The 71,751-nt window shown below is 48.2% G+C and overlaps 1 protein-coding gene across 1 annotated transcript; it reads left to right on the top strand.

The window, feature by feature from the left end:
* Window positions 19,599-55,551, top strand: LRRC38 (leucine rich repeat containing 38). Its single transcript, XM_005690878.3, has 2 exons — window positions 19,599-20,884; window positions 53,876-55,551. Exons 1-2 carry the CDS (start codon window positions 20,239-20,241, stop codon window positions 54,127-54,129), a joined length of 900 nt encoding a protein of 299 aa, XP_005690935.2. The 5' UTR covers window positions 19,599-20,238; the 3' UTR covers window positions 54,130-55,551.

A 71,751-nucleotide genomic window follows, 5' to 3' on the forward strand; every position in this document is an offset into this window, starting at 1 on the left:
CACCCCTCAGATTCCAGTTCATCTGGTAGTTGAGCACCTGGGGGTGGGGGGTTAAATTTTGCCAAACAGCTCAAGAAAGTGCTCTAGGCTTGCCTTTATCATTGAAACGGAACTCAAGAGCCTTTCATTGTCATCTTTGCTTTTGTTACTTCTCTTGTTTGATAGAAGTTTGTTCTCTCATTCCCTCAACATCATTTTTACTGAGATCTGTTCAAGGACATGTGTTACGACCAGCCGTAGATTACAGAAAGGCTTAGGCCAAAAATGCCTTCTCTTCAGTCAAGAAAGCCATGTCTGGTTCTCTTTCTCCAGGGGCCCCCTACCTGATTTGTTTACAGAACCTCGGGAAGGGACACTATGCACCATCTAGCCTTGGAGTCTCATTTCTGAGATGAGACCAAGGATGAGGAGAGCTTTGTGGCTTGCTCCAAATGACAGTGAGTTAGAGGCTGCACTGACCCCATAACACAGATCTGCTGGCTCAGAGTTCAGAGCTCTGTCTCCTGCCTGAAGCTGGCTGGAAGGTGACAGCCTAAGGTGCCCTGGAACCAGTTCCTGTCCACTCCAAGGGCCAATCATTAAATATTCAAGAATTTTGCAAGCTGGTTAGTAAAACATTCATTATTAAAAATCAAATGCTACAAACATATTAAAAATGAAGACAATTACAAGTGTTCATAGCAGCACTATCCACAATAGGCAACATGGCTGCAGTTCATGGGGTCGCTGAGGGTCGGGCACGACTGAGCGAGTTCACTTTCACTTTTCACTTTCCTGCATTGGAGAAGGAAATGGCAACCCACTCCAGTGTTCTTGTCTGGAGAATCCCAGGGACGGGGAGCCTGGTGGGCTGCCCTCTATGGGGTCGCACAGAGTCGGACACGACTGAAGTGACTTAGCAGTAGCAGCAGCAGCAGAAACAACCCAAATGTCCATCCACAGACAAATGGATAAATGAAATGTGGTAGATCCATGCAATGGAATATTATTCAGCCATGAAAAAGAATGAAGTATTGCCATATGCTACAATATGGATTTTGAAAACATTATCATCAGTGAAAGAGCCAGACAGAGAAGACCACATATTATAAGATTCTCTTTATATGAAGTATCCTCTGTAAACAAATCCACAGAGACAGAAAACAGATTAGTGTTTGCTAGGGTCAAGGGGTGGAGGTGGGGGCATGGTGATGGGTATGGGATTTCAGATGGGGTCCTGAAAAAGTTCTTTAAATAATGGTGATGGTTATATAACAACATTGTGAATGTACTTACTGCTACTGAATTGAGTATATTAAAATGGCAAAAAAGGCAATAAATACTCAAAGCTCATCATCTTCTAATTTTTAACTACATTTAATTATTAATATCTATGCTCAAGAGTTTATTTACATCTAAGATGTCTGCGTGATAGAAAGTCTATTAAACAATGTTCTACCTACCGTATATTTATCCTCAGGTCCATATTCAAGATTACCATGAGAAATAACAACCTCAGATATGCAGATGATACCACTCTAATGGCAGAAAGTGAAGAAGAACTAAAGAGCCTCTTGGCAAGGGTGAAAGAGGAGAGTGAAAAAGCTGGCTTGAAACTCAACATTAAAAAAACTAAGATCATGACATCCGGTCCCATCACTTCTGGCAAATAGAAAAGGAAAAAGTGGAAACAGTGACAGATTTTCTTCTCTTGGGCTCCAAAATCATTGTAGACTATGACTGCAGACATGAAATTAAAAGATGCTTGTTCCTTGAAAGGAAAGCTTTGGCAAGCCTAGAGAGCATATTAAAAAACATAGATATCACTCTGCCGACAAAGTTCTGTATAGTCAAAGTTATGGTTTTTTTCCAGTCATCATGTATAGATGTGAGAGTTGGACCATAAGAAAGGCTGAGTGCCAAATATTTGATGCTTTTGAATTGTGGTGCTGGAGAAGACGCTTGAAAGTCCCTTGGACAGCAAGAGGATCAAACAAGTCAATCCTAAAGGAAATCAACCCTGAATATTCACTGGAAGGACTAACGCTGAAACTGAAGCTCCGATACTTTGGCCACCTGATGCGAAGAGCTGCTTCATTGGAAAAGACCCTGATGCTGGGAAACATTGAAGGCAAAAGCAGAAGGGGACAGCAGAGGACAAGAGGGTTAGACAGCATCACTGGCTCAAAAGACATGAATATGAGCAAACTCTGGGAGATGGTGGACAGAGGAGCTTGGCATGTGGCAGTCCATGGGGTCGCAAAGAGTTGGACGTGACTCAGCGGCTGAACAACAACAACAAACCACACTCAGTATCATCACGCTGGTAGCAAGAGGTTATCATGATGGGAGTTTGCACCACAGAAGCTGGAAAACCTTTGCAAATCAGGGTTTACTTGGCTAGGCTTTTTAAAAATTTGCATAGACTTAAGAAAGTGATGGGAAAACACTAATAATGCAAAGTACATTGTGTCTGCAGTTATGACATTGAGACCAGTCAAAAAAGAAAGGAAATATTCTACTATTGGAAAACTGTTACCTGATTCAGCAAAACAGTTGCTCACATAATTAATGAAATATCACATACTCCTTCATTGCTTTACTTTTGCCTGAGTTATTAAGGCAAATGAAGAGATCAATTAGTATTCACACTAGAACTACACTCAGTAACCAGTGACATAAGCAACTGATTAGCTGAATCAGACAGTGATTGAGAAGTTATTTGTAGTCTGATTTTGCCAAATCATGGTTGAATTGTGACCAGAGGTTTGCTACAAGCTCAAGAGTTCTACAAAAATCAGTGAAAACATTCTGTGAGAATGACTTGGGCTTATGGAATTTGAAAGAAAAGGTATTGCATAATTTTAGAAATTTTTAAAATTAATTAATTTATTAATTTTTGGCTGCTCTGGCTCTTTGTTGCTGCACATGGACTAGTCTCTAGTTGTGGGCTTCTCGCTGCGGTTGCTTCTCTTGCTGAGGAGCCTCTAGGGCGGCCGGGCTTCAGCAGTTGTGGCTCGCAGGCTCTAGAGCACAGTGGGCTCAGTAGTTGTGGTGTGTGGGCTTAATTGCTCCACGGCATGTGGGATCTTCCTGGACTAGGGATTGAACCCGTGTCCCCTGCATTGGCAGTTAGATCCTTAACCACTGGATGCTTAGGGAAGTCCTGGTATTGCATAACCTATTATTAGTCATAAATTGTGTGCTATGTATCTTTTATGTCAGTGAAAATTTTAAATTTTTATGCATATATATATTTGGAATATGCGTTTTTTTTTTTGTTTTTGTTTTTTTGTAGAGGCAGATGATTTAACACAGCACATCACTGGCTACAGTGTGATTGATAGGGCCTGATTTAAATGGGTAAAGCGCTTCAGAGATTCCCCCAAACATGACAGTCCCACTAGGGCTATCATAAATTACCATCAAGACTCAGAAACAGAATGTTGACAGTATGGAGAATAAGGGGAACAGGTATTTTTTGGGAAAAGTAGGATAAATTAAGAGACTTCTTGCTCAGAATTAGTTCAGTTTATTCCCACCTGTCAGCTGAAATAAGAACATTTTCCCTACTCAGAGAACCAGTCTGCAGTATAGTCTTTCAAACTTGCTTCCAAGAATTCAACTGGGAAACCAAGATGTTTGGTGCTTCAGTGAATGAGAAAAAGGACATTTATTTAGCGCATGTTGCATAAAGTTCAGAAAAAAAGTGTTTTGGCACCCCCAAACCTACTGGGTACTTATGTGCTTGTTAAGAAAAATACAAAGTCTTCTAGGTATGTACGCTCATAGGATTCCCACCAAAGGACCGAAGTTCCCCCAAAAGACTTGATTCATCACGCCATCCCAGGAGGGGAGCATTCTCAGCAAAACACAGGTGTGTCGGACTTTTCAGCTCTTTCATATCTGAATGAAGAATGGATGGATCACAGTTTCCAGCTGAGGGCCAGATATTTGTGAAGCTTTTTAGAATAAATCAGGAGCTTCACAGATGCATCCCATCTAATCTTCATGGCAAATTTAAAGGGAGTCGTGTTGTTGACATAGTACGTGAAGCAGGGAAACTGGGGTCCAGAGAGAGGAACTGGGACCCGGAGAGAGAAGATGGTCTAACCTCTTACGACTTTAGGAAAATCAAATTTGAATTCAGCCAGGAGACAAGCAAGGGCGAACAGATTAAAAAAGGGAGGGAAATAGCACTGTGGATTTTCTATTGATTTTCAGAGATGAAAAGGGTTGCTTTGGGGAGGAATGGTTAAAACTAGTATCTGGGCGGCTTAGAAAATAAGTATGAAAACCTTGTCTGCATGCATTAGGCGTGCTGGGAAGAGGCTGAGCAGGGACGTGGTGGGATTCCAAGTGGCCTGATACGTGCCATCCTTGTCCCCACCTGAGTTCCGGATCAACTGAGAAACAAGAAAACTGTCAGTGGACAGAGGTCTGGAACGTTAATCTTTATTACTAAGACTTTGGAGAAGGTGGCTTAAATCTGAGAGCAAGTGGACAGACCACAGCAGATGGGCAGATGAAGGTGCCAGGTGAATGCAGAGCTGGGCCAGTGTGGTACCACCTCTGTGAACCCCCAGCTTGGAGGCACAAGGCTCCCAGGAGAGAAAGATGAGAGGGACTGGGTCATACAGGCTCAGTTTCTCTAAGCTGCTCTTCTTTCCCTGTGAGGGACGGGTGAACCGACTGAACACAGCTCCGTCCAGGTTGCAGGAGACATCGCCCACCATCCGGTGTTGGGAGCTGTGGCTGCCATGGCCTTGGATGGTCTGTGTGTTGCATGGCGCCTTTCTTAGCCTTGAATCTGCAGCTCACCTATCATGTGACAATGGGCATTCCAGCGCCCGGAACTGAAAATTTCTTTCCCACCTGCACAGCCCAGCAGCTAAGGAATGATGGCATATCTGCCTTCACAGCACTTCTTCTCCATCTTCTTGGGAAGGTTCTGTCCTTTCTATCTTTTCTGGGCTTTAGAGATACCAAATTGGGACCATGAGTGGGGAAAAGCAGGAGACAGGATGGGAAAGGCAAGTGGGCTGAGGCTTCAGAGAGCGTGGAGAGTGAGGGATTTGGAGGGTTCTGGGACAGCTGTGTGGATTTTTGCTTACATGTGAAATCTAAAAGAAATGGTACAAATGAACCTATTTATAAATCAGAAATAGTGTCACAGATGTAGAAAACAAACTTGTAGTTGCCAAGAGGGAAAGTGGGGGGGTGGGGAGAGGGATAAATCAGAAGATTGAGATTGATATATACACACTACTAGATATAACACAGCTAACCAAAAGAACCTACTGAACAGCACAGAGAACTCTACTCAAAATTCTGTAATGACCTATATCGGAAGAATAGAGTCTAAAAAAGAGTGGATATATCAATATGTATAACTGATTCACTTTGCTGTACAGCAGAAACTAACAGAACATTGTAAATAAACTATACTTCAATAAAAATTAATTAAGCAAAAGAGAGAGAGAGTTGAGAAGAGAATGAGACAGCAGAGATATCTAAAAAAGTTGTCCTGGCTTGTTACTTGAGAAATGGCAGCAAGGGTTGAAACTGTATTGTAATTACTTTCAGGTACAGGATGGCACTTCTTTGAATTTGACACTATAGAGACTCTTAATATGTATTCCTGACTTAGAGTTGGGATGCCCTAGGTATTAAAATGACAGGCTTCTACACCTGAAATGTGACGGGAGCTGACAGTCAGGGTGAGTCTTGGAATCTCTCCTTTCGGAGCTCATGGTTTCATGTGAGAGACAGACAGGTTAGCAAAGAATCATAACTCAGTGAGGCTAGAGTTGCATCAGAGGATGTACCAAAGACCAGAAGGACACAGGTGAGTGTAGGGGCCATTCTATCCTGGGGAGCAGAGCAGGCAGAAGGGGGCCCCGGGAAGAAGGGGATACAGAGCAGGGAAGAGCATTCAGCAGGGAGATAACAGCAGGATAGAGGCACAGAGGACCAATGACCACTGCATTCAGAAGCAGGAGAGAGGCTGGCTGGAGATTGAGACCCAGGATGAGGTGGCTTTGGAACGCTGAAAACCTTGATGTGTGTTCAGACTTTCTGTAAGGACAAAGGTAATCCACTGAAGGTTTTTGTTTTGATTTTAATACCCTTTTCCTCATTCAGTTCAGTTCAGTTCAGTCGCTCAGTCATGTCCGACTCTTTGCGACCCCATGAACTGCAGTACTCCAGGCTTCCCTGTCCATTACTAACTCCCGGAGTCCACCCAAACCCATGTCCATTGAGTCAGTGATGCCATACAGCCATTTCATCCTCTGTTGTGCCCTTCTCCTCCTGCCCTCAATCTTTATAAAATGCTAATCAAACTGTTCTATATTGGAGAAGGAAATGGCAACCCACTTCAGTATTCTTGCCTAGGAAATCCCATGGACAGAATCTGAGCCTGGTGGGCTACAGTCCTTGGGGTCGCAAAGAGTCAGACACAACTTAGCAACTGAGCAGAGAGCACACTTTTCCTCATTATAAAATGCCAATTGAACTGTTCTATTTTATTTTTTTTCCCTCTGTGTGCATGGCTGTGAAACAAAATTGGGACTATCCTACACATAGTGTTTTGTGAACAGTTTCTTTTCACTTGATATTTTCCATATCATTGAACAGTCTTCTAAAAATAACATTTCTAAGAGCTGCATAGCATTTATTTAGGTGGACATTGTATGATTTATTTATTTTTAAAAATTATTTATTTAATCACTTCTTTTTGGCTAAGCCAGGTCTTCATTGCTGCTAGCAGCCTTTCTCTAGTTGCAGCGAGTGGGGGCTCCTCTCTTGTTGCAGAGCACGGACTCCAGGGCACGTGGGCTTCAGTAGTTGCAGCTCGTGGGCTTCGTTGCTCCACGACACATGGAATCTCCCCAGACCAGGGACTGAGCCTGTGTCTCCTGCATTGGCAGTCAGGTTCTTAACCACTGAACCATCAGGGGAATCCATAAACTCACACTTTTCAACCTGATTACTGACTTCAGCTTTGTGGTAAGCAGTAAGATCTGTGATATGCCTAACTTGTCCATTGTGCATCAGGAGAGGAAGGGCTGTGGGCATCTGGGGTTCAGAGAGCAGGTCAGTGGGACTGTGGTGGACAAGACCTCCTTCCACCCTCCTCCTCATCTCCTTCTGGCCTCTCATCCCCCATGGTCAAGATCCTAGTTCAGGACCCCATCATCACTCTTGTTTTAAAACACGTTACTGAAATATAACCTACATACCACCAAATTTTCTCATTGTAAGTGTCCAACTCAATGATTTTTAGTTAATTTCTAAGTTCTGCGACCGTTACCGTGATCCAGTTTCAGAATATTTCCACCACTCCAAAAAGTTTCCTCAAGCTTGTGTGTGTTAATCCCCACTTCTACTGTTGTCTGTGGGCAGTTCTGCTTTCTGTGTAAAGATTTGTGTATTCTGGACAATGCGTGTGTACGAAGTCTTACAATACGTGGTCTTACTCATTGATTTCCTTCACTTAGCATTGCAAGTGCTTGGTCAGTTGCTCAGTCGTGTCTGACTCTTTGAGACCCATGGACAGTGGCCTACCAGGCTTCTCTGTCCATGGCATTTTCCAGGCAAGAATACTGGAGGGGGTTGCCGTTTCCTCCTGCGGGGGAACTTCCCAACCCAGGGACCCAATCTGTGTCTCTTGAGTCTCTGCATTGGCAGGTGGATGACTTAACCACTGAGCCACCTAGAAAACCCTCACTTACTGTAATGCAAGATTAATCCATGTTGTACCATGGACCAGCAGTTCATCATTTTTTTAAATTACTAAATACTATTCCATTTTACAGACATACCACACTTTGTTTATCTATTCACCAGTGGGTGAACATTCGGGTTGTTTCAGTTTGGGGCAATGATGAGTAATGCTGCTGGGAGCATTAGCTTAGATGTTTTGGGGTAGATTCACCTTGTTCCTTCTCTTGGGTAGGTAGAGTCCTTGGAGTCCTGGTGATATAATCACCCCCTTGAATTGCTGTGAAAGAGTCTTGCCATCACCCCCACCCCCACCTCAATCTCTATGCTGTCCTCACAGTCTTCTCTCTAAAAGGTACACCCGGTTATATCTCTTCCCAATATAAAACTTTGCAAAGGCTCAGAACAAGGCCCAGACTCTTGGCCTCAAAATGTACTGTGGCCTTCCTGCTGTAGACAGCTCTTCCCTCTCAAACCCCTTTCACATATTGGAGATCAGGCCTGGCAGGGTGTTACTGTGTCCCAGTGTTTGAGTCCATTTAGAATGAATGTGTTCAGTCATTCCCATTGCTGGGTGAATGCATGGGAATAGAAGCTCAGTGATCAGAGCTTTAAAACTCCTTGTATAAAACCCCAAGATTGACAGTCAGACCCTGGGACAATGCAAAAGAAGGTCCAAAACTAGTAAACTAGGAATCAGGAGGCCTGGGTTACCTCCTAGCACTGATTTTAGAGGTTTAGTTGTTGCTGTCATTGTTCAGTTGCTAAGCTGTGTCTGACTCTTTTCAATCCCTTGAATTGCAGCCCACCAATCTCCCTGTCCCTCAGTACCTCCTGGACTTTGCCCAAGTTCATGTCCACTGAGTTGGTGATGCTATCCAACTCTCTCATCCTCTGCTGCCTTCTTATCCTTTCAGTCTTTAGTAGCCTTTCTCAAACATTCATGGCCAAACTCTAAATTATTTCATAAGACCTCTGTGCTTTTATACACACAGCTCTTTCTTGCTGGAATAATATTCCTTACCTGGAACAGAATCCCCAACTGTTTGGAGAACTCCTGTTCATCCTTCAAAACCTTAGTCAGCTATATGTATAGTTACTGAATCACTTGCTGTACACCTGAAACATTGTAAGTCAACTATACCTCAATTTAAAAAAAAAGACAGAAAAACCAAAACCTTAGTCAGCTGTCACTTATTCTGTGATACCTTGTCTGATCCTTCCCATCTAGGTAGAATTATCATTCCCGTCTTTCTCAATACCACTGTATTTTGTACACAGTTTTATTATTGTTTGGTTTACAAATCATTAATGTGTCCACTTCTGCCACTGGATAGTAATGTGTCCACTTCTGCCACTGGCTCGCACAGATGAAGTGGATTCACCTATTAATTGTTTGTTTCATGAACTTGGTGTGATGGCTTTGAGAAAATACATGCAAATATATGCAAATGACATGCAAATGCACACAAAAATAGCTCCCTTGTACCTCCACATTTACTAGAAAGAATTCTAGTGGCTTTATACCCTGTTCAGGTTATGTCACATTCTGTTCCTCATTTACACTCTCAGAAAGACACACCTGGCTGGAAGGAGGGGGTGTGTGTACAGGTGGGGGTGTGCACATATTGGCAGGATGGTGGCCCCAAGGGCAGAGGTGGCTAGTGAGGGTGGCTTAATACTGCTCTGCAATCAGATATATGTGACTTTACGAAAATAAACAACAATTTCAGACTCTGAGGCTATAGCCAATCAGTCCACCTAATCAGCAGCCATCTAACCCCCTCCCATCATTATTAGTAATTAACAGCTCCCATTTGGCCACAAAAGTTGCAAAAAGAGCACAAGGAACTTGTTCCTGGAGTGGGAATGTCAAATATCCTTGGAGCTCCCCAGCTGTGCAAGCTGAGTGTTCAGTGAGCCATCCGAGGCTGGGTTTCTGTAAAATGGACAGAATGTCTGGGCTGCATCCCTGACAACTGCTTTGAGATCATGGGTGTAAAGGGCTTTGCAGTCCCATAAATGGTTAATGAGAGGGCTTGGGGTCACTGTCATTGTTACTAGGGTGGGGTGGTGGCAGTGAGCTGGGAGCCACGGGGCCACAGAACAGACATGTAGTACTTGTAGGGCTGAATGAACCATTCTGCGGTGTAATTACAGAGATCTCATACCACTTGAACTTTCCAAAGCAATTCAGACTTCAAATATTTTTTGCCTGAGTATTGTTCCAAATGGCAGAATCATTCATTTATATAGGCCTACACTCATTTGTTCATCAGGCAAAGATATGGAGCAGCTGACCTGTGCTGGGTTCCAAGATTTAAAGATGGAAAAGACACCCACTTTGTTCACAAGGACCTTTTCCTGTAGTCCTTGTTCCTAAGGACATTTCTTCTCACACCAGAACTCACTAATGTCCAGCAGGGGAGACAAACATGTCATCAATAAATGCCACAGCACATGCAAGGGACAGTGAGGGAAGCCTGGAGAGCAAGATAGGTGAAGGAGGCTGCGCCGGGGAAGGTCAAGGCCACCTAGAGAAATGCCCAGTGTCTTGAAGGGTGAGCAGGCACCTGCCAGGTGGACGGGCAGAGGGAAAGCCACATGCCAGAGTACAGAGCATGAAGCCAAACGTGCTCCAAAACCTGATTTAGAAAATATGGTTAACGGTGTCAGATGTACATTTCCCCAATCATACCAACCCGAGCTTCCTTGCTTCCTCCAGATGCCGGTGACATTTATGAACTCATGAGGCTTGTTGTCAGTTATCACGCAGTGAGTCCTTGAGTTGTCTGCTCTCTGCTGCTGCTGTGTCCTGTCTCTTCACAGAGTTTGTGAGTCACCTGAGAGCGGAGGCTGTCTACTCTATCTTTAGCTCCTCAGAACCCAGGTCAATGCCTTTCTTGTGAATATTAAGCAGGCAACAGACGTTTGTTGCAGGAGGAATCTAAATGGATGATAGGTCAGGTGTTGCTACTTTGAACACCCGGTTGATGTGTTAACATGCTAATTTGTACATTATCTCATTTCATCCTCATGGTGACCCTACGAGAAGGATACAATTAGTCTCCATTTTACAGATGAAGCCACTGGAGCTTTGAGAGATAACTTGCAGAAAAGATGCAGTCTAGAAGTGATGGAAGTAGGATTAGAAAGCAGCCTGACCGGCCCACGGGCTGATGCTTTTAGCCCCAACTCTATCCAATTTATTGCCCATTTCAGTGTGGTTAATAAAGCAGCCTGCATTGGAGTTTTCAGACAGACAGGTAAGTCCTGAACTGTAACCAAATTGTGGTTACATCTCTTCCAATGGCTGCCTCCTAAGTTAGGGGCTCCTTGAGCACGGGGCCATCCTTGCTTCATCCTTATACCCCCATACCTAACACAGCACCTATTCTCCCAGGATGGATCATAAGGGGACCAGGGAATTGTTCAAAGCAATTCTTGAAGGCTCCCTGGAGGAGGCTAAGTTTCCTTGAGCCAAACTGCGAACATAGTAAGAGGCAAGCAGGAAAGAGAATGTGTGTGAAGACTCGAAGGTAAATGCAATAAAGTGCTGTGGGCTTTGACGGGGTGGAGTGTAGCTAAAAATGTGTTTGGGGAGCCCAAACTCCCAGGCTACTTGAAGCATATAGCTGGCACATTGTGTTCCACATATGAATCCCTCTCCCTCCATGAGACCAGAGCTGAGGTCACCTAGGAAGGGATGAAAGTCCTTGCTCCCTCTAGGAGGTGGGTGGGCATCTCCAGGTGAAACACCACTGGGAGCTGTGGAGAAACTGGTGGCCTAGTGGAAAAACATCATTTGTAGATGGAAATTAATTAAGCATTTTCCAAATGCCTATTATATTTTGGGGCTGATTCTAGGAACTGGGGCAATGTAGTGTCCCTGGGGTTCTCCAGGCAAGAATACTAAAGCAGAAGCTCCAATATTTTGGCCACCTAATGGGAAGAGCTGACTCTGGAAAAGACCCTGATGCTGGGGAAGACAGAGGTCAGGAGGAGAAGGAGGAGGCAGAGGATGAGATGGTTGGATGGCATCACCAACTCAATGGACATGAATCTGAGGAAACTCTGGAAGATAGTGGAGGACAGAGGAGCCTGGCGTGCTGCAGTCCATGGAGTCACAAAGAGTTGGGCATGACTTAGCAACTGAGAAACAACAACAAAATGTCCTCTTAGAAGTTCTATTTCAGTGGCAGGAGGTAAAGTGAATAAGCAAATTATCTAGCAGGCTAGGTAATATCAAGTGGTAAGGAATGCTCTGAAGAAAACAAAGCTAGGTGGTAGCACAGAAGTGATGCACGGGGAGAAGGAGCTCAGTGGAGGCCAGTCAGAGGAGGTGACATTTGGGCTGAGAAAATCTGAACTACCAAATGGCACCAACCATGCCAAAAGCTGGGGGTGGAGTGGGGCAGGAAGCGTTCCAGCCCAAGGGCACAGCACATTCAGACGTCCTGGGGATGGAACAAACATGATAAATTAGATGTACAAAAAGACTAGAGTGGCTGGAGGGTGGTGAGCCAAGGGGAGAGGGGTCCAAAATGCTGAGAGAGGCACATGGGGCCAGAGCATGCAGGGTCTGGTAGAGTTTTGTTCCAAGTGCCAAGGTGTATTAGCTAGCTATTGCTGTGTAACAAATGCCCCAGAAATTTAGCAATTTAAAACAAAAAGAGCAGGGCTTCTTTGGTGGCTCAGTCGTAAAGAATATGTCTGCCAATGCAGGAGACATGGATTCAATCCCTGATGTGGGAAGATCCCACATGCTGTGAAGCAACTAAGCCCATGCTGCTGCTGCTGCTGCTGCTAAGTTGTGTCTGACTCTGTGAGACCACATAGATGGCAGCCCACCAGGCTCCTCTGTCCCTGGGATTCTCCAGGCAAGAACCCTGGAGTGGGTTGCCATTTCCGTCTCCAATGCATGAAAGTGAAAAGTGAAAGTGAAAAGTGAAAGTGAAGTCGCTCAGTCATGTCTGTCTCTTTGAGACCCCATGGACTGCAGCCCACCAGGCTCCTCTGTCCATGGGATTTTCCAGGCAAGAGTACTGGAGTGGGGTGCCACTGCCTTCTCCAACTAAGCCCATGAGCCACAGCTATTGAGCCTGTGCTCTAGAGCCTGGGAGTTGCAACTACTGAAGCCTTAGCACCCTAGAGCCCATGCTCCCCAATGAGAGAAGCCACTGCAATGAGAGGCCCAAGCACTGCAACTGGAGAGTAGCCCCTCAACTCAACAACTAGAGAAAGAAGTCTGTCCAGCAACAAAGACCCAGCACAGCTGAAGACAGAATTAAACAATAAAAATAAAACAAAAACCAAGGACTTTCCTGACAATCCAGTGGTTAAGATTCCACGATTCCAATGTAGCGGGTGTGGGTTCGATCCCTGGCCGGGGAACTAAGATCACACACACTGCATGATGCAGCCAAAACAAACAGATCCCCCAAACATTTTAATCCGACAGTTTCTGTGGGTCAGGAGTCTGACAGGCCTTCACTGGGTCCTCTGCTTAGTCTTGTTGACAGGCTGCAGTGAAAATGTTTGCTGGGTTTATGTGGTTGTTGGTAGGACTCAGTTCCTTGTGGGCTGGTAGACCTGAGCCACCTTTAGCTCCTTGCTGTGCGGGACACTCCCAACACGGCAGCCCGCTTCATCAGACCACACGAGCCAAAGTGACGGCAGAGAGGATCTGATAGCAAGGTGAAAGTCACTGTCTCTCGTGATCGAGTCACAGAAATGGCATCCCTCACCTTGGCCAAACATGTTAGGAGCAAGTTATGGGGGTAGGGGGAGAGTTAGGGAGTTTGGGACGGACATGCACACACTGCTCTATTTAAAATGGTTAACAAACAAGGACCTGCTGTAGAGCGCAGGGAATTCTGCTCAATGTTATGTGGCAGCCTGGGAGGGAGAGGAGCCTGGGGAAGAATGGATACACGTATGTGTATGGCCGAGTCCCTTTGCTGTCCATCTGAGATTATCACAACATTGTTAATCGGCTATGTGAAAGTGAAAGTCGCTCAGTCCTGCCCGACTCTTTGCAACCCCATGGACTATACAGTTCATGGAATTCTCCAGGCCAGAATACTGGAGTGGGCAGCCTTTCGCTTCTCCAGGGGATCTTCCCAACCCAGGGATCAAACCCAGGCCTCCCACATTGCAGGCGTATTCTTTACCAGCTGAGCTACCAGGAAGCCCTTAATCAGCTATACTTCAATATAAAATACAAAGTTAAAAAAAGAAGCAAGTTACAGGTCATGCCCTCATTCAGGGATCAGTGGGGATCACTGGGGGTTCCCTTAGAAGTCTGCCTACCACTCACAGGAAGCAATGGGGGTGTCTGGACAGGAAGGTGATGTGTCCAGTGTATATTTTCAAAGGCTTACCTTGGCTTTCTGGAGAGTGAGTGGGGATTGGGCAAGGCTGGAAGTAGGAAAGCCAGCGGGGGCTTCTGTAAAAGATGATGCCTGTCTGGGTGAAGAAGGTCCCAGTGGAGGCAGAGACGTAGCACCAAGGGGCCTTGTCAGTGGACAGGAGGTGAGTGTGAGGGGAGAGGAAGCCGGGATGAGTCCCGAGCTTCCTGTGACCTGAGCCTCCTGCCTGTGGGGTGATGGTGCCCTTGACTCGTGGGATGTGTGCCCCGTGTTTTTCTCCTGCGGGAGACAGGGTGGCACCATCTCCATCCTCTTTAACCAAGGTCACACATTTGCTGGATGGCTGGCTGGCACTAGGAGCACCGGCCGTGAGCAGAGAACAGATGTCTCCTTGTGCCGGGCTGAGGGACTGACCCCGTGTCCTTGGTCTCATTAGTCTGCCCACGCTCAGGCCAACCAAGCCAGGATGCTGGAAGCTGCTCACCTACAACTGGGCTCACAAAGTCAGCCAGAGCTGGAGAAGGCTAAAGGAGTGTGTGTATGTGTGTGTGTGTGTGTGTGTGTGTCTGTCTGTCTGAGGGATGCTACATTTGGAATAAGGTTCAGGGCAGGGAGAGTTATTAAAACTGATTCTAGAATGTTAGAACAAATATACATATATACCCGCAGCAAATATGAGTTTCCCAGGTGGGTCAGTGGTAAAGAACTCGCCTGCCAATGCAGGAGACTCAAGAGATGCAGGTTTGATCCCTGGGTCAGGAAGATCCCTTGGAGTAGGAAAACGTAACCCACTTCAGTATTCTTGCCTGGAGAATCTCATGGACAGAGGAGTCTGGCGGGGTACAGTCCATGGGGTCGCCAAGAGTTGGACACAACTGCACGTGCACACACACACACGGAGGCAAATATATATCAGACAAACACTTTTATTCTTTAACTAAAGAATACCACCTCCATTAAATATTTATGTGCTATCGGTGAAAAAATAAATAAATAGATAATTAAGTGGCCATTTGTCATGTCAAACTCACTGCTAAGCATTCCACAGATATGCCATTTAATCCTCATAACAACCCAGTGAAGTAGGCACTAGTGTTATCCCATTTCATTGATGGGAAAACTGAGGCTTAGAAAAATGAAGCAACTTGCCAGAGGTGACCGAGCCAGAGTACAAGACAGCCAAGTTTGACCCGACTGTGTGACTCCAAATCCATGTTATTAACCACAGCCATCCCTGTCCGTGGGATTTCTCAGGCGAGAAGACTGAGGTTGGTTGCCAATTCCTTCTCCTGGGGATCTTCCAGACCCAGGGATCGCAAAGAGTCGGACATGACTTAGCGACTAAATCACAACCACCACAAGCGCCATCCGCCTCCCACTGCGGCTGGTTAAGGATCCGTTTCCCAGTTCCAGGGGTGAAACAGGGGCAAAAGCTTTTCTTCCAAAAAGTGGGTCCAGCCTTGCCAGAGGAGCAAAACAAAAGCAAGTCTTTCTGTTCCTCTCACCACCCCAAACTAACAGAGGACACAGCTGGTGCCTTGAGAGAAGGGTTCAGTTCTCACCTATACAAGCGGTGGATGGAGCCCCCTGGTGGTGATAGCTGGGAAGGACAGCGGGTGGGAACAAAGAAGAGCTTGGTGTTAGACCCTTAATGGGGGCACAGATACACCGCGATGTCCTGGGGCAGAAAGCCAGTTCCCTGGAGTCAGCCTGCCCCCAGGCAAAGGGCCAGGGCACATCTCCGTTCTTGGGGTCTATGGGGTGTCAGGTCAGCCAGGCGTTCATCAGAGGTGATACATGCTAGTAACTCAAATGACATCACCAAACAGCAGCCACGCTCTTATCATTCAAACCTAGTTGCTGCTGCTGCTGCTAAGTCGCTTCAGTTGTGTCCGACTCTGTGCGACCCCATAGACGGCAGCCCACCAGGCTTCCCTGTCCCTGGGATTCTCCAGGCAAGAATACTGGAGTGGGTTGCCATTTCCTTCTCCAATGTGTGAAAGTGAAAAGTGAAAGGGAAGTCGCTCTGTCCTGTCCGACTCTTCGCGACCCCATGGACTGCAGCCCACCAGGCTCCTCCCTCCATGGGATTTTCCAGGCAAGAGTACTGCAGTGGGCTGCCATCAAACCTAGCACCTGTATCCAAATTCAGACTCCAGCACATACCATACTGGGTTACAATTTAGGGCCTAGGATTTAGACTAATGTAGAGGTCAGTCTGGCAACCAAGAGGGCTGATCACACAGTCAGTCAGTCAGTCAGTCAGTTCAGTCGCTCAGTCGTGTCCGACTCTTTGCGATCCCATGAATCGCAGCACGCCAGGCCTCCCTGTCCATCACCAACTCCCGGAGTTCACTCAGACTTGCGTCCATCGAGTCAGTGATGCCACCCAGCCATCTCATCCTCTGTCGTCCCCTTTTTCTCCTGCCCCCAATCCCTCCCAGCATCAGAGTCTTTTCCAATGAGTCAACTCTTCTCATGAGGTGGCCAAAGTACTGGAGTTTCAGCTTTAACATCATTCCTTCCAAAGAAATCCCAGGGCTGATCTCCTTCAGAATGGACTGGTTGGATCTCCTTGCAGTCCAAGGGACTCTCAAGAGTCTTCTCCAACACCACAGTTCAAACGCATCAATTCTTCAGCACTCAGCCTTCTTCACAGTCCAACTCTCACATCCACACATGACCACAGGAAAAACCATAGCCTTGACTAGACACACAACCAGATGGTTTTTGCTTAGGGACAAGATACCATGTGGGGGATTTCCTTGGGACCCCACTCACATTATAGTTGCTCAGTTGTGTCTGACTCTTTTCTGACCCCATGAACTGTAGCCTGCCAGGCTCCTCTGTCCATGGGATTCTCCAGGCAAGAATACTGGAGTGGGTTGCCATTCCCATCTCCACGGTATTTTCCCAACCCAGGGACTGAACCTAGGTCTCCTGCATTGCAGGCAGATTCTTTACTGCGTGAGCCACCAGGAAAGCCCACTTACATAGCTCCCAAGGCCCAATTTCAGGGGGAGTCAGACCAGGGGCCACTTATAGGAAGTGCTCTGTAGCTTGGGGAGCTCAGAAGAGGAGCCAGGGTTTCTGCTTGGTGACTTGGGGAATGTGCGACGTCTGGTTTTGAAAACATGAGAGATACCTTGGGTATTTGTCCCCCTGTTTTGAACCTCTTGATCAGAAATCACAAAGTGTGTTGACTCTGGGAATAAATATAAAAAGGGAGTTGACAAACCGAGTCTCTGAAGGTCTGTCCACATCACTTGCAGTGCTTTTTCCCGGGGTTGTAAGAGGCCCCCTTCAAGGGGAGGCAGCTGGGGAGTTGGCTGCCTGTGTTCTATTTCCAACAACTATCACCGACTCACGGTGTGACCTTGCTGAGGTCACAGCTATGGTTTCCTTGCTGGGGGAACATCAGAGGTGGCAAATCTTGCATTTTCCCAAGGAAAGAGAGTCCTGGAATATGGGGAGGGGCTCCCTGCACCCCACGAAATCTAGTCATGTCTGTTCCTGCTGTTATTCATGAAAAATGGCTTTTGATTTAAATTCAAGGCACCTTGGGGGACACTCAAAGCAAGAAGCAAGGAGTTCCTGCCACAGCAAGACTTATGGCCATTTTTATATGCACTGTCTCTCCAAACACTTTCCAGCTCACGTTCCAAACCAATATCTCCCCAAGTGGCCTTCACATCGGCTGTGAAAGGGGAGAGGGAAGGTATTTTCTCTCCAGTTTCAAGAGGAGGCAGTCAAGGCCAAGAGTGTCATTTCTCAACATTCTCCTTATCGAGGACCCTTTTATTATCTTACCACCGCACATCCCCGTTTTGCAGGCCCTTGCTAAAGGCTCTGCATTTATTAGGTAGAAATTCATCTGTTTCCATTAATCAAAGTCACCAGTTTCTGCTCAGTGCAAAAGAACTAGGGCTATCACTGACTTCATTGCCAAGAACTGTGGCATTTGCTCTGGGTGACCTCTTCATAGATAAAGGCTCAATTTTCACCAGAGTTTTTGAAATTCCGCAGAGTTGATCTTCAGGGATCCCAGGCTGGGTAGTATTTCCCCGGAGAGATCAAGCAGCCTGTGGAAAGTTCTATAGCCAGTAGTGGGGCCAGGACCAAGTCCAGGAGCTTGACATTCAGGCCAGGGCTCCAGCCAACCAGATCAATTGGCAGGGAAGGTTGATACACACTCAGACGCACAGGCACATGGGTGCATATGCATGCAAAATGGCAGCCCAGTCAAATGCAGGTGCCCTGCAGCAGTGATGCGGGGGCTCAAACCAGGAAGAAATAGGTTCCCCTCTATACTGGAGTGAGGAATCAGAGCTGAGCTTGAGGTTCGAGGAGTGGAGGGTGCAGCAGATGCTTCCAGAGTGCTCCTGGATAGTTGCAATGGGGGGACCTGTTTGTTCTGTCATTAGCCTTTGCTTTCCCACTGCAATAATGCATCATTAATGCAGCCAGAGACCAGAGTGGGGGCTGAGCTCTTAGAGCTGGGGATAACAAAGACAAACTGGGGACCCCAAGAGAGTGGGGACAGACAGGAAACTCAGGAGGTCTGGCATGGAGGCTGGGGCTGTAAACAGGACCCCAAGTGCCTCAAAGCTTCCCCCAGGGCTCTGTACCCCTCCTTTCCCAGGGCTCCTGCAAACACTCATTCTCTGTTGAGCCCTTGGCTCAGTCCCAGAGGCTCAGGGTTTTGATCCATCGGAAAGCATCAGGCCTCACATACCTTTGGAAAAAGGCCGAGGGCTTAGCTTTGCTGCTTCAGAATTCAAGCCTCCACCAATCTGCGTGGGGCCAGGGGCCAGGGCCCAGGGCAGGGTATTGGGGGCCTGCTGCCCAACAGCTGTTGCTAGGTTATTTTGGTCCAGTGGGAGCTTATCAATTACAGGACCTTTGGACCAAAATAGCCAACAGCAGAACCATCTCTTGGTGGCTCTGTGAGGACTTCTCCTTAGAAAAGTTTCTAAAATGGGGCTGGAGAGGGAAGGGAGTTTGATTTGAGGGGTGAGTGAAGTGATGAGGGCTAGACTCACATACTACTTGCTGTCCTCTCTGACCACCTTCCTTGGGGACAAAAGCTGGGGTTTTGCTGGGGAGAGGGTAGAAATTACCAGGGAAGAGCTCATCCTTAAACTCTTTCTCTTGACTCTGTCTTCCTCCCGGCAAGCTGGAGTCACACATATTACTGTCTCCCATTTGACAGACGGGGTGCACGGGGTCCAAAGAGGAGGAAGTTACAGGTACTGGGTCCACACAACTGGAAACCCGGGCCTCTGAGCCCAGGCCAGGCGGCCTCTCGGTTAGGCCTTGGTTAGACCAGCAGAGGATCCGCGCCCGGTGGCTGCCAGGTCCCCTACACACTCGGGCCAGCGTGGAAACTGCTGACTGGCCCTGGCTTTCCTTCGGGCCACAGCGGGGGCCCTGGCAGCTCCCGCCTCGGTTGACCCCGCCAGCCTCCGTGAGAGGGGTTAAGTGCCGGCGGAGGAAAAGAGGTAGGAAGGTCAGCCACCCTGAAGCTCCCTGGAGGCCGCTGGAGCCCCGCCCAATGCCGGCTCGGCAGACCCGGGCACGGCCCCGCGAGAGCCTGCCAGAATCGCACCCGGCGAGGTGCCAGAGGGACCCAGGTTGCGCTCCGGTTTGCAGCAGGGGTGGCGCGCGGGCAGCGCGCTTTGGCACCTGGCGGGCTCGGGGCGGGGGGTGGGGGCACGCTCCCGACACGCCCTCAGAAATCCACTGGGGTTGGGGGCGCGTGGGAATTGAACTTGGTCGTCGAGTGTCCCGCGCCAAGTCTGCGCGACAGGTCTTATCTCCCGGTGACGGAAAGAAGCTGCCCGGGCGGGGCCGCGTTTGGCGACGGCCACTCCGCTACCCTTAGCACTCCCGCCTCTCCTCCGGGATTTTCCAGCGGGTTAATTTCCTGTTCGCGTAAATCCTTCGCGAGTCCGTCGCCCCTCCCTCCCTGGTCCCCCGTTCCCCCACCTCCGCCCCGGCCACTCGGGCTCCCCGGGTAGGTCCACGCTGCGCTCCGTCGCCCCCGCGCTCCCGGGCGCACGCCCTCCCCGCGCCCGGCCTCCGGGGTCCCGCGAGCCGCCCCGCGCCAGGGCTCAGCCCCAGAGTCGCGTCCGCGCCGCCGCCGTTCGCGCGGGTCTAGGCCATGAGCCCCCGCGCCGCCGCCCGCGCCCCCACCGGCGCCGCCGCCGCGGCGCTGGGGCTCTTTAGCTTCCTGCTGCTGCTCCGGCCCGGTCACGGGTGCCCCGCGGGCTGCGCCTGCACCGACCCGCACACCGTGGACTGCCGCGACCGCGGACTGCCCAGCGTGCCTGATCCCTTCCCCTTGGACGTGCGCAAACTGCTGGTGGCTGGTAACCGCATCCAGCATATCCCCGAGGACTTCTTCATCTTCTACGGAGACCTGGTCTACCTGGACTTCAGGAACAACTCGCTGCGCTCGCTGGAGGAAGGTACGTTCAGCGGCTCGGCCAAGCTCGCGTTCCTCGACCTCAGCTACAACAACCTGACCCAGCTGGGCGCCGGCGCCTTCCGCTCGGCCGGGAGGCTGGTCAAGCTAAGCCTGGCCAACAACAACCTGGCTGGTGTGCACGAGGCCGCCTTCGAGACCCTGGAGTCGCTGCAGGTGCTGGAGCTCAATGACAACAACCTGCGCAGCCTCAACGTGGCCGCCCTGACCGCGCTCCCCGCGCTGCGCACCCTGCGCCTCGACGGGAACCCCTGGCTCTGCGACTGCGACTTCGCCCACCTCTTCTCCTGGATCCAGGAGAACGTGTCCAAGCTGCCCAAAGGTGAGTCTGCGCGGGGGAGCTGGCGGGGGAGGGGGGCGGGTACGGAGGGACAGCTTGGGGAGAGGCTGTGACAGCCGGATAGCCTCGGCGCAGCCCTCTGGGGCAGAGACCGGCATTAGAGACCTGGTCGCTCATGGCCACTGCCCTGAATGAGAGCTGCTTCGGGTGTAATCCTCGCACGTTCCCAGCCTGAACTTTTCCCGGGACTCTCCTAGAGAAGGAGAGTGGGGAGGGACACATTTGGAATTCTCTGGACTTTCTGGGCCTTGTTGCTATGCTTTTCCCTTTGTTTACCTGCAACAATGTTTGGAACCTGGGTTTCCCAGATCGTCTCATGGGGCTTTGGCTCCTAGCACTGGTGGATGTAGGGCTGCCTAGGTGGCTCAGTGGTAAAGAATCCAAGTTTGATCTCTGGGTGGGAAAGATGCCCTGGAGAAGAAAATGGCAACCCACTCCAGTATTCTTTTCTGGGAAATCCCATGGACAGAGGAGTCCGTGGGGTCGCAAAAGAGTTGGACAGGACCAAACAACAACAGTATCAATGATGGATGTGCCTTATTTCTGGGCCCCTCCTAAGTGGAAGACTCCCTACTGTGCGAGCAGCGACTCAGCACCGTTCTCAGTACCCTGAACATGGAGAGAGAGCTCACCAGTTCCTTCTAAGAGCTCTCTAATAGCTTCTGGAGCCTGAGCTGGTTTTGATTTCTCAGCTGCCAATTTGCTCTTCTGTCTAAAAGTGGTAAGGAATATTCCTGGTGAGGAATAAGAGCAGCCTGCAAAGAGCCAGTGGTGCAGTAAAGATTTGCAGTAGCTTTCCACCCAGATGTGAAATTGCTGAACAAAAATCTCCTGGGCTGGGACACCTTTTGCTTGCCTGGTGCACTTTTTCTGTTGGTGACATAGACATACGTGCCCAGCTGGCAGACAGGAACATAAGGGCACAGTAGGTAAGGGGCCCTGTGAAGGCCAGGAGGAAGGAGGCAAAGGCAGAACCGAGAAGAGGAGACCCCAGCATCCATAAGGATGAGCCCTGAGCCGGTGGACTGTCCTTACCTTCAGTGGATTCCAGGCTTCCACTGGTGAGCATGTGAGTGTGGTCCCAGCAGCGAGCCCTCAGAGCCAGACTCCGCCTCCCACCTTGCCCCTGGGGGCTTGGCAGAATAGGAAGCAGAGCTAAGACCCACAGTAAAAAAGGTGACATTGATGTGGATTTATCTTTGAGAAATATATATATATATATATATATATATATATATGTATGTATATGTATTTCCATTTATTGAGAATTCAAGGATGCTGCTCATCTATGTCCTGAATTCCTGTGCTCACTTATTCATTCCGTACTGTCACTAAACACACATCCCAGGCAATCATTTCTCTCCTGAGCTGACACTTTCAGCCCAGGCTGGCTCTCCCACACCAGCAAGTTCTAAAAACACCTGACGTGCAAGGTGCAGAGTCCCCCAGCTTTACGCTTTGCCTTCATTTACTGTCTCGCTCCCCAGATCCTCCCCACCAGAAGACTGTCCTGGAGACAGGGAGGTCCAGGTGCAGACCTCATTGTGGAATGGGGGTTCACCCTGGTTTTAATAGCTTCTGCCTTTGCTTCTTGGTGGTGTTGGCATCATGAACCCCCATTGTCAGCTGAGGGAGTATAATTGGTTCCCACTGTTATTCACATGAGGACTTGGTGTTATGGGTCAGGAGCTATGAATTTCAGTCTCATTTCTGCCATGGATGGCTGTGACCTTGACCAGGACATGTGTCCTGTCTGGGTCTCAGTTTTTTCATTTCTAAAGTACTTTAATTGACCTCTGAGGTCTCTATAGAGCCCTGAATTTGGAAGGCATAGGTTGGAGATCTGGCTTAAAAGCTGAGTGACTCTGGGCAGGTCACTTAAGTTCTTTGAGCCTGCCTCCTCTTTCTTCTGGGTGAAATTGACACACAGGAATTCTGACCAATATGTCTGACTGGTGATTGTCAGTATCAGAGTGACTTAATGTGGGTAAATGAATGAGCAGTAAAAATAGAAAGGGCTTTCCAGGTGGCTCAGAGGTAGAGAATCTGCTTGCCAATGCAGGCTACATGGGAGAAGTGGGTTCAATCCCTGGGTAGGGAAAATCCCCTGAAGTAGGAAATGGCAACCCCCTCTAGTATTCTTGCCTGGAAAATTCCATGGACAGAGGAGCCTGGAGGGCTGACGTCCGTGGGGTTGCACAGAGTCAGACACAATGAGGCATCTGAGCACCCATGAGCACGCAAGAAGAGCAAATGTTATTCTTCCTCTTGTCCATAATATAGGAAAGCAAAGAGCCACCAGATGGAGACCTGGGGGTTAAGGATGGACGGGTCCAGAGCAAGGAAGAGTGTCTAGGCCCCGGTGGAGGGTTGGTCTCATTCAGGGAGGGAAGATGGAGGCGGCAGGAGGACAGCTTGGGGGCTCCCAGCGTCTCACGGGGTGAAGTACGAGAACATCTGTGACCTCACTGCCCGTGGCCTGTGGCCAGAGCAGAGTCTTAAGCTCTGTGAACCAGAGTGGGGCAGGGGGTGGGGTGGGTGGGTGAGTGTGGAGCACCTAGTCTAGGCCTTGAGGTGAGAGAGCTGTTTCTGATGTGGACACTGATTGTGACCCTCGGCAAGTCCCAGATCTCTCTGTGCCTCCGTTTCCCTGCCCTAACTTCAGACTGAAGAACAGAATCCGAGAGCAGGTTTGCGGTGAGGGTTGTGTGAGGTCCTCTCTGTCAAGGGCACAGTGATTTTAGCAAGGAGTAGGTGATGGTCAGGCACGAATAGTTCCTTTCCCTTCTCCTCATGCATTCGGGCCTCTCACATTTCCGAGGCGTCTGGTGAGGGGCTGAGAGCGCAGGCTCCAGCCCAGACCTGCTTGGCTCAGATGCTGTCTCTCCCTCTTGCTAGCTGTGTGCGCTTCTGCCTTCCAGTTTCCTCTCCTGTAAAATGCGAATCATGCTAGCTCCCACCTCGCAGGGCTGTGGGGAGGGTGAGAAAGGTAGCCTCTATAACAGGGTCCCCAGCCTCGGGGATCTAATGCCCGATGATCTGAAGTGGAACTGATGTCATAATAATAGAAATAAAGCTCACAATAAATGTAAATGCGCTTGAATCATCCCCAAACCACCCCATCCCGTGCCCTCTCGTCTGTGGATAAATTGTCTTCCGTGAGACTGGTCCCTGGTGTCAAAAAGATTGGGAACTATGGATCTACAAGGTACTTAGAACAGTGCCTGATAGGGAACTACCAATAAGCATTAATACTGTTATTACCCTGTTTTGTCCAGAAGGCCTGGAGAGCTGATGGGAGTGACTTGCCCAAGGTCATACAGAGAGTTAAATACAGATGAAGGGGGGTGGATCAGGACCTCTTGGCTCCTGGCCTCCTGAAAGTTGGAGTCCATTCACTTCCTGCCAAGGAAACTAGGCGCCTTGGGGCACAGCCTCTAGGGGTTTCTAGGTAGGGCCTAAGTAGGAGAATTCAGAGGAAACAGCAGAGACCTGTCCACCTCCCAGCAAAGCCCTTGCCATCACCTCCTCCACCCCTTCCTCCTCCAGAAAAACAAACCAGGCAGAACCAGTGACCTTGACAAGCTCTGACAGCGCAAAAACATGATGCCTGCCAGGTGAACCTCTGCGCGGATGGGAGCGCTTGGTCACTGGTGGAACACCATGGAGTCGGCCGGTCCCCTCTGTGCAGACTCCTGCAGGGCTCTGCTTTCAGGGGCAGAGGGGTCTGGGGGAGCCGCCCTGCCGGGGCTGGATCTGAAGGAAGGCTCACCGGCCAACTTGGCAACAACAAGCAAGCAAACAAACCCCAAGCAAGAAAACAAACAAAATCCCAGGATGCTAATTCACTCTGAATTTCAGGTAAACAATGCATAACATTTTAGTATAAGTATGTCCTGTGCAACATTTGGGATATTTGCACACATAGAATTATTTGTTGTTTTTTGAAATTCACGTCACTGGCCATCCTGTGTTTTATCAATCGGCTTCCCTTATAGCTTAGCTGGTAAAGAATTCACCTGCAATGCAGGAGACCCCGGTTCGATTCCTGGGTTGGGAAGATTCCCTGGAGAAGGGATAGGCTACCCACTCCAGTATTCTTGGGCTTCCCTTGTGGCTCAGCTGGTAAAGAATCCGCCTGCAGTGAGGGAGACCTGGGTTTGATCCCTGGGTTGGGAAGATCCCCTGGAGAAGGGAAAGGCTACCCACTCTGTATTCTGGCCTGGAGAATCCCATGGACTGTATAGTCCGTGGGGTGGCAAAGAGACAGACACGACTGAGCAACTTTCACTTTCACTACCTTGTGGTAGCAGTTTGTGGTTTACCAGGGCTGTCTTTTTTTAAATAAAATACCCGTGCCTGGCAAGTTACCTTTACCCTCAACTGGCCACTGGGTGTGAGGTGCAAAGAAAAGAAGTGGTTTGCACAAGTTCACGTTGTTAGTGGCTGATATAAGCACGCACTCAGGGGTGTCTGACTCCACTCCTAACTCTTTGTGATGGCCTAGAACAGGAGGGCAGGAAGAGTGCCTGCTCTATTCTACCATCCCTGACTCCCCTGGGGGACAGCTGGCTGCCCTTCCAGCCCCAGATTCCGCTCCAGGTCTGGTGGTTCTCCCAGGAGCCAGTAGGTTCTGGGCCAGGTAGGACACTGTGCCCTCAAGGGGACAGTGACCATCCTTCTTTGAGTCCACCTGCAGACTCAAAGGAGCTCCGGACCTGGAAGATACAGACATGGGAACTCACTCAGGTGACAGTGGGGTAGAGAGGGAGAGAAGGGAGACAGGGAGACAGGGAAGTGGCAGGACAGCACCCTTCTTGGGAGATGGTGATCTTTAAAGCCCTTCAGTCCCTCCCCTTGTCTTCTGTTCACAGCAGCCCAACGAGGTGGTTGGAAATGGAAACACACAGGTGGTGAGGAGCCTCTGTGTGCTGATCCCTGGGGAGTTTGTTTGACATGCAGATTCCTGGGCCCCCAGACCCACTGAATGTTGGCCTGGTGCACGAGGCCTGGGCATCTGCATTTTAGGTGCTGCCACCTCCTGAAGGGCTTCCCAGGTGGCTCAGTGGTAAAGAATCACCCTGCAGTGTTGGAGAACTGGGTTTGATTACAGGGTCAGGAAGATCCCCTGGAGAAGAAAATGGCAACCCACTCCAGTATTCTTGCCTGGATAATCCCCATGGACAGAGAAGCTTGGCAGGCTACAGTATATGGGGTTGCAGAAGAATTGGACATGACTTAGTGACTAAACAACAACATTCCCTGAAAGGGGCTTGCAGTGCACACGCTCTCTAAGCTCGAAAACCGCTGCTGGAGGGAGCAGGCTTTGTGCTGCAGCTGTGGAAATGCTGTGTGACGTTGTAGGACTTTCCTGTCTCTCTGTGCCTCAGATTTTTCTTTTATAAACAAAGGCATGTGAGTGGGAGGATTTTAAGGTTCCTTCCAACTCTAAAATTCTATGGTTTCAAGGGAAGGGAAGATGGTCTGTGTCTTAAAGGTTAGGAAGCTGAGGCCTGGGAAGATCAGGCCCCTCCAGAGACCTCACTGCTAGAATCCAGGGGCCGCAGTCTCTGTGTGGTAGGGAGGGGGTAAGAGCACCTAGGAAGCCTGGGGTTCTGGGCTCACAGTTCATCCCATGTGACCCAGCCTTGCTCCTGGAGCCTTGGGCAGGAAAGGCCACTGGGTATGAGGAATCATGGCTCAGTGGTAAAGAATCTGTAAGCCAGTGCAGGAGACAGGAGATGCAGGTTTGATCCCTGGGTTGGGAAGATCCTCTGGAGTAGGAAAAGCAACCCACTTCAATAATCTTACCTGGGAATTCCTATGGACAGAGGAGCCTGCTGGGCTACAGTCTATGGGGTCGCAAAGAGTCGGACACAACTGAGACTAAGCATACATACACACATCTTACTGGGGCTTCCCAAGTGACGCTAGTGGTTAAGAACCTGCCTGCCAATGCAGGAGACATGAGACGCAGGTTTGATCCCTGGTTGGGAAGATCCCCTGGAGGAGGGCATGGCAACCCACTCTGGAGAATCCCATGGACAGAGGAGCCTGGCGGGCTACAGGCCATGGGGTGGCAAAGAGTTGGACGCGACTGAAGCGACTTAGCAGACACACACAGAGTGCATATTTCCCTTGTGCTTATACACCTAAGAGAACCACGTTCCTGGCAGACGTAGATCGAGGTCTCACACGCTCTTTCAAGTGGCCTGCCTCCCGCTGTTGACAGGTCTGTACGTGTCCTGGTGCCACAGGCGCTTGTATTTCTAACTTGTCTCTTAATTAGAGTTGAGTCCTCAGTGTCACCTTTCAGCATCCCCAGTGTCCTGGCTGGGTGTCAGCTTTTATGGGCACTGCGCTCTGGAGTTCCAGGGAGAGTCGGCTGTAGACATGACCCAAGACAACCCCTTGTCTCTTTTCTTGCTGGAGCGCCCCACCCAGTCCTGCTGCTCTGTCCCAAATGCTGGATCTTTCTGGAAACGACACCTTCATCCTGCTGCTGTTGCTCTTTAGTTACTAAGTCATGTCTGAGTCTTTGTAAGCCCATGGACTGTAGCCCGCCAGGCTCCTCTGTCCATGGGATTTTCCAGGCAAGAATACTGGAGTGGGTTGCCATTCTCTTCCCGGGGAATCTTCCCGCCCCAGGGATTGACCTTGCGTCTCCTGCAACACAGGCTGATTCTTTACTTCTGAGCCACCTGGGAAGTTGGGGTGCTCTATCAATTAACTCAAAGGGCAACCTCATTGCTGGGCCAGTGGGTCAGAGGACCTGCCTCTTTGCCTGGCATGGACAGCTCTAGGGGAGCAGTTGGCAGTCTGTTCTGGAGAGGCTGGTGGCACTGTCACCTGAAGCTGGCCAGCTGCCAGCTGTCTCAGATCCCGCAAGATTTAGGCTTTCAGCCAAGTGGCTGTCCATTGCCCTCTGTCTCAGAATCCTGTGGTCCCCGATGTAGCTGAGAAGGAGGTGCTTGGCCGGTCTTGTCACCACCAGGCTGGCGGTGTGATGGTGGCCCAGAAGGACCTCCATGTAGGCTGGTTGTCATGAAGACCTGGAATCGGGTGTGTTCGTGGTTACTTGAGTCAAATTGTATCCTGAACACCATCACTGTAAGATCACAGCAGAGTGTATCACTCCAGTCCTGGGACTGTTCTGGGCTCCTGCCCTCAGGTCTTCGCCAAGCTGTGCCAGCCACTTCCCCAATTCTCCCCCCAACCCCACCCCCCACCTTCCCATCCTCATCTCTACTTCTCTGCCTTTCTGGCTCCCACTTAACCTTCCAGCCTCCAGCCCTCTGGGCCTCGAGGCTGCACTGGGAGGCTGGCCCGTGCAGCCTGATTGGATCCTGTGTCACCTCCACGATCACTGCTCGAGCTGCCAGTTTGCAGGTCTGGCCGGTTTTGAGGGCACAAAGTGTTTCTTTTTCTCCTTGAACCCCCAGCAGTTGGTGCACTAAGTGACGTATTGGGAAACCTTCTGATGGCTTGCATTGCACTTGGAACAAACCAGCTCCTTCCTGTGTCCTGAGAGGGTCCATCCACAGCCCAGCCACACCAGCCTTCCTCTGTCCTGGGAACAGAGCAGGTGCTGGTGACCAACCAGGACCTCCTAAATTATGGCTTTCTCGCCTGCTGAGACGGTCCCACCTTCCCATGGCTGTGTCTCCCTCATTATCAGGTCCCCATGAGATGTCCCCTTCTCAGAGAGGCCTTCCCTGATCACCCCACCCAAACAGCACCATCCCCAGCCCACTCACTGTCGTCGTATCTCCTTGTGTCTGTGGCATCGCGCTCGTAGAGTCCACATTATCTTGGTCACAAGTCTTGTTGCTCTAGAAGCGTGAGCTCCAGAGTCACACGTTCCCTGCAGTGTCCCCAGGAACTGGGCCTTGCCCAGCATAGAAGGGTCTCTGAGGGGCCGCGGGCATGTGCAAGTGGACGAACGCACACTCCTGGGGCCTCTGTCACAAGGGCCATCAGGGGACAGGCCAACATCACTGCCCTTGGCTTTTACCCCCGCCACCCCCCCCGCCCGCCTGTGGTCAGCCAAAGACACCCAGATCACCTTTCAGCAGGGGCAGAGGCCTGGAGTGGGGGTTCTCTGGGCTCCATTAGCAGATCCTGCTCAAACCCTCAGGTGGTTGCTGTGAAGGAGGGAGGGGGCCAGCTGCACCTACCCCATCTGTGAGAGCAGTGCTGGCAAGAGAGTGGGGCCGCCTTCGTCCGGGGAGTCTGTGAGCCTCTGCCCTGGCGAGGTGCAGTGTGAGTGGCTGGGGGAGAGGGTTCAGGACACCGAGACCACAGATCCGTTTACCCTGCTGAATCGGAAACCTGCTTCATCTGGCGCAAGCAAACAGAAAGGTGTCTTGTAAAGATGTGGGTGTGTCGCCAGGAGCCCACAGTCCTAAACAGTCAGGCCCAGGGAGCTGGCGGGTGAGACCTAGGAGGCTGCAGGGAACACAGCGCCTCCCTCTTTCACTCTCTGCTTCTCACACCATCTCTCTTTAACTTTCTATTTTATAGTCGCGTGTAGCCGATTCAGGGCTTCCCTGGTGGCTCAGAGGTAAAGAGTCTGCCTGCAATGCAGGACCTGCAGGAGATACAGGTTTGATCCCTGGATTGGGAAGATCCTCTGGGGGAGGGCATGGCAACCCACTCTGGCGAATCCCATGGACAGAGGAGCCTGGGGGGCTACAGTCCATAGCGTCTCAAAGAATTGGACACGACTGAAGTGACTTAGCACACATGCACACGTGGCCGGTTAACAATGTTGTGATAATTTCAGGTGACAGCAAAGAGACTCAGCCATACATATATGTGTATCCATTCTCCCCCAAACTCCCCTCCCATCCAGACTGGCATGTAACATTGAGCAGAGGTCCCTGTGCGCACATCGTCTTTTAGTCTCCTCTTTATATATTAATAGGCTTTCTCAGTTTTTTCCATGCATGTGACAAAATAATATGCTGCTCCATTCATGGGACCAGCTGAGGCCAGGCGAGATTGTGCTGTCCTGGTTCCAATTTCCAGATCTGAGAGGAGGCTCTGGGGAGCGGAGCTTAGGGATGGGGGCTGGGCAGACCACCCACTAGGCATGGAGCTAGGCATGCATGACTCTGGCCGGGCTTCCTGTGAGCTGATCCTGGGCCCTGGTGTCCCCTCTGTCAAATGCGGGTGATAGCATCTGCCCTTTGACCTCGAGTGACATCATATGAAGATGCTCAGAGTACAGCTTCCTCCAGCACCGCACATAGAAGCTGTTGTTTTCTTCCTTATCCAGTTCATAGAAATGTGGACAAACAGGCTTACAAATCCCCCTGGATTTAAGCATTGCCTGTTAAATCCCAGATGTCCACAATCCATGCAGATGGACATTAGCCGTGTGTTCACAGCACGTCCTCCCAGGGGCTCTCAGCCTGTCTCCTCTGCTTCAGAAGGTGCCCAACAAAGAGCCCCCAGTGCCTTATCTCCTTCATCCTCCATGTTGGCCATGGGGATAAATGCCAGAGGCAGGAGTCAGGACCTCAGAGGAGCTGCGGGCCACTCAGGATTAAGGGGCAGCTTCTCAGACATGAACCCAAACCAGAGATCTCGGAATTTGGTTCCTGTCTCTACTGCTTTGTTGGCCAGCAGTCCACCTGAGTCGCATCCTCTTTCTCAGTTGCTCTCGATAATGAACAGTGACCCCAGATGCCCCCGGGGGCTGTGGGTGGGAGTCCTCAGAGGAGGTGGGATATAAGGAGAACCACAAGCACATTAGAAAGAACTTGGAGCTCTGCACTGACTAGACTCCCCAGAACGTAGTGGTGTCTGAGTTCCTCTGTCAGCTGCAGACCCGGGGGCTGGATGACCTGGAAGGCTTCTTCTAGCTCTGATTCTGGCTGCCTCTGCACCCTCTCCAGCCAGCCTCCTCCAGGTCATGGAATGAGAAGGTCTGACAGCCCCTTGTCCCCAGCATCCAGCAAAGGTCTCCTGGGCGGGCTCCCTTGACACTGGCCCCACCACCCTGGCAGCTCTCTTTCAAATCAGCAGGTACAAGAGTATGTTCTCTTCTGCCCCCACCACATTATTAGAAAGAATGGCATTGCTTTTTCACAAAACACCAAGGGGATGATATCTCTTTTTAACATAAGCTTCCCTGGTGGCTCAGATGGTAAAGAGTCCACCTGCAGTGAGTGAGCCCTGGGTTCGATCCCTGGGTTGGGAAGATCCCCTGGAGAAGGGTGTGGCAACCCACTCCAGTATTCTTGGCTGGAGAATCCCCATGGACAGAGGAGCCTGGCAGGCTACAGTCTGTGGGGTTGCAAAGAGTTGGACACAACTGAGCAACTAAGCACAGAGAATCATGAATGATTATCTGCATCAGAAACGAAGATGTCACATGGTCCTGTTCAGGGCCTGAGGACTTAGAGCTGAAGGTCAGGACACCTGCTGCCATGTCCTTGACCTGGGCAGGTCATCTAACTTGTCTGGTATGTGGTTCCTTCATCTGTAACCCTGAGGTTTGTCAGGAGCATCAGGAAATCCTAATGTAAAAGGGCTTTAGGAAAAAATGGGGGTGTGCAGACATGGATATGACTGTCTTTTATTTTTTTTTACTTTGCTTTTTCCCCATGTGCTATATTATGTATTGGAGAAGGAAATGGCAAGCCACTCCAGCATTCTTGCCTGGAAAATCCCATGGATGGAGGAACCTGATAGTCTTAAAATTACTCACGGAAAGCTACTTAGATTTTTTTGAGTCTTAAAACCAGAATTAGGTGCTATTTATTTATTTTGTCTGTGCGGCATGTGGAATCTTACTTCCCCAACCAGGGATTGAGCCTATGCTCCCGGCATTGGAAGAACAGAATCTTAACCACTGCCTTGCCATGAAAGACCCCTGAAATGACTGTCTCTAAGGATGAAGGTTTATACTCACAGATGTCTAGAAACAGGAGAAATGGAAGCCTTGCAGGGTCACATGGGGAAGCAGCAGGGATGGTCAGGAGGCAGATGAGGTAAAAAGAAAGACAGATGAGGGTCTTTATGGTGGTTTTTGCAGGAAGGAATGGGTGGGGGGGGTGGGTAAGCAGAGGAGGCAGGTTTAAGGTTGGCTAGTTTGAGTAATTTCAGGAAACTCTCATTAAAAGGATGATCCCTAGCTATCTAGTACCTGGCCCTGCAGTGTTTTAGGGCAGGAAGATAAGAGTCTGGGATTGCAAGAATCTGATCAAAAGAGGTGGGTGGGATATCAACTGGGGTTGGTAGGTTTGCATATCAAGAGTGTGCTCATTGGCAAGGATTTAGGAACTGGCCAGCACTGGGAGCGACAGTCCTTCCCCAAGTGGCAAGGCCCCAAGATGCCAAAGCTAAATAAAATATAGAATGTAAAAATCATGATGAATACAGGGGTCATTGCAGATACAATTGAGTGGTATTTTATTTAATCCAACATATCCAAAATGTTATACTTTCAACTTGTAATCAAAAGAAAACTCATTCATGAGCTATTTTCCCATTCTTTATTTCACACAAAGTCTTTAAAATCTGGGTGTGTTTTATACTTACAGCACATCTCAGTCCAGACTAGCTGCGATCAGTTTCTCAACACGTGGCTGGTGGCCACTGTAGTGGATAGTATAGCTCTAAGTATACTAGTGTCTTTCAAAGTGGTCAGTGCCAGGCTTACCCCATTTTACAGATGAGAACATCAAGGCACAGATGGGTTAACGTAACTTGGCTGAGGTCACCAGCCAAGAAGTGACAGAGGGAGAGATGAGCCGGGGTCTTTGTCACTAAACATTCTATGACTTCTCAAATCTCATGTCAGAACCAGGTCCCTTAGGCACAAACCCACTCTCTTGTCCACAGCTCCTGCTTTAGCTTAGAACCAAACTCAGTGAGCCTCGCTAACTCAGAATCTTACCTTGGCTGAATCAAAGGTGACTTGAGTGTATTAGTGGAAGTCAGAGTTCAGTTCAGTTCAGTCACTCAGTCGTGTCTGACTCTTTGCCACCCCATGAATCGCAGCACGCCAGGCCTCCCTGTCCATCACCAACTCCTGGAGTTTACTCAGACTCACGTCCATCGAGTCAGTGATGCCGTCCAGCCATCTCATCCTCTGTCGACCCCTTCTCCTCCTGCCCCCAATCCCTCCCAGCATCAGGGTCTTTTCCAGTGAGTCAGCTCTTTGCATGAGGTGGCCAAAGTACTGGAGTTTCAGCTTTAACATCATTCCTTCCAAAGAAATCCCAGGGCTGATCTCCTTCAGAATGGATTGGTTGGATCTCCTTGCAGTCCAAGGGACTCTCAAGACTCTTCTCCAACACCACAGTTCAAACGCATCAATTCTTCAGCGCTCAGCCTTCTTCACAGTCCAACTCTCACATCCATACATGACCACAGGAAAAACCATAGCCTTGACTAGACGGACCTTAGTCGGCAAAGTAATGTCTTTGCTTTCGAATATGCTGTCTCGGTTGGTCATAACTTTTCTTCCAAGGAGTAAGCGTCTTTTAATTTCATGGCTGCAATCACTATCTGCAGTGATTTTGGAGCCCCCCCAAATAAAAGTCTGACACTGTTTCTGCTGTTTCCCTATCTATTTCCCATGAAGTGATGGGACCGGATGCCATGATCTTAGTTTTCTGAATGTTGAGCTTTAAGCCAACTTTTTTACTCTCCTCCTTCACTTTCATCAGGAGGCTTTTTAGTTCGTCTTCACTTTCTGCCATAAGGGTAGTGTCATCTGCATATCTGGGGTTATTGATATTTCTCCCAGCAATCTTGATTCCAGCTTGTGTTTCTTCTAGTCCAGCGTTTCTCATGATGTACTCTGCATATAAGTTAAATAAGCAGGGTGACAATATACAGCCTTGACGTACTCCTTTTCCTAGTTGAAACCCTGTTGAAAACAAGTTCACCTCCTATTTTAGGCTCTTCTGAGACTTTATCTGGAACAATGACACCTCCCTGCTTGCCAGACAGATATCAAGTTGTGTCTTTCCTCCGCTCAGAACTCTCCAGTAACTCCCATGTTGCTGAGATTAGAAGCCAAGTTTCTTCCAAGGGCTTCCCCACCCTCTCTGCAATCTGACCTCCTTTCTTTCTGGCCTCATTTCCTACTACTCTCTTTCATTCACTCTAGTCCAGGCACCCAGACCTCGTGTTGTTTCCCAAACGTCACAGGCATATTCCTACCTCAAAGCCTTGCTGTTCCCTCCACCTGGACTGCCCTTGTCCTGATGTCCACATGATGTTCCCCCTGGCTCCTTTTAGCTGCTTGCTCAAATGCTCATGGAGCCTTTCCTCCCAGCCCCAGTGAGCTCTGAGACCTGCCACCTCCAGCTATTTTTCTCTCCCTACTCTCCTTTTTCTTTATTACACCTGTCACCTCCTGCTGCATAACACATCTTACTGATTGCCTTGTGGTCTGTGCGTTTCCCCTCACTAAATTGTAGTCACAAATTATTTTTTCCACTGTTTTTACTCCAAGGCTGGCATGTATTAGGTACTCAATATGTTTTTTATTTTTTTGGCTGTGCTGTGTGACATGTGGAATCTTAGTTCCCTGACCAGGGATCAAACTCGTGCCCTCTGCATTGGGAGTGTGGAGTCATAAGAGCTGGATCACCTGGAAAGTTCCCTTCAGTATGTGTTTGCTGAATGAATGAATGGCTCATTGATGGGTGCTAACACCAGGCAAAGGGGAGAAGAGCAGAGAGGAGGCAGTCTCTAGGATCACCCTCTTATTTAGATGAACTAGTTTGGAAAACTGATTCTCATCAACATATTAGTGATTTGTGAGTTAACCAGGAATAGACACAGTAAAGGCAGAAGGAAGGGACCTCTGCTTACCACGGAGGCATAGTCTGCATAGAATTCCAGACACGGGGATGCTCAGGTGGAGGAGGCCTGGTGGGAAGGTCAGAGCCCCAGGCCTCATCAAATTACTGCTTCTGAGCACTTACCTGGGCTTCCTGTCTCTTACAAGATGCCAGATAGTCTTTGTATTTGGACAGCAAGACCATGTTGACATAGGAAAATGGATATTTAACTAAGGAGAGATGTGGAAGGACATAATCCCTATTGTCAGATGTTTGAGGAGCTGTCATGCAATGTAGGAGACTTGTTTTGGCCTCAGAAGATGGACCTGTGGCTTCAAACTACAAGGAGGCTGATTTTGATGCACTGTAAGGAGGAAGAGCTAGCTGTTAGGGCTCTGCAAATGGGCTGCCTGGGTAGAGAGTGAAGTTGCCATCCTTAGAGGCATTCAAGCAGAGACCAAATGACCACTTGTCGGTGGTGCTAAAGGGAGCATTAAGGAATGGGTGAGATTTCTGCCCACGGTGCTTCAGTCCTCTGAATCTGGCTTTCTGAGGTTGTTTTCATTTTCTCCTGGTTCTCTGGCTAGAGAAGCATGTCTTGAAGGAAGCTCCAGCATGCTGGAAGTCCAGTGACTGTGTCTGTCTTGATGGCTGGACCAATTGCTCCACCTTTCTTTTTTTCCCTTCCTCGCCCATGCTTCTTTCTGAACCTAAATAGACAAAGTTTTTAAGTCGTGCAGCTGGAGAGAAATTCAGAGCCCCTAGCCCCTTGCTTATTGCAGGTCTGGCTCTGCTCATGCCAGTCACTGTAGGAAACCAGATCACTTGCCAACTATCAGAACTGGTTTCTAAAATGTATCATGTATGTCCAGTTCAGGTGGCTTAGTGGTAAAGAATCCACCTGCCAATGCAGGAAACATGAGTTCGATCCCTGGGTCAGGAAGATCTCCTGGAGAAGGAAATGGCAACCCACTGCAATATTCTTGCCTGGAAAATCCCATGGACAGAGGAGCCTGGCAGGGCTACAGTCCATGGGGTTACAAAGAACTGGACATGAATTAGTGACTAAACAGCAGCAACAACATCAACGCCATGTCAATTCATGTTCAGCTCCCTTTGAACCAGGATACTGGTCTTTTGGGGCTCTCCCCCAAGCCCACATAATCCGAGCTTCCAGATGCAGCAGGAATGCCCCCTGTATATGCCACCAGCTTCTTCCCTTCACACACCTGTGAATATTTGTCATCCTTCTGTCCTATGCTCCAGAGAGCCCGGCTCCAGGGGCTCTGTCACTAACCATCACGTGGCTTCCCAAATCTCATATCAGAAGCCAAGGGCTCTTAGTTACAAGCCTATCCTCTTGGGTCCAGAGCCTCTAAAGTCAGTGAGCTTCCCTGATCCAGAACCTGGTCTTCAAGGGTGTAAACCAATGATGACTTGAACAGCTTAGTGGAAACCAAAGCAAGCTAGACGCCTGTGAGGACAAATTCAGCTCCCAGTCTCGAGGACATAATCGTGCGCCTGACAAGGGCTCGGACCTCGTGGAGGGAACATTCCAGAAAACTCAGAAAAGCTTAGATAATGGGGTTATCTTGTCTGCTTTTCTTTCAGATAGGAAACTGTGGCTCAGCGACACTGAGTGACTTGCCCAAAATCACACAGCAAACTAGTGAAAATCCAAGACAAGTGCCAAAGCCCCTGTTTCCTGGCCTGGGCGAGTCCCTCACCTTGTAGGGCAGGCACTAGAGGGTGTTTTGGATTTAGATCCACTGTGATTGGAACCCTGAGCCTTTATTTACTAGCTGTGTGAGCCTGGGCAGGTTGCTTAACCTTTCTGTGCTTCAGCTTTCTCATGTGTAAAATATGTGCTTAGTCACTCAGTCGTGTCCAACTCTTTGCGATCCCAAGGACTGTAGTCCGCCAGGCTCCACTGTCCATGGGGATTCTCCAGGCAAGAATACTGGAGTGGGTTGCCATGCCCTCTTCCAGGGGACCTTCCCAACCCAGGAATCGAACCAGAGTCTTCTGCATTGCAGGTGGTTTCTTTACCAGCTGAGCTAGTATTCACAAGTCTGTCAAATGGGTCAAAGCATATGGGTCAAGTAACCCCTGTGACAAGCTTAGCACAGTGCCTGGCAAACAGAACGCTGTTCATAAATGCTGGCTGTTACTATTATCAGCTATAGATGAAGGCCTATGTTACCGCCATAAGAACGAGCAGTTCCAGAGGCTCACCCTGAGCCACAGACGTGGCTATCACTGCAGGTGCTGGATCCTGGGGGTCCCTGTGGCCCCTGCTGTCAGAGGAAAGTGAAAGTGAAAGCGAAGTTGCTCAGTTGTGTCCAACTCTTTGCAACCCCATGGACTGTAGCCACCAGGCTCCTCCATCCATGGAATTTTCCAAGCAAGAGTAATGGAGTGGGTTGCCATTTCCTTCTCCAGGGGATCTTCCTGACACAGGGATCGAACCCGGGTCTCCCACATTGCAGGCAGATGCTTTACCATCTGAGCCACCTGGAAAGCCTTCCTCTGCTGTCAGAGGAAACATAAATCTAACAACAACAACAAAAATAGTCTGGTTCACGACTTCCTAGAAAAATCAGAGCTCCTGTGTTGGTAAATTGTTTCAGAGCGGTTTGGGCATAGAAAGAATGTTCCCTGAAAGGGAAGTGCCAGCACTCATGGAGAGATGTCCCAAGCTGCATGGGTGGGGATGGCCACCATGTCACTCCAGAGAGATACACGCAAGTGAAGTCCAACCAGTGATGTGAGCGAGGCCAGTCACGACAGTCTGCCACGGTGTCATGGAAAGAAGACGGGCTTTGGTGACGGCCAGGCCTGCCCTTAAGTCCAGACCCTCACAGATGAGTTGTATGACTTCAGGCAGATCATACAGCTTCTTGGAGCCCCGGTCATTGCATCTAGAACCTACCGCATATTTGTACCCATGTTCGTAGCAGCATTGTTCAAATGACTGAAGGGTGGGAGTGACACAGGTGTCCGCTGATGGATGAATGGACAAACAGGATGTGGCCCATCCATACAATGGACCACAAAGATGGAAATTCATGGGACTTCCCTGGTGGTCCAGTGGTTAAGACTTCACGGTCCAATGCAGGGGGTGCAGGTTCAATCCCTGGTCAGGGAGCTAAGATCCTGCATGCCTTACTGGCCTAAAAGCCAGAACAAACAGGACAGAAGCAATATTGTAACAAACTCAATGAAAAATGGTCCACATTAAAAATTAATCTTTGAAAAAGCAGAAGGAAATTTTGCCACATGCTACAACATGGATGAACCTTGAGGACATGATGCCCGTTGGAAGGGCCAGTCATAAAAGGACAAAGACTGTATCATCCACTTACTTGAGGCACCTTAGAATAGTCGATTGCATAGACACAGAATGGTGGTTGCCAAGGGCTGAGAGGAGGGAGGGGTGGAGGGCTCGTGCTTAACAGGAAGAGGGATTTAGTTTTGCAAGATGAACAGCGCTCTGGAGGTGAATGGTGGGGAGGGTTGTACACATTGTAGATGTACTTTATGCCACTGAATTGTACACTTAAACATGGTTAAGATGGTACATTTCAGATTATGTATATTTTACCACAAATTTTAAATTAAAAAATGGGACAGGAGAAAAAAAATGGCCCAAAGCAGGGCATCACAGCCTCGATCCTGCTGGCACAGCATCCATGCGCTCAGTCGTGTCCAGCTCTTTGCGACCCCGTGGACCGTAGCCAGCCAGGCTCCTCTGTCCTTGGGATTTCCCAGGCAAAGATACTGAAGTGTGTTGCGGTTTCCTCCTCCAGGGGATCTTTCTGATCCAGGGATTGAGCCTGTGTCTTCTGTGTCTCCTGCACTGCAGATGGATTCTTTACCATCAGGATTCTTTAGCCATCAGGAAAGCCCCTCCTGTTGACATTAAGGGAAAGAACCCACCTGTCAATGCAGAAGACGAAACAGACATGGTTCAAACCCTGGGTCTGGAAGGTCCCCTGGAGGAAGGCATGGCAACCCATTCCATTATTTTTGCCTGGAGAATCTCATGGATAGAGGAGCCTGGCCAGCTGCAGTCCTTGGGGCTGCAAAGAGTTGTACACGACTGAAGCGACTTAGCTCACATGCACGTGATGCTGGCGTTACGGAGGTCGTCGTGGGCACTGAGTGTTTAGCAGCAGCCATACTATCTACCCACTAGCACTGCACCCAGTTTCGAGGACCAAAAACATCTCCAGCCATTGTCAGATGCCTGCTGAGGGGCAAAATCACCCCCAGATGAGAACCACTTTTCTATAGGGCTGTTGAGAAGAGGATTAAAGGACATGGTGGTGCAGTACTTATCATGATTCCTGGTAAATGGTAAGAGTTTCAATAAATATTACTTCCCCACAGAAGTAATCTGAAGTACCCACTTAATGCACACACTTCTCATCACCCTCAGAACACTCAAGCATCACTTCTTCCAACTGGCCAGTGAGCCCAACGGCAGATATTAACTGGGGACACTGGGTGCTCAGAGGGGCGGGTCCAGGAAGGGAGCTGCAGCTGGTGTCTCTGAGGAGCATGGAGCATCGTCACCATGGGTGGTGGGAGATACCAGCCTCTTGGGGGCAGTCTTAGTTTTCCTCATGCTGGTCTTGCCAGAAAGATCTAACTAGTTCATCAGTTATCATAAGTAGACACAGGTTGGTGACCTCAGAACTCAGCCCAAGGTCCAACTTGTAGCAAATGTCTGTTATTGATAGTGGAGGCGGCAGCAGCAGTGGTGCTGGTAGATGGAGGTGGGCATCAGGTGGAGATGGTAGTCATGGGGGGTGGACATGGGAGAGGCGGGTATGAGGGTGGAGATGGTGAACATGGGCGAGATGGCCATCAGGGTGGAGATGGTGGGTGTAGCAGTGGTGGTGATGGGTCAAGATGGCAGCAGTGGTGGTGGTAGTGGAAATGCTTGCATGCTTCCCAGAGGATAAAACTGCAAGCCATCTCTGCATGAAATGACCATCTCTGTCATTCCTTACCAGGGGGAAGACAGGCCAGGAAAACTGCATTGGGAGGCAGTCAGTTTTCCATGCTTATGTGTGTGACTGAGGTTGGTGTCTGGAGGTTTGGGGTGGGATTCAGGCTGGAGTGGAGGGCAGCAGACACAAGTCACAGCCCTGGTGCAGGATCCACCCTTTCTATAGGACGTGCTCTGTGGAGCCAGGACCAAGCAGGAGCCCTTGACATGCTGCTGCCGATGCATCTTCCTCAGGGAGAAATCAGCCGATTACTTAATCAGATGGAGTGTCTCCTGGCTGAGATGGTGAAGACAACTGGGAACTTCCCCCATGTGGTGATATTTAATGAAAGTGGTGATGGGGAGAAAAGTCAGCACTATAAAAAATGAGAGCTGGTGTTCCCCAGTGCCCACTCCCCAGAAGAAGGAGTAGACCTTGCCTGCCATCTGCGATGCCCTCTCCTGTAGTCTTCCTTTGTAGCGCAAAGTAGCTGCAGCAAGGGCCACGTACATGCAACTCCAGGTGCTTGTGGTGAACTAAGAACCTGATGCCCCAGAAGAGCACTAAATGAGGGGTCAGAAGACCTGGGTTCCATCCAGACTGTGTGACCTCAGGCAAGTCGCCTAACTTCTCTGGGTCTCTCAGCTGTAAAATAAAGGGGAGAGGTTGGGGAGGGATACTAGATGTCAAAGGTGCCTTTGGGTTTCACCTTCTATGATGCTGTGAAATCAGGAGGCCAGAAGTCTGGCCATACGTGTGAAAGAACCACAGCTGCTTCTGCTTCCTGGCCTTTTCAGTTGGGGTGCCAGGAGGCTGGTAGGGAGGGTGTTTGACTGGCCCAGGCCCTCTTACTCCAATGAGCAGGAGAGAAGAGTGACAGCAGTGATGACCGCTGGCCAAGAGCAGCGGGACCAACACCTGGTGGTCCTGGAGAATGCCCTTCCTCCTGGGTATGGGACAGGGGACTTCCTTTCTTGGGAGTTGTTGCTCCAGAGTGGGTTGGGTGGAGGAGTTCAGCCTGACTCTTTCCCCACTGCTCCTTGTCACAGGTCCTTCTCATCCTGGGTAGGACCTATGAATGTCTTAGCATATAGGTCTTGGACAGGCGCTTTACAGAAAAACAACTCCCAGTGGCCAGTGAGCACACCACACATGGTTTATTTAGCTCTATTGGTCAGCAGAGAAATGCAAATTCAATTACCAGTGTGCCCTTTTATGGCCTGTCAGGTTGGCAAAGATGAAAAGGTGACAAAATCCATTGTGGGCATTAATTCAAGGACTCTCACACAATCTGCAATTTGGGGGCGATGTGTCTTGTGGAAATAATTAAGGATGTATATACATGGTGCTGGGAAAGATTGAAGGTGGGAGGAGAAGGGGACGACAGAGGATGAGATGGCTGGATGGCATCACCGACTCGATGGACATGAGTTTGAGTAAGCTCCGAGAGTTGGTGATGGACAGGGAGGCCTGGTGTGCTGCAGTCCATGGAGTCGCAAAGAATCGGACACGATTGAGCGACTAAACAACAGCAACAACATGGTGCTCATAGCAGCTTTGCTTCAGGAAGGAAAAAAACTGGAAGCATTCTGGGATTGGGCAGATAAGTCAAGTTGTTCAGTTGCTAAGTTGCATCTGCCTCTTTGTGACCCTATGGACTGCAGCATGCCAGGCTTCCCTGTCCTGCACTATCTCCCAGAGTTTGCTCAGTACCTTGAATCAGTAGTGCAATCTAACCATCTCATCCTCTGTCCTCGCCTTCTCCTCCTGCCTTCAATCTTTCCCAACATCAGGGTCTTTTCCAATCAGTTGATTCTTCATGTCAGGTGGCCAAAGTATTGAAGCTTCAGATTCAGCATCAGTCCTTCCAGTGAATATTTAGGATGGATTTCCTTTAGGATTTATTCGTTTGATCTCCTTGCTGTCCAAGGGACTCTCAGGAGTCTTCTCCAGCACCACAGTTCAAAAAGATCAGATTTTTAGCATTCAGCCCTCTTTCTGGTCCAACTCTCACATCCATATTTGACTACTGAAAAAGCCATAGCTTTGACTGTATGGACCTTTGTCTGCAAGGTGATGTCTCTGCTTTATAATATGCTCTCTAGGTTGGTCATAGCTTTTATTCCAAGGATGTAACCATTTCAAGTGATGCTTGATGATTATGTTGGTGGAGTGATGGATGTTCCCAGAATGTTTATCTACCAGAGTGGTGGAACGTGGATCTGCTCTGGGGCTTTATGTGTATGCACACAGAGAGGAATGTGAGCTCATCTTCTCTTGCGAGGACTCCAAAATTACAACTTGCTGCTGAACAACCAATGACAGGAGAATGCTGGATCCCACCAAAAAAAGTGTCCAAGCACAAAGGAGAGTACATCATGCGAAATGCTGGGCTGGATGAAGCACAGGTTTGAACAAGATTGCCTGGAGAAATATCAATAACCTCAGATATGCAGATGACACCACCCTTATTGCAGAAAGCAAAGAGGAACTAAAGAGCTTCTTGATAAAAGCGAAAGAGGAGAGTGAAAAAGCTGGCTTAAAACTCAATATTCAAAAAATGAAGATCATGGCATCTGGTCCCATTACTTCATGGCAAATAGATGGGGAAACAATTGAAACAGTGACAGATTTTATTTTCTTGGGCTCTAAAATCACTGCTTATGGTGACTGCAACCATGGAATTAAAAGATGCTTGCTCCATGGAAGAAAAGCTGCGACAAACCTAGACAGCATATTAAAAAGCAGAGACATTACTTTGTCAACAAATGTCTGTCTAGCTAAACCTATGGTTTTTTTGGTAATCATGTATGGATGTGAGAATTGGACCATAAAGAAAACTGAGTGCTGAAGAATTGATGCTTTTGAACTGTGGTGTTGGAGAAGACTCTTGAGAGTCCCTTGGACTGCAAGGAGATTCAACCAGTCCATCCTAAAGGAAATCAGTCCTGAATATTCATTGGAGGGAGTGATGCTGAAGCTGAAGTTCCAATACTTTGGGTACCTAATGCAAAGAGCCAACTAATTGGAAAAGACCCTGATTCTGGGAAAGATTGAAGGCAGGAGGAGAAGGGGATGACAGAGGATGAGATGGTTGGATGGCATCACCAACTGGATGAACATGAATTTGAGCAAGCTCCGGGAGTTGTGATGGACAGGGAAGCCTGGTGTGCTGCAGTCCATGGGGTCACAAAGAGTCAGACATGACTGAGTGATTGAACTGAACTGAACACAGAGAAGAAAAAAATTCTAGACAGGTGTAAGCCAATGTATTAAACATGTATTTAGTTCCTTCTTTTTAGTTCTGTTGTTTTGGTGGATACACAGGCTTTGCATAATAAGTGGAATTAGGAAGACAAAAATATATTTTTAATGACAAAAAGCACTTAGAGGAGCCTGGCATTAGCCAGGTCCCAAGAGAGGCCAAATCAGGGGAAGGGCCCCTTGCGAGCCTCTGGCTGGCTGCAGGTCTGTTTGTTGGCAAAAGGGTGAGAGATTAATCTCAATCTGCCTTCCGCTGTGTCACCATCTATTTCAGGAGTGTGGCAGCTCTTCACCCTCTCCAGCTCAGGTGTCAGTTGCTGGGGAGAAGTCATCAGTCAGAGGAGAGGGCCTGGAGGGGTGGCAGCAGGCAGGGAGCCAAACCGCCCTGCATGAGGACTGGCCCATCTCTTTGGAGCGGGCCTGGCAGAGCAGGAGGAGGTGGTTCTGAAGTGAAGGAGCAGTGGGCTGCATTCTGCCTGGGCCCGGATGAGCTGGCGCCCACCTTGTTTCAGTGGAAGGTGGATCTGGGTTGGAGGAAGGAGACAGAAGGTAGGAACTCAGATTTCCATCAACTGTGCCTGTTCCCCGAGTTGTCTCCCTAGGCCAGGAGATGAGCTGCACAGAGTCATCCCTGCTCCCCCAAGAGCCTGGAGCCACAGCATGTGATTTGGTGGGACAGCTGGGCAGAGTGAGATGATTTGTGACAGTGTAACAGGTGTCCGGCTCATCCTTGAACTCAGTTTTCCTATAATCTGTTGGTTAATTGGGCCTCTGAAGTGTAAACAAAAAAGGCCAATCCTGGCTAATGTACGCAAGCAAAGTGCAAGGATGTCAGGTACTTCACAGAACTGAAGAGGAGGCTTGGGAAGCAGACTCAGGAGAGAATGGGGCAGCCCTGGGAGTCTGGAAAGCAGAGACCAGTTGATGAGTTCTGCAGGACAGGGCTGCTGGATTGAGTGGGTTCCGGCCATGCTTTTGGTCAGTCCACACAAGATCAGTGTGCTGGGGCAGAGAGACTTGGGCAAGGGGTCATGCATTTTAAGAAGGTCGCATCAAGGGACTGTCCTGGTAATCTGGTTGATAAGACTCCACACTACCACTGCATGGTGGTATTGCATGTTCAATCCCCATTCAGGGTATTAAGATCCCACATGCTGTGCAGTATGGCCAAAAAATAAATGAAGAAAGAAAGTTGGACAAGACATACCCAGGGGGTAAGAGGTGATTGCCCAAAATGAAATCTGAAAGCAGACTCCGTATGAGTAGAGATGGAGTGTAAAAAGCTGAAGGATGACTGTTACATGCTAGACATCTCGACTGGGTGAATTGCATCCCCTAGAGGGATATGGACAGGGAGGCCTGGCGTGCTGCGATTCATGGGGTTGCAAAGAGTCGGACACGACTGAACGACTGAACTGAACTGAACTGAGAGGGATATGTTTAAGCCCTAATACCCAGAGCCTGTGAAGGTGACCTTATTTGGAAAAAATCTTTGCAGATACAGTTGAGTTAAGGATCTTGAGATGAGATCATCCTGGATTTAGGATGGGCCCTAAATCCAATGACAAGCATCCTTGTAAGAGAAAGAGAGATGTGAAAGAGACTGTTGTTATTCAGTCCCTAAATCGTGTCGGACTCTTTGCAACCCCGTGGACTGCAGCAAGCCAGGCTTCTCTGTCCTTCATAAATTATGTTCACACTCATGTCCATTGAGTCAGTGATGCCATCCAACCATCATATCCTCTGTTGCCCACTTCTCCTGCCCTCAGTCTTTCCCAGCATCAGCGTCTTATCCAATAAGTCAGATCTTTGAATCAGGTGGCCAAAGTATTGAAGCTTCAGATTCAGCATCAGTTCTTCCCATGAATATTCAGGGTTAATTTCTTTTGGGATTGACTGGTTTGGTCCGTCAAATACAGAGCAGAAAGGCAGAAAGAGATACAGAGCAGAAAGTCTTGTGAAGACAGCTGTGGAGACTGCAGTGATGCTGCCACAAGCCATGGAATGCCACGAGTCACCAGAAGCTGGAAAAGGCCAGAAAGAAATTTCCCCTAGAACCCTCAGTGGGAGCCTGGCCCTCCTGGCACTTTAATTTTGGACTTCTGGCCTCAACTATGAGAGGATGAATTTGCTTTAAGCCACCCAGTTTGTGATAATTTTTATGGGAGCCCTAGGATGTTAGGACAACACCCAAACTCTTCAGAAATGACCTCTCCCCACTGAGGACTCTGGGCTTGGGCCTCCACTGGAGGTAGTGAGGGTTCTAGATTGAGTTTATAAGTTTCCTGTGCAGCTTTGGCTAAAGTCTGTGACCTACTGGGTCTCAGTGTCCCCACAGAAACTTGTTCAAGCATTTGTAAGGCAATAGGGGAGGGTAATGACTCCAAATCCAGGCTCCATCACTTCTCCTTTGGGGAATCGGAAGCAGGTAACATAAATAGTATTCTGTTTGTTTGTCTGCAAACAGGAGTTACTACAGTACCATCTGTGGAGTTTGTTTTACAGATTATAGGAGCGTAGACAATGCAAGAGGGGCTCCCCAGGTGGCTCAGTGGTAAAGAATCTGCCTGCCAGTGCAGGAGAGGAAGGAGACACAGGTTCGACCCTTGGGTTGGGAAGGTCCCCTGGAGAAGGAAGTGACAGCCTGCTCCAGGATTCTTGCCTAGAGAATCCCATGGACAGAGGAGCCTGGAGGTTTGCAGTCCATGGGGCCACAGAGAGTTGAACATGACTGAGTGACTGAGCACACACACATACCGCCGCAGACAATGCAGTGCTTGGCAGACTATCCTGTAAGGCGGCGGGGTGAACTGATGGGCCCTCACTCTCTGTGGGTGCTTTGTTCTGTTCCACCTGTTTCCAAAGAGCAGTGAATGTTTCCACCTCCCAAGAGGGAAAAGCATGGGAGAAACGTCTTCCTCTTTTCAGGCAGCTGTGAAGTAAATCTGACGATGAATTTAGGGAAGAGGACTTTTGTCCTGCAAAGGAGGTGCCTGTGCTTGTCCAGCACCATTGGCCATTAGTGGGACAGTTGGTCCCTTTGGGGAGGTGGTTTAGGAACTCCTATGGCCACACAGGTAAGCCATGCTCTCCAATCCTGTCTTTATTCATGTTGTTGTTTTTCAGTTGCTAAGTCATGCTCCATTCTTGGCAACCCCATGGATTGCAGCACACCAGACTTCCCTGTCCTTCACTGTCTCCCAGAGTTGGCTCAAACTCATGTCCATCGAGTTGGTGATGGACCATCCATCACCATCATCCAACCATCTCAACCTGTCACCCCCTTCTCCTCCTGCCTTCAATCTTTCCCAGCATCAGGGTCTTTTCCAGTGAGTTGGTTCTCTGCATCACGTGACCAAAGTATTGGAACTTCAGCATTAGACTCAGTCTTTCTGATGAATATTCAGGGTTGATTTCCTTTAGGATTGACTGGTTTGATCTCCTTGCAGTCCAAGGGACCCTCAAGAGTCTTCTCTCCAGCACTGCAATTCAAAAGCATCAATTCTTCAGCGCTCGGTCCAGCTCTCACATCCATACCTGACTACTGGAAAAACTATAGCTTTGACTATACGGACCTTTGTCAGCAAAATGATGTCTCTACTTTAATGGTGTACAGATGTACAAATTTTATCTTTTATAAAATGATGATAGTGTGCGTGTGTGTGTGTATGTGTGTGCTTGGTGTCCTAACTGAACAGAATTATCAGCTGCAGTCCTCTGTCAATCTCATCTATTTCTTACTTTAAAGTTTTTTTCTACTATGTAAAATTCAAAAGCCTGAGGACCATAGCTCTAGACTCTAGGCTTCCAAGCAATCTTAGTCACGGGCTGATGGTTTTACTCTCAACTTCTGCCCATGCCTTGCACTTCCTGGCTGCCTCTGGGATGCAGGACATGTAGAAACCACTGCCCAGGGGGTTACAAGCTCACATGCCTGCACAGGGGCCATCAGGTGACATGAATGAGTGAGCAGGCTCACGCCATGTGTCCTGTCTCATTAGGGCAGCCTGACCATTGTCTCTGTGTGACAGCATTGCCTTATCTCCTGATTTGAATGTTTTCTTAAGATGCTTAAAATAAAAAACGACTGTTGAGTTGGAGTTTCCCACATGGCTCAGTGGTAAAGGATCTACCTGCCAATACAGGAGACACAGGTTTGATCCCCGGGTTGAAAAGATCACCTGGAGAAGAGAATGACAACCCATCCCAATACACTTGCCTGGGAAATCCCACGGACAGAGGAACCTGGAGGGCTATAGTCCATGGGGTTGTAAAGAGTCCAACATGATTTTGCGACTAAACAACAATTGTTGAGTTGATTAAAAAAAAAAAAAGCTTAAAAAGCTATTGCAGCCTGATCCTGGCTCAGGGCTGCCTTCCTTTAATCCCTTAATCCAGATTCTCAATCCCTTGCAGTGATGCTCCAATGACTCCACACGCAGCCACTTACATCAACCAGTAACAGTCACTTGGGAAGATGTAGTATTTAGGGGGTGCTATTCTAGCGCAGATGTCCCAGGTGGTGCTAGTGGTAAAGAACCTGCCTGCCAACGCAGGAAACCTAAGAGACACAGGTTTGATCCTCCAGTACTGGGCTTCCTTGTGGCTCAGATGGTAAAGAATCTGCCTGCAATGTGAGAGACCTGGGTTCCAGCCCTGGGTTCGGAAGATCTCCTGGAGGAGGGCATGGCAACCCACTTCAGTATTCTTGCCTGGAGAATCGCCATGGACAGAGGAGCCTGGAGGGCTACAGTCCATGGGGTTGCAAACAGTTGGACACGACTGAGTGGCTAAGCATGCACATAGTAGCCCAGGAGGACATATCTCATGTTGCTTCTCACCAGATTCTACTCAGGCCTCTTACCTGCAGTCATTTCTCATTCCTCTCCAGTGATCCCCCAACTCAAAGGTAACTCGTTCATTCCATGAATATGGATGAATACTTATCGTATCTTCCAGACATTCAGCTCTTTATTTTCTGAATTTGTAAAGCCCATACTCAGTTCTCAATCGTGCATCATCTTCTCCACTGCTTGCTGTTTTTAAGTTTAGGCTCCTCTGTCAGACTATAGCTTCCCAGGTGGCCTAGTGGTAAAGAATCCACCTGTCAATGCAGGAGACAAAGGAGACGTGGTTTTGATCCGTGGGTTGGGAAGATCCCCTGGAGGAGGAAATGGCAACCTGCTCCAGTATTCTTGCCTCGGGAGTCCCACGGACAGAGGAGCCTGGCGGGCTACAGTCCACGGGGTCGCAAAGAGTCGGACGCAACTGAACGACTGAACACACAGCCGTGCCAGCTTATAAGCTTCTGGAGGCTGAATGTGGCCCTTTCTTCAGCATTACAGGCAACATAAGGTGACAGGAGAAGCACAGGCTTTGGAGTAAAACAGAGCCGAGAGGGTAAGTTGAATTCGGGCTTTCCTTATTATAGTACGTGAATTGCCAGGATTTCCGAGGCCTGCTTCCTCGCCTATGAATTGATGGTAATGCCACTCACCTCCCCAAGGGAGGTCAGTTATAAGTGTCATGTGCTAAGGGGTGTGCACTGCATCAGAACACAGTAGGTGCTCAATAAGTGCACCCCCTGCACACACACTCTTTGCATTCTTTGAAATGAGTGAGGACTCACTGGAGTGGGAGATGTACATGTCTTTGTTTTCAGAAATCTACCCAGGGTGCTTCTGGGTCTCCCCTGGGCTTTCTTAATCCTGCTTTCCACCCAGTTGGTGGGCTGCCGTCTATGGGGTCGCACAGTCGGACATGACTGAAGCGACTTAGCAGCAGCAGCAGCAGCAGACTCAGCTGGGACCAGCCATTTGCAATATGGCACTCCTTCCTTTTTCTTCCTTCCTGCCTTTTTCTCCTTTCTTATATTTTTTTGTATCTAGCATAAAACCTTACCAGTTTTGTTTAATGCACGAATTATAACGCCATTTAACAACTAAATGTGTGCCTAGTAGCTAACAGTAGCCCTGCCTTAGAAAGTTATCTATTTAGCTGAGCATTTCAGCTGAAAGCAGCAGTTCTCAACCAGGAAATTCTGTTTCCTTCCCTGCCCTCCTCTTGGGGACATGTAGCACTGTCTGGAGACATTATTGATTGTCACACTGGGTAAGGATGCTGGCATCTAGTGGGCAGAGGGCAGGGGCAATGATAAACATCCTGCAGCGTGTAGGTCAGCCCCCTACACCAAAGAGTTATCTAGGCCCGAATGTCAGTAGTACCGAGGTTGAGAAACCCTGGTCGAGTAACTCCTGCTGGAGAGAAGAGGTGACCCCAGAGAAAGATGACTCCAGCTCCTGAGCTCTGCAGCCAGCCTTGAATGTGTCCTTAGACGGCCTGACAGCGGTGCCCCGCCCCCCTCCTCTGGGCCCTGCTGACTCTCATTTCTCTGCCCTTTGTGAAATACAAAAACCCATTAAGTCAGTATGTCTTATCGTGATGGCTCCATCAAGCGTGCGTCCAGAGTCTCCCACTCCTGGTGGGCTTGTGTGTGGTGTTTTTCAAGCAAGCCTGTTTTCTCTAGCCACAGAGAAATCGGAGATGACATTTTCTAAAAGTGTTTCTTTGTAAAAATGCCAAGTCTAATCTCAAGGCACAAAGAACTTAGAGAAATCAGAATCGACTTGAGGAGTTGTGATCGGCAAAGGTGGATTTAAATGGCAGGCTTTGTGGACTTGTGTTGTTTTGGGGGTTGGTTGTTGGCCAGTTAATACAGCTCATTGAAAAAAGGACTTCTGGACCTTTTCTCTGGGTCATGATGACCTATTATGGCTTTGAAAATTGCAAATATTACCTTGATTTTAGAAACTGCCTGGGCTTCATGCAGTCCATTGGTGTCCATCTTGTTTACTTTTGTAATATCTTTGGGGAGGGGTGGGGTGGATGCTAAGAAGAGGCAAATCAATTGATTTTCTCTATTTTCCATTGAAGAAAACAGTGTCTGCAAGGGAACCTCACCAAAACTCTCTTTTAAAGTTCTCTGGTTTCGTTTAACTGCATTTAAAAGGATTAGAGGTAAGCAAAAACTTGGCTTAAGAAAATAAATAGGCAGAAACATTGTCAAGTGTAAATTGGAGAAACTTGCAGAGCTCTGGTCCAGGTAATTCCTTGGATATCTAAGGTAGGCACTGATTCAGGGAGAGGAGGGAATGTGAATCTGGTCACTAGGCAATGGTTCCCATTGGAAGAACATCAGTGGGTTGGCTATAGACTGCATGAAAGGTGAGTGAGGGCAGAAGGAAGGCGAAGCTCAGCCAGTCCGCCTCCATCTTCCATTTCTGAGATAGAAGGAAAGATACACAATAAAGACCAGCTAATCAGTGAGGTGTGAGGAAGTACCCCATGGAGATGGGTTGAAGGCAGCTTTCTGAAACCAGGAGGCACTGAAAAAGAGAACAATTGAAGTTTTCCTGAGAACAGAGAGGAAGTCAAAGGTAAACAGAAATTGCAGGCAGGTGAGCTTAATGTGAAAACAGTGTCTTCACATCTCTGTGAAACTGTGTTGTTGAAGGCAAGCTATATGGATTCTCTGTGCTTCGGTTGTTTCATCCATAAAATGGGCGTAGTATTAATTGTTGTGAGAATTCAGAGTTAATATGCACATAGTACTTAAAATAGTGTTTGCATGTAGAAAGCGCAGTATGAATGTTTGTTACTACTAGCTTATTTTTCTCTCCTCTTCCAGATCAGAGACACAGCTGACCTTTTTATTCATTTAATATCATGCATTTTACTATTATGTATTTCCTTATATTTGAAATTTGTGAAATTATGGCAGTAATTTGACTTTGTATTAATATATAGTTTGTATTGTATATACATCAGGATGTATAGATTATGCTTGGTAATGAACAATTTTTATTGTTTAATACTAACACAAGTCTATATCTTTTATTTGTGTCCAGTGAGGATTGTTATTAGTCTACTAGGGTTGCCGTAACAAAATACCACAGATTGGGGGGCTTAAACAATAGAAATTTATTTTATCACAGTTCCAGAGACTAGGAGTCCAGATCAAGGTGTGGATGGAGTTGGTTTCTGCTGAGGTATTTCTTCCTGACTTGCAGATGGCCACCTTCTCGCTGTGTCTTCACATGGACTTTGCATGTGCAGAGAGAGATAGAGCTCTCTGCTGTCTCTTCTTCTTATAAGGACACCCGTCCTACTGATCAGAGCGCCACCCTTATGACCCCATTTAACCATAATTACCTTCATAAAGACCTTAAAGGATCTGGTGTCCCAATATAGTCATGTTAGGGCTTCAAAGTCCAGTCCATAACAGGATTGCTGGTGGAGGTGGGCCTCAGTTCATAGTATTTATTTGGAGACCTGGGTTCTCAGGGGCTCAGCCCATGTCCATCTCTCCTACCCCAGCTCTTGCTAAATTCCCCTTGGCTCACTCTGCAGCCCCAGGTGAACTTTTTTCCCATATCTGGAGTTCTTTACCAGCTTCCTTCTCTGTCTGGACTCTTATTCCATGGCTGGTTCCTTCTCAGCCTTTAGACCTTAACTGACCACCCCTTCTAAAGATGGTCCTTTGTCCCAGACAAGTCTCAGCTTTAGGCTCCTACAAGTAAGCGGAAGGGGTAAAATTCACCAACCTGCAGTTCTCTAGCTGCCCTCCAACTTTGCTTGATGGCAGATAGGGTACCCCACGAGGAACAGTTTACTGATGGGGGAGCAGTCCTCCAGATGTATCTAAATGTCATAAACCCCTTACTCTAGGAACGTGTCCCTCACCCCCAGGTGACTGACAACTTCTGTCGCCACCATTCCTCTTGGTGGCAGTCATGGGAAGGCAGCTGGCTTCCTGTGCCCCCTGGCCCATGTCTTCTTGTCTATCTTTTCCAGCCCCACATCCCTTTTCTGTTCCTTCTGGAGGCACAGTGGCTATAGGCCAAGTCTTCTGGAGGCAGATTATTTGAGTTAGAGTTAAAGCTAGGCCACTTACTAGCTGTGCTGCTTTGGACAAATTACTTAACCTCTCTGAAATTGTTTTCTCATCTTTAAAATGGGGATGATAGCAGGACCTGTCTCATGGAGTTGTGAGTATGAAATGATTTGTTATGTGTGAGGTGCTTAGAACAGTGCCTGGCCTATGGTAAGCTCTGTGTGTGTGTGTGTGTGTGTGTGTGTGTGTGTGTGTGTGTGTGTGTGTGTTAGTTGCTTAGTTATGTCTGGCTGTTTGTGTCCCCATGGACTGTAACTCACCAGGCTCCTCTGTCCATGGAATCCTCTAGGCAAAAATACTGGAATGGGTTGCCATTTCCTTCTCCAGGGGACCTTCCCAACCCAGGGATAGAACCTGGGTCTCCCACATTGCAGGCAGATTCTCTACTGTCTAAGCCACCAGGGAAGTCAATGGTAAGCTCTAGATTGCATTTATTGTCACTGCTGTGCTGTCCATCCTAAAGGAAATCAGTCCTGAATATTCATTGGAAGGACTGATGTTGAAGCTGAAACTCCAATACTTTGGCCACCTGATGTGAAGAACTGACTCATTTGAAAAGACCCTGATGCTGGGAAAGATTGAAGGTGGGAGGAGAAAGGGATGACAGAGGATGAGATGGCTGGATGGCAATACCGACTCAATGGACATGAGTTTGAGTAAACTCCAGGAGTTGGTGATGGACAGGGAGGCCTGGCATGTTGCAGTCCATGGGGTCTCAAAGAGTCAGACATGACTGAGTGACTGAATTGATGAAGCACTTTCTTAGCCCATATCCAGGTGTAATATTTTGGGGGGACTGTGAGTTTGAAACTTCTTTTTAAACTAGCAAGCAAGATTAGAACTTCTTTTTAATCTCACTTTTCAAGTGAGATCTTAAAGGGAACCCAATATATGAGACAGAGATTACAAGGACTTCTCTGGTTGTAGTGGGGTGGGTGTCCCAGGAACTCTCTCTAAAAACCCCTCACATTCTTCCTCATCAACTAGAAGATAATGTTTCTCAAGTGTGCCTTGGGGACCAGCAGCATCAGAATCTCATTGTTATTAAAAATGCAGAGCCTAGGGTCCCACTCCAAACCTGCTGAATTGGATTCTCCAGAAGATGGAGCCTGAAAATCTGAATTTCAGTATAGTCTTCAGGTGCTTCTGAAGCACACAGGAACTTCATGCCAGCTTCCTAACTATATACTGAAGGTCAGCTTTGGCTTATTTTCCCCACTACTCTTCTAGGGTAGTGAGTACAGTCTGTGATGCTACGCTGATTTCTTTGTTCAGTTTTGCCTGGGTAGCAGTGAAAAGGAGGCTGGCATTCTTCTTGGAAAGCTACCCTACAAACTGAAGTGTGCCATCATTGGTTGGCACTGGCCCTATACATCCCACTACCTCTGTCCACCTGCAAGGCCGGATATTATCAGGTCTGGATTAGGGTCTACTGAGCTTCTAAACCCTAAAAAGATGATATTCTCTTCCATCAATCACTCTTAGTGATTCAAAATCAAGAGTGCCATGCCTTAAAGCTGTGGTTCCCAATCTTTTGTTACTAGGGCCTGATTTCATGGAAGACTAATTTTCCACAGGCTGATGGCGGGGGGTGGGCAAAGGGATGGATGGATGGTTTGGGGGTGATTCAAGTGCATTATATTCACTGTGCACTTCACTTCTAATCTGATATTGCTGCTGATCTGATAGGAGGTACATGTTCGTGACCTGGATGCTGGGGAACCTCTGTCCTGAAGGGGGTCAAGAGAGACCAGCACATTCTGGATTCTGCCATGTGATTACTGTGAGGCCTCTTAAAACAGTCTAAATTGGATTCAAGTCTGCTTTGTCCCCCTTTTGTGTTTGGGTGATGCGCCTGCTTTGCACTTGGTCAGCACTCACCTTGCTGACTTTTGGGCCATCCTGAGACACAGTCTAAACCTCTCTCTCATTCTTCCTGCCTTTTTCACAGGCCTGGACGAAATCCAGTGCTCCCTGCCCATGGAGAACAGGAGGATATTCCTGCACGAGCTGTCGGAGGCCAGCTTCAGTGAGTGCAAGTTCAGCCTCTCGCTCACAGACCTGTTTGTCATCATCTTCTCCGGCGTGGCCGTGTCCATCGCTGCCATCATCTCCAGCTTCTTCTTGGCCACCGTGGTGCAGTGCTTCCAAAGGTGTGCCCCCAACAAGGACACCGAGGACGAAGATGAGGATGAGGACGACTGAGCCACCCCCAACCCTTCCTCACTCTCCTGAACCCAAGCCGGTGGCTCCCCTCCAAGAAGAGAGGGAAATGCTGAAAGGGAGGAGAACTGACCATCAGTGACCAGAGGAGCGCATGCTTCGAGCCTGGCCCCTGGGTGCATCTGGTGAGACCTCCGATCTCGGGGTTTCGAATTCGCGGAGTGGAGGAGCCAAGGAAGGATTCCCAGAGAAGAGCCTGCCTCGTGGCTTGAGATGTGTGCGCTGGGCGAAGGTGGCTGGGTCAGGCTTTGGAGCTGACAGCTGAGAGCAGCATAGGGGATGTGAAGACTGGAAGGCCTGACCTGCAAAGATGACTTTGTCCTATCCATTTCTCCTACTTGGACTGGGAGACCAGGCAGCCTCTCTTTCATCCCCAGAGGCAGCAGCCCAGATGGTGGGGACTGGAATTCAAGTCCTGGGAGCAGGACTTCTGTTCCTAAAATAGGCTTTGGCCACCTTGAGATGTTATGCAGAGAACAACCCATGTCTGGCTAAAGTGGCACTGAGGAAAAAGCTAAGACCCGGACAAAGGGTGTTTGTCATTCTGTTTTGGTGAGTGGGTCAGGAAAGCTTTGTCGACAGAACTCAATCCCTGATGGTTATCCTGAGATTGCTCTTGTTGTCTAGACACTTGGTGGTGTCCAACTCTTTGTGACCCTGTGGACTGTAGCCCACCAGCCTCCACTGTCTATGGGATTTCCTAGGGAAGAATACTGGAGTGGGTTGTCATATCCTCCTCTGATCCTAAAAGGTAGCAATTCATAAAGGAAGGACAGTCGATTCATACCTTTGCGATGGCCTCTGCTCAGAGTCTTCCCTCTAAAGTACAGCCAGGTGGTTCCCACTTGCCCTGACACCACCCCCAACCGTGAGTCCCACCTCCGCTGAATATCACCTGTTCATTTTGTGCCGGCACCATTCCAGACTTCTCATCTCCAGAACTTGCAATTAACTTTCCTGGAGGCCAGGATTCCAAAAAGCAGGTTACCTTGGACCAACAAAATGTTAAAAAAAAAACAAACCTGGGACTTGGCTTCTGAAAAACCTACATCAGTGGCCTTAGGGTGTGTGTGACATTTCTTTGGAGCATAGGCTGTGACAGGCAGTGTTTTCCAGGATGTGGAATGCAGTGCTTTGATTCAGAGATAGTATGAAACAATGTCACACACCCGGCAGGTTGATGCAAGGTAATGGATGTTAGCATCATTGGACCTTGCTGGGGACTGGCACTTAGACAGGGGACTGGTGAGAAGCTCCTGGGATATTTCTGGGAATCATCTCTCCATTGTTTCCCATAATATATTCCTTATGTTTCTTTCTCTGTTGCTCCCCTTGAATTTTCTTTTTTCACTTTTAGTTTTTAATGACATTTACTTTTTTAAAAAATTGGAGTATAATTGCTTTACAATGTTGTGTAGTTTCCTGCTGTACAACAACATGAATCAGCTATGTGTATACGTATCACCAACTCGATGGACATGAGTTTGAGAAAGCTCTGGGAGCTGGTGATGGACAGGGACAGCTGGCGTGCTGCAGTCTATGGGGTCGCAAAGAGTCGGACAAGACTGAGCGACCGAAGTGACTGACTGATACGTATATCCTCTCCCTCTCGAGCTCTCCTCCCACCCACACCCCCATCCTGCCCCTCTAGGTCATCACAGAGCACTGAGCTGGGCTCCCTGCACTGTCCAGCTGCTCCCCACTAGCTGTCTGTTTCATGGTAGTATATATATGTCGATGCTACTCTCCCAGTGCGTCCCACCCTCTCCTCCCCGCACTGTGCCCACAAGTCCATGCTTTATTTCTGCATCTCTATTCCTGCCCTGCAAATAGGCTCATCAGCACCTATGATGGAATATTACTCAGGCATAAAAAGGAACAACATTGGGTCATTTGTAGTGATGTGGATGAAAGCAGACTCTGTCATACAGAGTGAAGTAAGCCAGAAAGAGAAAAACAAATACCATGTATTAACACATGCATATGGAAGCTCCCTTGCATCTTTGCCTCCACAGAGAATTACTGAGTGCTTGCTAAGTGTTCTGGCCCAGGCCCTGTGGCTGTGGGCCTTTCATGATGAAGACAGAGCCCTTGCTGGCTTGGGCCTCGTATTCTTATGGGGGAAACAGAAAACAAACAAGTGAACAAAACAGTAATTGCAGGTAGTGATAAGTGCTGTGAGGGAAATAAATGAGGTCTTGTGACAGAGTAACTGCTTGGAGACAGTCGAGAGTGGATGATTGGGTGAATTAGCCGGGACTCTCCAGGGAAACAGCACCAATAGGAAATCATCTATCTGTCTGTCCATCTGTCTGGATTATAAGGAATTGGCTCAGGCAGTTATGGAAACCAAGAAGGCCCATGGTCTGCAGTCAGCCAGCTGGAGACATGAAAAATGCTAGTGATGTGATTCTAGTCTGAATCCAAAGGCCTGAGAACCAGGACAGCCAAAGGTTAAGTTCTAGTTTGAGGGCAGGAAAGAACTCAGATCAAGTGGTCAGGCAGAGGGCGAGGGAGAAGGAGAGAGGCAGAGAGAGAGAGGGAGAGAAAGAGAAAGAAATTCCTCTTTCCTCCACCTTTTTGTTCTATTCAGGCCCTTGATGGATTGGACACTACCCATCCACTTTGATTTTTTTTTTAATTTTAATTTTAATTTTTACTTTATTTTACTTTACAATACTGTATTGGTTTTGCCATACATTGACATGAATCTACCATGGGTGTACATGTGTTCCCAAACATGAACCCCCCTCCCACCTCCCTCCCCATAACATCTCTCTGGGTCATCACCGTGCACCAGCCCCAAGCATGCTGTATCCTGCGTCGGACATAGACTGGCGATTCAATTCTTACATGATAGTATACATGTTGCAATGCCATTCTCCCAAATCATCCCACCCTCTCCCTCTCCCTCTGAGTCCAAAAGTCCGTTATACACATCTGTGTCTTTTTTGCTGTCTAGCATACAGGGTCAACATTGCCATCTTTCTAAATTCCATATATATGTGTTAATATACTGCACTGGTGTTTTTCTTTCTGGCTTACTTCACTCTGTATAATCGGCTCCAGTTTCATCCATCTCATCAGAACTGATTCAAATGTATTCTTTTTAATGGCTGAGTAATACTCCATTGTGTATATGTACCACAGCTTTCTTATCCATTCATCTGCTGATGGACATCTAGGTTGTTTCCATGTCCTGGCTATTATAAACAGTGCTGCGATGAACATTGGGGTACATGTGTCTCTTTCAATTCTGGTTTCCTCAGTGTGTATGCCCAGAAGTGGGATTGCTGGGTCATAAGGTAGTTCTATTTGCAATTTTTTAAGGAATCTCCACACTGTTCTCCAAAGTGGCTGTACTAGTTTGCATTCCCACCAACAGTGTAGGAGGGTTCCCTTTTCTCTACACCCTCTCCAGCATTTATTGCTTGCAGATTTTGGGATCGCAGACATTCTGACTGGTGTGAAGTACCCACCCACTTTGGAGAGGGTGATCTGTTTATTCAGTCTGCAGATTAAAGTACTAATTGCATCCAGAAATACCCTCACAGACACATCCAGAAATAATGATTACCAAATATCTGGGTCCCTTATGACCTAGACAAATTGATGCATAAAATTAACCATCACCCGGGGACCTCAGATTGGGTTGCTTTGAGCACTAAATCCTGCCTCCTCTTCCCACCTCCTTGCCTCTCTCGCTTCATCCCCCCTTTCCTTCTCTTTCACTCTCTGTCCCTACTCTTCTTTCTCTCCTTCATCCTTGAGGAGACTCCTGGTCACCCTTTCAGCCACCAGCATTGTTGGCTCCAGTGGAGGAGACCCCTGGCTCAGAGGGGCTGTCTTCTCTGCATGGGTGGAGCAGTATGCCAGCATCTTCCCAGAGTTAATAGCAACATCTGTGGGCTCCACCCTCAGTGCAGGTAATGCTTCCATTGGGAAAACAATATAGACAAACACACTGGTCATCCTGAACCAATAGATACTGCTTTAATTCTTGTTGAAAGGCTCCAGCCATCATTTGTACCTTACTGTGAATGAAGGTATCTGGAGATGGTTTTTGATCAAGGGAGAGAACTCCACTGATGTTCGGCCATTGTAGGGAAGATAGAGAAGTTCATGGAGGAGGGGGCTGAGGGCTCAGAGGATGGGAGTTTGAGACACAAAACAGTCTATCACCAGCACCACCCCAGCCTAGCCACAGACTCAGATGAGACGTATGTGGTATTGGACTTGCTGTCATCACAATCTCCAATCCCCACTCCTGGGAGTATCCTACCAGGGACATAACTGAAGGCCCTGGATCCAACTGTTATTTTTGTTGTTGTTTAGTTGTTGTGTCCAACTCTTTGCAACCCCAGGAGGGGTAGCCCACCAGGCTTCTTGGTTCATGAGATTTTTTCCCCAGGCAAGAATACTGGAGCAGGTTGCCATTTCCTTCTCCAGGGGATCTTCCTGACCCAAGGATTGAACCTGCATCTCCTGCATTGGCAGGTGGACTCTTTACCACTGCACCATCTCGGTAGCCCAATCCAACTGGACCTCTGCCAAAGTCATGGTGTGTTTCTCCCAGAATCCTAGTGAGGTGGTGCCCCCAAGCTGTGGAAACAGCATTACACCCTCATTGTAATAGGTACTGGTAGATGAGTTCCCTGTTAATGAGTCTACTTTATTCCTTTATCCCACCTCCAGTGGTTCACTGTGGTCAGCAGACTCAGTTGTTTGCTCAAATACAAAAGCCCTGCAGAGTACAGAAGCCAGCGGTCATATACTGAATGAACAGGTGAGTGAGGGAGAGGCTCCCTGGCTTGCTGGGTACCCACCAACCATCATTTTTGCCAGCTGCCACCCAGAGTTTTGGAAAGAATATGATTCTAGGGAAGAAGAAGAGTTTTAAAGTATTGCCTGTTGGAACAGTCATCTCCTGGATATAAAGTTCCCTTGAAGCAGTGGGGACACCATGGGGGACCTAGGGACATCTGTGGTCAAACCCAGGGAAATATGCTGACCAGGAGCTTAGCTCAACTAGGGAAACACCTTTTGAGAAGTGACATTGCACAAACAGTAGGTGATGACTTAGTGCTCCCTGACTTGCTGTTATGTCTTAAGATATTATTAGCAATAGTGATAATTCTGCATACCAGTCGAGGGCCTCCTGTGCCCCAGGAATGTCCCTCTCCCAAGTCTCCACAAGTGTCATTTGGGTCTCAAATGCTACCTCCTCAGAGTCACTTTCAACACACTGTCAACTACAAAGTGGCCCTTGCCATCTACCTCTACAAGGATTAAATCACGTGCTACCACTGCTGCTGATTTTCAATACCTCCTGAAAGGAGCTCAGGATGGAGAGCAGAAATGAGGCACTCTGTGCTCTGAGAAAAACTGGCAGAAGAGTTCTTTGGATAGATATTTTCAGGAGCTGATTTTATGAGCTCAGTTATTGTATCTCCTCATGTCTAGAAAAGCACTAAAATTCTTCATGGTGATGACTGCTCCTCACGACTGGCAGAAAACTTCTGCAAAAAAATATGTGCTTCATTGCATGAACTCCCTCTTCACCCAAATCACATACATACTGACCTTCCCCCCTACCTTTTTGGAGCAGTTTCTCAGGGCTATGTGTATGCTGTCTCCTGGGCTATAGTCCTCCTTTTGCTCCCAAGTAAAACTTGACTCACAATTCTCATGGTGTGCATTTTTTTACGTTGACAACATTACCCTGTATTATTTTTTGCACAGCATATACTATGGTCTGAAATTATCCCACATATTTATTTACATGTATATTGTCTACCTTTCTGGACTAAAGCATGAGCTCCTCAAGGGCAGGAACTCAGGCTCTTTGTGTCTCCAGCATTTGAACAGTAGTGGCACAACCAATATGCATATGGGGTGAAAGTGCAAACAAATGAGTTCCAGGCACCATAAACTATAAACTTTACAAACTTGAGTGCTGCTAAGACATCTTGCAACTCCAGGAGTGAGCTGCTTGTTGTTGTTCAGCTGCTAAGTCATATCCGACTCTTTGCAATCCCATGGACTGCAGCACGCCAGGCTCCTATGTCCACCACTGCTTCCACAGTTTGCTCAAATTCATGTCCACTGAGTTGGTGATACAATCTAGCCATCTCATCCTCTGCCATCTGATTCTCCTCCTCCCTTCAATCTTTCCCAGCATCAGGGTCTTTTCCAATGAGTTGGCTCTTCACATCAGGTGGCCAAAGTATTGGAACTTCAGCTGTAGCATCAGTGCTTCCAACGAATATTCAGGACTGATTTCCTTTAAGATTGACTGTTTTGACCTCCTTGCAGTCTAGGAACTCTCAAAAGTCTTCTCTAGCACCAGAATCCAAAAGCATCAATTCTTTGGCACTCAGCCTTCTTTATGGTCCAACTCTCACATCTGTACAAGACTAATTGAAAAAAAGATGTGCCTTATAAAAGTCGAGAGTTATGTTTTATTCAGTGGGGATTTTTAGGACTTCAAGCTTGGTAGGCAGCATCTCAAGTAACCCTGAGAACTGCTCCGAGGAAGTGAGGGGGTGAGCCAGATTATATAGGAGTTTTGTAACAAAGAGCAAGTAGTCTGAATGTTAAATGATTATTTTAATTAAAGAAAGCCAGGTATCTCAAGTTAAGGAGTTTAGCATTTTTCTATCTATGGGAAGATACAAGAGTCTGGGCTCACTGAAATCATTTCTTTGATATGAGTTCTCTTGGGGCTCACCAGATCACCATTGGCTGTGGCTGCAATCAGTGATGACTGTGATGTCCTTTGTTTACTGATATGGCAGAAAATATTCCATTTCTCAATTTCATAGATGAGGAAACTGAGACTCAGAGAAGGTGGTAGATTATAGGACACAACAGAGCCAGGACAGATTTGTGGCTGTTGGACTCCAAAGCTATGTTCTTGGTTAAAAGTTTATGTGTATTGAGAGCATTCTCTGGGCTAGATGCTGGACTAAGACCTTTGTGCAACTCACCCCCATAAGGCAGTATATTCATCAGGGTTCTCCAGAGAAACAGAACCAATAGAATGCATATATATGTGTGTATATATATATATATATATATATATATATATGAACAGATTTATTTTAAGGAATTGTCTTGTGTGATTGTGGAGGCTAAGAAGTTCACATCTGCAGAAGGCTGGAGATCCAGGGAAAAGCTAGTGTATCAGTTCAAGTATGGTGGCATCTGCTGCATATCCCCTCTTACTTGGGGGTGGTCAGCCTTTTGCTCTGTTAAGGCCTTCCAACTTATATGGCGAGGCCCACCCACATTATGGTGGGCAATCTGCTTTCCTCAAAGTCCACTGATTGAAATGTTAATTTCATCTAAAAACACTCTCATAGAAACATCCAGAATAATGTTTGACCTCATATCTGGGAACCAGGGCCCAGCCAACTTGACACATAAAATAAATCATCATAGTTAGGTACCACTGTCATTTCTCCTTTGTGGGTTCATTGCCTCTATGTGGTCATTGAGAGATGGGATTTGGTCCTGTGAATAAATTACCCGGTTGGACATAGTTGATAAGTGATGGAGTAGGATTTGGCAAAGGATGCTGTGACCGCTGCATACCCTCTCTCTATGTAACTGCATTCCTGTCTCAGGTCAGCAGGGGCTGGCCTGGCAGGGACAGCACAGAGTGGCACATTTCTAGAGGCTGTGTGTTGTACTTCAGGAAAAGCAGCCTGCATTTGCTGGGTGCAACCAGGATGAGTTTATTTTGAGCCTCAAATTCAATATCACAGACCCATTTGTGAGAGTCAAAACCATCAAAATATCTTATCTTACCACTTAAGATCTAATGACCAGAGGATTCCAGCAACATCACAAATGATTTCATCTTATTGTAAAGATAGTGGATACCACAAGTACAGGACTTCCTTGCTGACTCAGCAGTAAAGAATCCACCTGCCAATGCAGGAGAGGCAGTTTCAATCCCTGTATTGGGAAGATTCCCTGAAGAAGGAAATGACAACCACTCCAGTATTCTTGCCTGATAAATCCCATGGACAGAGGAGCCAGGGTAAAGAATCTGAAGGACCAAGGGCATACATACGTCCGCCCAGAACCAGTGCCCTCTTCTAGCACATTCTCAAGACATCAAAATTCCCTGGACAAATGACTCCAAACTTGGGGGGTAGGGGTAGGGGGAAGGGGTGTGGTGGACCCTTCCAAGCATTCCTCCTACAGGGTGGACTGAAGGCCAGGCAGTAGATGTTGGCAGGGCATGTGAACAGAGGCTGGATTTTCATGCTGGGGCATCCAGTATAGGTATACAAGACCCTGGGAGGTCAAGATGGAGCAGGGGCTGGGAATAGAAAGGGAGAGGTCTTAGATGACTTAGCTCTCCCCACATTCCCATATTCTGATGGACTAGGATTTGGCAACAGGCGCTGTGACCAAATTTCCAAGAATTTAAGATTCATCATTTAAACATCTTCCAAGTCATTAAGAAGGTATTTTTGTCAAGATAGCTGGGTGGAATGTTGCCTTAGCAGTTTATCTTTCTTTATGACTTATGAATGTGTAGGTATGGGTGTGTGGAGCATATTTGTATTCTTGTCCAGCTTTCACAGATGTTACAGGTGAGCCTGGGTACCACAGCAGAGACAGAAGGGCAGACACGCACCCTGGCCGTGGCCCTAGGACTGGACACCACTTCTTCCCAAGGGCTTCCCAGGTGGCATTAGTGGTAAAGAATCTGCCTGCCAATGCAGGAGACGCAAGAGGTGTGGGTTTTATCCCTGAGTCGGGAAGATCCCCTGGAGTAGGAAATGGCAACCCACTCCAGTATTCTTGCCTGGAAAATTCCATGGACAGGGGAGCGTGGCAAGCTAGAGTCCATGGGGTCACAAAGAGCTGGATACAACTGAACGACTGAGCATACATGCTGCTTCTTCCCTATTTGGCTGGTCCACAGGAACCTTTATACACAAAGGCTAAAAAGGGCACACACACTGATTGCTATCACCAGTGATGGAGAGGTTTGCATTGAATATTCATGTTTTCCCTTCCCTTCTCCATTGCTTCCCCTCTTCTTCTTCATCCTGAACCTCCCCCTCTGACTTCCCCTCCTCCTCTTCTTTCTCCTCCCCACACCAGTGTTATAGGCCTAAACTTTAGGTATGTCAGTGGCTGGAGGTAGGCGGTTTTTCCACCTTTATTACATTTAACTGGACCCTGGAACACATCAAGACTCTGTTTCCTTAACATCCCACCACCACCAACTGGCCAACCTCAGACACTGAGCCTTGGGCCTCTGCCATTAAATTTTTTAAAATGATCTCTAGTGGCCTTGAAGATTAGTGATTTATATTTTGCAAATGGTCTGTTCTCCACTGAAACTGCCCCAAAGCAGACATCTGTGGATTTTGTCTTTCGGCAACCAACAAGGTAGCCTTATTTTTTAAGACTCCAGGCTAATAAACACACATCCAAACTTTACATTGTTTTCCATATCAAATAATTTTTAGAAATAAAAATAAACAGGGTTCTCTGCTGTTTGCAAACATGATCCATTTTCTGAAAACATACCTTTCCGGGGAGTAAATGAGTTATTATATTTTGGCCTTGGGAAAAATACAATGTGCTTTTCTGGTGAAACCTCACTCCCATGCACAGGGCTGTTAGTCATGAGCTCAGTTGCTCTCTGGAGAGCCTTTGATGCCTGAGTTGGAGTGTTTTTTCCAGTACAGACCCACCATCCCTATTCAAGCCTTTGATTATGTATTCATAATTGGAATGAAGCAATCAGATGTCAGTCAGCCTCAAAAGGAGCCCTCAGGGGTGGAGGGTCAGCCTCCAGAGGAGCGAAGGCCTATGCCCATAGCTCATGCCTTGGGCTGTGCCAGGGACCCTCTGGGGGCCTCAAGTCCTAGAGAAACACTGACTTGTTGGCAGAATTGATGAGAAAGAACACAATGAAACAATGGGAGGTATGCTCACTGCCCACCCCTGACCAAAGGTGGTCCCTTCCTTCCTTCTCCAGAATCCTTGGGCATCCATAGAAAAGGGTGCCATTTCAAGAGATCAAGACCAGAGTTTGAATCCCAGCATCAGATAACAGGCCCCAAGAGCCAGCAGTCTGACAACCCCAGTGGGTAATCATAGGAGCTCAGTTCTCATTTCTACATGTTGTAATCAGTGCCAGCCCCACTGCCAGTAGCCTATGAAACCCAGCTGCATCTGGGGCTCGAGTCTGCATAAATGTCAGAGGCCACTTTCGCATGCATATCCCTGGGGTCCACTCATCAGGAATACAAATGAGGCCGCATCAATACTCAGACTATATTGTCCTGGTGGATCCTGCCTGCCTGATGGCAGCAATGATACCCACCCCCGCCCTACCGACACTACATATTTATGGGAATGGGGAGTGTCTCTCAGGCTTGAAATCCAGCATGAACTGGCTTCCAGCAAGCATCTGCCATTTCTGCTCAGGGTTCACGCTTGCCCTGGGCAGCATGGCCTCCACCAGCCATACTGTGGCTCCTTGGGGACCCCTCTGTCGACTTAAAAAATAGTCACAACCTAAAAGTTAAAGAGTTATGTTTTATTTGGTGGGAATTTTTAGGACTTCTTGTCTGGGAGGCAACATCTCAAGTAGCTCTGAGAGAACCGCTCCAAAGAGGCAAGGGGAGGAGTCAGGTTATATAGAAATTTTGCAACAAAGAGGAGGTAGTCTGAACGTCAAAAGGAAAGTCGCTCAGCGATGTCCGATTCTTTGTGATCTCATGGACTATACAGTCTATGAAATTCTCCAGGCCAGGATACTGGAGTGGGTAGCCTTTTCCTTCTCCAGGGGATCTTCCCAACCTAGGGATCAAACCTCCCACATTGCAGGTGGATTCTTTACCAGCTGAGCCACAAAGGAAGCCCAAGAATACTGGAGTGGGTAGCCTATTCCTTCTCCAGAGGATCTTCCCAACCCAGGAATTGAACTGAGGTCTTCTGCATTGCAAGCAGATTCTTTACCAACTGAGCTATCAGGGAAGCCCATTGAACGTCAAAAGGTGATTATTAGTGAAAGAAAACCAAATATCTCAAGTTAAGGAATTTAGGGCGTTTCTATGCATGGGAAGATGCTAGAGTCTGGGCTTACTGAAATCATTCCCTTCATATGCATCTCAGCTAAGGGGACAGTATCCTGTGTTTTTCACATCCTTAGCTCCCTTGGGGCTCAGAGTAGGGAATGGCTGTAATCTGATGTCTGATAGGTTGCAGGTATTCTTCTCCTTTCTGAGCGCCACTAGGGCTCACTGGCTCACACTGAAGGGCTGTGATAGCTGATGATGACTATGACATCCTTTGTTTACTGATACAGCAGGAAATATTTCACTTTTCACCTCCCCACACCATCCCTGCCCTGTCCAGGTGTATGATCTCAGACTGCCATTCCCTCATTCACATCCCTGGGGTGTTTCCCACAGATGTGGGGACAACACCCCTCCATAGGGTTAGGTTAGATTAGACCCTAGGCCAGGCTTAGAACCAGACCCCCTAAGAAATTCCCAATTTCCCCACCTCTCTGGCTTCCTCCCTCAGTTTTCCACTCCAGTTTATCAACAAGAACAAATAGATTCCCTGGGCAGGGCTGCCCCTACCTGCAGCCATGGCCATTAGCCAGCTTCTGAGCCAGAGGTAGCTAGGGTGGGACATGGATACAGACATCCTTCCTAATTGATGGGGGAGGCTGCAGGTTCTGCTGAGACTGAGGGGAGCCCTGGACTGTCCACATCCTGAGAGCTGCTTGGGAAAGCAAGAAATGCAGTGACAAGATATCCCTACTAGGGGACTCTGAGTTGGCACTATGGAATTCTCTGTCCCCAAAGATGCTCCATACAAAGTCAGAGCCAGTGGGTCACCTTCACTAAGCACCAATCTTTGACTAGTTTGGCAGACGCGAGACCTCGATTGTTGCACAAACAGGGGAAAATGCACACTCTTCCATCTGAAGAGGTTCACACCATGTGGTCTACCTTAAGGGAGTCCAAGAGAGGGAGTAGGCAGGAGCAGGCTGGGGTTCATGCCAGCTTATTGCACTTGACCTACAACCACTGATATGGTCCTAACAGAGTATTTGGAAGAAGTATTGTTGGAGCATTGAAATAGCAGAGTAATAAAACTTACTGGTATGTGAGTACCAGGGTGTTCACACTCTGCCTGAGTACTGGGAGGGTAACCAGCAGGCCCTCAGATTGTATGATGCTGCAGTGAGTGGTCCTGGACTTTGCTGACTGCTCCCCTCCCCCAGCACCGTCCTCATCACTCACTCCTCTCAGCCACTTGGCACCCCTTCAATCAAGGGCTCTCCCCTCAGCCCAAAATGCTCTTCCTCTAGGCCTCTGCTTCTCCTTGGCATTTAAGCCTCAGCTCAAAGGTCACTATCTCACAAAGGTCTTTCTGCCAATCCCAGCTGAAGAAAACCTCACCTGTCACCCTCTAATGCCTTGTCACCCTTGGGAAAAGCAATATTTCCTGCTCTATCAGTAAATAAAGGATGTCAAAATCATCAGCAGTTGAACCAGTGAGCCCTGAGGGCACTCAGGGAGGAAAAGAATACTTGCTACCTTGCAGCCGTTCCCTGCAGCCTAAGGTGAGCCCTGAGGAAACTCAGGATGTGAAAATGCAGGATACTGGTCCCGGATAACTGTGGGGTGTATCATGTATCAAAGGAGCAGTTTCTGTGAGTTTAGACTCTTGCATCTTCCCATACATAGTTCAGTTCAGTTGCTCAGTCAGGCCCGACCCTTTGTGACCCATGGACTGCAGCAGGCCAGGCTTCCCTGTCCATCACCAACTCCCAGAGCTTACTCACGCTCATGTCTATTAAGTCAGTGATGCCAACCAACTATCTCATTCTCTGTCATCCCCTTCTCCTCCTGCCTTTAATCTTCCCCAGCATCAGGGCCTTTTCCAATGAGTCAGTTCTTCACACCCACCCACCTTATCCATCTACTTCACAGATATTTATCAGATTTCTGCCAAGCCCTGGGCCTACAAGGCAAGCAAGGACCTTGCTCTTGCCATTAACAACTCAGAGAGGAGGAAAGGGTACACAAGCAAGCAAACAAAACCCAAGAAGCCCACACATGATTGTTGTGAAGAGAATGAAACAGGGTGTAGCCTTAAAAAATATTCACAACCTCAAAGTTGAGAATTATGTTTTATTTGGTGGGCATTTTTAGGACTTCCAGCCTGGGAAGCTGCATCTCAAGTAACCCTGAGAGAACTGCTCCAAAGAGGCAAGGGGAGCAGCCAGGCTTTATACAAGCTTTGCAATAACTGTAGTCTGTCTATCAAAAGATTATTAAGTAAATGAAAACCAGATATCTCCAGTTACGAAATTAAGTGCTTTTTACATATAGGACATGGACTGCTTCCCAGGCTGGAAGTCCTAATGATCCTCACAAATAAAACACAGTTCTCAGCTTTGAGATTGTGAATATTTTCTAAGGCTACACCCTGTTTCATTCTCTTCACAGCACTCATGTGTGGGCTTCTTGGGTTTTGGTTGCTTGCTTGTGTACCCTTTCCTCCTCCCTGAATGGCAAGAGCAAGGTTAATGGCAAGAGCAAGGTCCTTGCTTGCCTTGTAGGCCCAGGGCTTGGCAGAAATCTGATAAATATCTGTGGAGTAGATGGATAAGGTGGGTGGGTGGATGGATAGATAAATGGGTGGGTGAATGGATGGGTGAGTAAGTGAGCAGATGGATGGATGAGTGGGTGGACTAATGAATGGAAGGATGGATGGATAAATGAGTGGATGGAAAAATTTCTACCCTTTCAAAGACTTGAAAGCCACGCATAATGTGTGAGGAATATAATCAAGGAAGGATTCATAAGATATACAGACTACATTATAAGGAAGTGTTTCTTCACCTTGCAGAGGGCACAGTTCTGAGCCTTGGGCTGCGGTAATGTCAGGAGCCACTTGTGGTGTTTCCTTCTTTAGCAGTTGCCCATCTCTGTTGCAGCTTGAAACCTTCCCCTCTGCTCTTTGTGACCTGCTGATTATGGATGAAAACTCCTAGACCTTGCACCCTGCCTTTCGTCTGAGAGCCAGGAGAACAAGCCCTCCTTGGATCACCATGTCCTGTGGGTGGGGGCAGAGACTGACTCTTTTTCATTTGGGGTCCTCCTCCCTCATGTTCTCCTCTCCTTGGCATAGCTAGCCTTGGTATCGGCAGCTTGGTATTGAAAGATTTCCTTTCATGACCATCTGACCCTAATTACGTCCATTAATTACTTGGACAGATTCCCTTGCAAAAAAAGCCTTAAACCCAGGGGTGGAGGGAGAAGGGGATGCTCTTTACCTGTCCTTGTCCACCATCTGCCTCTGGAGGGAGGAGGCTATGTGGCATTCAGGTTACTTAATTTTCTGGAGATTTGCTCTCAATGGAGATCAGTCTCACTCAGATCAGAGTTCCCTCTAAGAGCTTTTTCTCTCACTAATCCTGCATCTTCTAAAGTGCTTGATTGCTTGTTGGAGGGAAACAAGTGTGAAGGGAGGGGAGAGCTGATGCAATGTGCAATTAACTGGTTCAGTGATTTCTGGTCCCCATTCTTACTTCCATGTCCAGGGAAAGGCCAGGCTGGGACAGAAGTCCAAGTGGGGCATTAAAAGCCTGCAGCTCCTAAGCCCCTCAAGCCACCGCCTCACTCATTGTCAACCCCCACTCCTCTCTAGTTCTAGGGAGAGTGTGATGAGCTCCCAGGATGCCTGGCTTTGTACTTTCCCCTCATTTGCCTCCATTTGTCCTGCTCAAGTCCTCCTTGTCTTAGATGCTTCTTACTTAAGATTCACTCACTCATTCCTTTCATTCAACATTTGTTAAATGTATCCCCTGGGCCAGGCACTGGATATATAATGACACGGGACAAACAGGTTCTCATCACCAGCAGTTTTCCATCAGAGAAAACAAGTCAAACAAGTGATGCACAATAATGTGATGACTTATGCTGGGGAATGCTGCTGCCTGGGAGCCCCAGAGCAGGGCCAGTTCAGGGTGAGCAGTCAGGAAAAGGTCCTCTCAGCTACTAATTGGCACTTGCCATGGGCTTCCCTGGTGGCTTAGCTGGTAAAGAATCTACCCACAATGTGGGAGACCTGGGTTCGATTCCTGGGTTGGGAAGATCCCCTGGAGAAAGGAATGGCTACTCCAGTGTTCTGGCCTGTGTTCATGAACTGTGTCTGCAAAGAGTCAGACATGACTGAGTGACATTCACTTTTTATCTACCTTCACAAAGATCAAATCATGTGCTGCTGCAGCTTCTGACTCTCAACCTCTCTGAAAGGAGTTCAGAGTGGAGAGCAGAAATTCTGTGCTGGTTGAGTCTGATTAGGTCTTCAGATAGGTAGATATTTTCAGGAGCTGACTTTATGAGCCCAGCTCTTGTATCTCCTCATATCTAGAAAAGCACTAAAATCCTTCATGGTGACGACTCCTTCTTGTGACTAGCAAAAACCTTCTGCAAAAAATTTGTATGTGCTCAAACTAATGTATTTCCCTTTCATCAAAATCACATATATATTGAACTCCCTCGCCGCCTCCCCGCTTTGGAGCAGTTTCTCAGAGCTATCTGAGGTGCTGTCTCCTGGGCTGCAGTCCTCATTTTGCCCCGAATAAAACTGATCTTGCAACTTTCACATTGTACTTTTTTTTTTTTTAAGTCAACAGGCTCCTGGTGAGAACTAAAGACTCTGTCCAAACCCCTGCAACTGGGAGAGGACCGAACCCTAGCCAGGTTTCTAGGAGCTTAAGGCCTTGTCCTTAGGAAGATCCCAATCCCCATCAAATGCCTGCCTGGACACCTCCAGGCTGCCAAGAGAATTCACTGCAGTTCTAGCCAACACCTGACATTGAGCCAAACTTCTGTTTCTTAGTGATCTATTAAAAAGTACTTACCATTGTGAATCCTTCCTCTGTCCCCTTGAGATATACACATATCTCCTACATCTCAGAGGTGCCTCCTTTGGGCCTGAGGACCATCCCCTTGAGAAGTCATCATGAGGAAGATAGGGCTCCTCTCCCTTTTCTTCTCTCTCAGTCTCTGTGAGAGGATGAAACCTTGACCTCCACATGCCAGCTAGTAGGCACAGCTGCCCTAACTGCATGGGCACTGACCAACCCACTGACCCATTGAGACTCTTGGCTTCTCTGACTGTACTGAGCCCCTGCATCACCCACCCCACTGCAGCTGCTCCTTCAGTCCACCTGTAACATGCCCCACCACCTCTGCACAACGGAAATGGAGCTCTGCCCTTTGCTCACTGTTGGTAGTGACTGAGTAAAATCTGTTTTCACCACTTTCACTCACTTCCACTTCCAGTGCCAATGTGTTTGTCATTGACACTGTTGGAGGGACATTTTATCTGAAGCTGGAAAGTTGAGCAGTAGTTAGCAGGCTAAGTGTGTGGGTCTGGGACCAGGAGGTAGGTAGGGGGTGGGGGAGGGATAAAACAGAGAACAAGGGAGAAACCAAAAGAACATTGAGAGACTGGAGGGGGAAAGCAACATGAGGTGTTTGGTTCTTGCCAGCACACAGCCACCCAAGCCCTTTGTGGGCGCAGCCTCGCCATCCATCCATGGTGAGAGACGCGGACACTGGCTGAAGTTTCTTCTACATCCATCCAGCATTCTTCCCTCTGCCCAGCCAGCTTTTCCCAGCTGGCGCTCAGCCTGCTCTGTCAAATCCCCGATGGGCTGGTTCAGGGCTGCCCAGCCCTCTCTGGGGACCAAGAGGATGCTGTTGCCTCCTGGCTTCTTTTTTCCCCCCATTAAAAAGATCAAGAGAGACTTCTCTGGTGGTCCAGTGGCTAAGACTCCGGCTCCCAACACAGGGGCTCGCGTTTGATCCCTGGTCAGGGAACTTAATCCCACATGCTGCAACTAAGAGTTCGCATGCCCCAACTGTGGTAAAAGATCCTGCATGGCACAGAAAGATAGAAGATCTCAAGCACTGCAACTAAGACCCAGTGCAGCCAAACAAATAAATACATATTTTAAAAATAATTGAAAAAAAATCAAGATAAAATTCACATACCATGAAGTCTAGCTTTATAAAGTACACAGTGGTTTTAGTATATTTACAAGGTGGTACAACCATAGCTGGGATTTCCCTGGCAGTTTAGCAGTAAAGAATCCACCTGCAATGCAAGAGATTCAAGAGACTCAGGTTCAGTCCCTGGGTTGGGAAGATCTCCTTGAGAAGGGCATGGCAACCTACTCCAGTATTCTTGCCTGGAGGATCTCCATGTACTGAGGAGCCTGGGGGGCTACAGTCCACAGGGCTGCAAAGAGTCAGACACCACTGAAGCGACTGAGCATGGACGCGCAACCATCACTACTGTCTAACTGCAGAACGTTTCATCATCAGGAAGAGAAATCCCATACCTGTTAGCAATCACTTCCCATTTCCCCTTCCCCCGGCCCCTGCAACCTTTAATCTGCTTTCTGTGTCTGAGGAATTGCCTCGTCTGACACTTCATATATGTGGAATCACACAACATGCGGCCTTTGGTGTCTGGCTTCTTTCACTTAGCAAAATGCTTTCAAGTTTCATCCATATTGTTGGTCTC

The sequence above is a fragment of the Capra hircus genome, chromosome 16 (assembly GCF_001704415.2).
Source record: "Capra hircus breed San Clemente chromosome 16, ASM170441v1, whole genome shotgun sequence".
Taxonomy (NCBI): domain Eukaryota; kingdom Metazoa; phylum Chordata; class Mammalia; order Artiodactyla; family Bovidae; genus Capra; species Capra hircus.

Coding starts and splice junctions, on each gene's coding strand:
- LRRC38 (XM_005690878.3), top strand. CDS start 20,239: ATGAGCCCCCGCGCCGCCGCCCGCGCCCCCACCGGCGCCGCCGCCGCG. Junction 20,885..53,875: donor CGTGTCCAAGCTGCCCAAAG/GTGAGTCTGCGC, acceptor CCTTTTTCACAG/GCCTGGACGAAATCCAGTGC.